This window comes from Phodopus roborovskii, unplaced genomic scaffold (genome assembly GCF_943737965.1).
Source record: "Phodopus roborovskii unplaced genomic scaffold, PHOROB, whole genome shotgun sequence".
NCBI classification, from domain to species: domain Eukaryota; kingdom Metazoa; phylum Chordata; class Mammalia; order Rodentia; family Cricetidae; genus Phodopus; species Phodopus roborovskii.
The window spans coordinates 32,886,329-32,958,417 of record NW_026126433.1 but is presented as its reverse complement, the minus strand read 5'-3'; the positions used below and the strand labels follow the sequence as shown (position 1 = coordinate 32,958,417).

The 72,089-nt window shown below is 40.4% G+C and overlaps 1 protein-coding gene across 1 annotated transcript; it reads right to left on the bottom strand.

The window, feature by feature from the left end:
• Window positions 1-28,567: 28,567 nt before the first annotated feature.
• On the bottom strand, window positions 28,568-47,422 carry Tnfsf4 (TNF superfamily member 4). Its single transcript, XM_051185749.1, is given in 4 exon segments — window positions 28,568-28,605; window positions 28,608-28,958; window positions 31,169-31,211; window positions 47,109-47,422. Coding segments are annotated over 4 exon segments (591 nt in total). The 5' UTR covers window positions 47,268-47,422.
• Between the last annotated feature and the right edge of the window lie 24,667 nt (window positions 47,423-72,089).

Below are 72,089 nucleotides of genomic sequence, written 5' to 3'. Positions count from 1 at the left end.
ATGTGAACTCCAAGAGTGCCTAAAGGAAAGTATTTACCAATTGTAGTACACAAATCTTCCCCATCATCCCTCACTGACTCTGCTCCTCTGGGGAGATTCTGTTACTGGACCTGGGTCAGAGCCTGGACCCTGGCAGACCAATTAGAGAAATAATTGTGAAAACCAGAGAAAGGAGACATATTCAATATTGTCACATTTGCAAGTGGAGTGGATGAAAAGGTTCAGTTTCCACAGGTGTGGCTCATAGTTATGAGGGCACGTGCTGTAGTTCCAAGCCCCTCTCATTTGCTGAGATAAAGAATTGAACCTGGAACAAATGAATAGTGGCAGAAATAAAGACAATTAAGCTAGCATTTCTGAGGGTGGTGATAGACCAGCAAGCTGGGGGGGTATATGGATGCAGAGTCATAACCTATTATTGGTCACCTTCATGGTGTCATCCTGCTCATGAATTTTGAACATTGTGGGCTTTTCCCTGGTGGGGAGAGTCTCTGGTCTTTCTGTGAACTAGCTTCATTCATATACAACCTCAATGCTTCCTCTCCTTACTCTCCTTTCTCCCCAGCCATACAGTGACCCAAGTCTACCTTTGGGGTCTTGACAAGATGTTTAGGTGTAAATAAAAGCAGTCCTGTTCAAGGTTAGAGACAAGCCATGAGTATCCTGTTCCTGTCTCTGCTGGAGGTGGTCTGACAAGTTGTCAAGACTGTGTGAAATCTCTTCCTGGGAGACAAGTTCCTCCTCTGGCTGACACCATACTTCATCCTGTCCCTTCTCCCAGCATAAGATTCCTGGAGAAATTCCCATTCTTTGGGAGCTATTATTTCAACAATCTGATAGCCAGAGGGAAAAAAGCAAGAATGTTTGTTTTTAGAACATTTTCACTCCTGCAGGGATGGTTAAGTTTCTTCTTATGTACATGAGAGTAGGAGTTCATTGAGAAAAAAGAAAGCAGACTTTGGGAAAGAACAACCCAACATATTCAAAAGGCATTCTATGGAAATTTTGATCTGGAGCTTGACTTCCCCAATACTAGCTTGGCCTTGATCCTTGGTATACCTGCATGTAAAGGAATGCCCTAATTTGAGGACTTTAACTATTAACATTCTCTGACACCCAGAGGCCCAGCTGTCTTGTCTGTCAACCCCTTCCTCACTGGCTTCCATTTCATGCTGATATTGGTTCTATTCTCTGCTGCAGTCTGGGGTGCTTCCTGGTTCTGTTTACATATTTTGTACAGACTCATTAACCACTGCCTAGATGTGGTGAGTGCTGAGCCAAGTTCTTGTGAATGAAAACGAAGGAGTCATCATCGCAGAACACACCCCAGTGCATTTTTTTTCCCCAAGTGGCTTCCCAGGTATTGGCCTGTGCTAACAATGAATGGGAAATTTCTCAAGTAGAACTTTCCACACCCCAATACTAAACACCACAAGTTTGCTCAATCTCGAAGCCCAAAAGGGATGATTTGCTGATAATCAATCTGTTCTCACTTGATTCCTGAGATTCTTTCTTGCATTCCAAACATAGTCAGCCTGCACTTGGACCTTAGGGGATAGTTTGCAGAAATGAAACTATGTAACAACCTGAATTTTTTTTCCCCCACCGAATGTTCCAAACAGCGTAAAGTCCAGAAAGTCTAAGGGAATTAGAATTTTGATGAAAGCCTTTTGGCAAAGAAAAGGGCAGGGGAAATCTGACAGCCAACTGAAGCTGAAGTCAGCGCTTACAGGTACAGAGGCACTCCAGTGTCTAAAGGTGACTCTCTGACTCATTATAATCCTAAAAGGCAAGGACACATTCTTGAAGCAATTTAAGATGTGAATGAGACAGACATGGGAAACCACATGAAACAGTGGGTGCCTGGCAAAGCCTGTACTATCCAAGTGACCCAGAAACCCTGCTTGTAAAAAATCACCTCCAAATCCCATGAAATGTAACATAAAAACCCTTATCTTGTACACCTTTAGTCTCTGAGGGCTCTGCTAGTCCAAAAAGGCCTTCTTATTGTTTAGGCATAGGTCTGAGTCCATAGGTAGCCTTCTGAGATTTCCGGCTTCTTATATTGCAACACAGAATTAGACCAGGAGCAAATGAGTAATTGTAGAAGCAGCAGAGACAAGCTATGAAAAAAGTGAACACTCCCAAGCATGGAAACAGGCAGAGACCTAAGAAGTTAGAACTCTAGTGACCTCCAGCCATGAGTGTGGGGTGCCTTTGCGGGTTACATACCACCTGCACTGGTGGGAGATCTTTAGAGCTGTTTTTCATACATGCTTAATTTTGTTACATGAACCTCTGGTAATTGGGAGGTGTAAATGGTAGTCTTTCTGACAACTGACTTCTTTCATGTTATTTACCATGCACGAAAACAGACCACATATATACAACAAAACCCATTTAAAGAGTTTTATTAGTAGAGAGATGGGGTGTGCCCAGGCCTGTCTGGAAGAAATGAGGCAAGAGAGAAAGTGGTTTGGGCATGTCTGCTTTTAAAGGTCACTCAGTGCATGCATATGGGGCTTTAGTAACCACAACACACATACGCATGGATTGCATAGGCATGGGTTATATGGCCACGCTGTGCATGAACATAAAGCCCTGGGATGACTAGCCATTTCTCCTGAATGCTGATGGCGCATGCGAGGCCAACCCCAGAAATGCTAACACCTGGGATGACTCATCATTTTGCCTGAAAGCTTAGGGCCACATGAGCAGCCATGGTACCCGGGAAATGACAACATCATTTGTTAAATCTTTTTGTTTGTTTTGTTATGTGTTTATTTTGTTTACATTATGTGTTAATCTTTTTGTTTGTTTTGTTTCATGTTTGTTTTGTTTTGTTTTATGAGACAGGGTTTCAACAGCCCTGGCTGTTAGACTCTGTAGGCCAGGCTGGCCACGAACTCACAGAAATCCATAAAGGCATGCAACACCATACTTGGCTTCATATGTTAATCTTGATGCCTCTTTCCCAAAGCCCTACTTACTCTACTGACCCAACAGATGTCATTTGGATGTGAAATGACACCCCCTACCCCATAGTCTCAGGTATTACTTCAAAAGAAAAATGAGAAAAACCAAAGCATAAAATATGCTTTAAACTATCAATAAATTTACAAACACAGCTTATCTTATTATTTAGGAAGCTAAAAATACCTTTTTTAAATAAGGATTTATTTATTGATGGATGTCAGTGTTCTGCCTGTATGTGTGCCTACATGCTAGAAGAAGGCACCAGATGTGGTTGCTGGGAATTCAACTCAGGACCTCTAGAAGAGCAGCCAGTGCTTTTACCCACTGAGCCATCTCTCCAGCCCCCAAACACCCTTTTTTGCTTGTTTATTCATTTGAAGAGAGTTCTTAAGTGTTTTTAGCCTTTTAGCAGCTTGTATAAGGGTATAAGGTATAAGGGACCTGTCTTTAAGCTGTTCTTGAGCCCATAGTGACTCAAAAGTTTTAGAGAATAATTTTTGAGTTCTGTTAATCTGGATCAATAGATATTTATCTGTTCTGGTATGTATTAGCAAATACCACACAATGTATATATTTTGACCAAGTTTTATAACTAAGAATTTTTTTTAAGGTATACAATTCTACAGACTGCTGCCATTCCATGTTTTAGTGCTATTAGTGAACATAAATATGTAACAGCTATTGTCTTTGGTCCCTTACATGTGTTTTCATATTTTATTGTAACTCAAACCTAATTGATAGCAACATAAAGAACTTCTTTTACATATCAGAAAACCAAGGCTCCAATTGTACCCATGCCTTCTGTGTTTCACACTGCTTGAAATGTCAATTTCTCTCTATTAACCACCACTTCATTCTGAATTTCTCATTTTTTTTTAAATTGGTCTACATGCATTCTTTATGCTAATACCATAATGTTTTTGCTCCTGTGGCTCCGGAGTATTTTTTGAAATCTGATACTGGGTTATCTGCAGCATTGTTTTGTTCAAAATTAATGTGGCTATTTGGGTACTTCACACTAAATGTGTCATTGAATTGGAGTTGTATGTGTTTTATTTGCTTGCTGGTTATTATACTCATTTATTGTATTTATCTTCATCAAGGGACTCAATCTATAATTTTCTAATTTTTCTTTTTTGATTATGTGGTATCCAGAAAATCCTGGCTTTGGAGAATTAACTTGGAAGGCTTCTTTTCTTTTATATTCAATGGAATTGAACAGTGGTGATGGTTCTTTTTAAAAATCTGCTAAAATTTAGCAATGAGTCCATTAATAATCATCAATAATCTTGGGCTTTTCTAATCTTTTTTATTAACACTTCCACCTCATAATGTACTTTTGTTAGAGGTGTTTACTTTTTAAATACGTTCTGGGTTCTATTCACTTTAGTTTCACTTGTTACTTAAAATATACCAGATTTCCAGTGAACCAAAATGTGTTCTACACAAGAGTGAAGTTCTTCTCTATTAGACTCAGGGAACAGTTCTGTGGAGAATTACCCCTAAGAGGGTTTGAGGTGCCAAGCTTGACACTCAACACTGCTCAGGTAAATAATCCAGAAATACATTAAAAACTATAACTACGGCACCTATTTTTAAAAAGAGGCAATATATGCTAAAAATATTTTTTTAAATAGTACAAGTACACAACAAAGGAAAGGTAAGAAAGATTTATGAAGAAGGCTTTGAAAGTAGTTTTTTAAAGAGAAGAGAATAACAGATGATGCAAAAATATGAGAGAAATTGGAGAGGAAAGAAATCTAATTAAAGAAAGGGATGAAGCAGTTAAGCATATGACAATGGAGAAAAATATAAAATTAGACCAGACAAAGGGAAAGATAACAGAAAAGAACAACGTCTAGTTAGTGTAGAACACCTGATCTAAATTCTGGTCAGGAACTCAGAACTAGAGGTACAATATGCCCGGTCCTGTAATCCTCTGCCCATTTAGGAGGAGAATGGGATGCTGAGGTAGTTGGCTTCACTTTCTCCAGTTTAAGGCAAGTCGTCAAACCAGTTAGGGCTCTAGCAAGCTTCCCTCAAGCTTCTCACTGGGCATGTTGAGAGACTGTTGATCATATCAAGGGTGTGTTCCCTGGGGACTTGAGGGTATCACAAACTCCTGAGACAGCTGGGAGCAGGAGTTTCTGTGTATTTAGAGCCCTGCTGTGTTCACTTTCTTCCAGGACTTCCACTGTGTGCACCCAGCTGTGCCCCTAACACTTGGGCCACAACAGAGACTTTGTCTTTTAGATTGACCCCCTTCTAAGAGTTACTTCAGCATAGGCTGGACATGGTCTCAGCAGATAAGGCTAGACTGAGCACCCAGGGTCCTGGCTAACATGCAAGCCCCAGAAACCAGAGGGTGCTGCCAAGGAGGTGGGCCAGGGCCTCACTCCAAGTATACTTCCCCCTTTAAAATTATAATAGTTTTTAATTGTTGAAATTACAATATAGTTACACCATTCCTTCTCTCTTCCCTTCAATTCCTCCCATGTAATTTTCCTTTGCTCTTTCTCAAATTCATAGTCTCTTTAATCATCCTTAAATTTAAATTTAAATCCATATCCCCGATTGTTTATCCAATACCAAATGGTCTCATTGCCAATCTATGACAGTGATAAGATCAACCTGCACTTGTCACTCCTCTCCCCTAACAGGCTTCCCCCTGCCACTCAAATCTCTTGGAAGACACCCTCAGTGGAAACGATCTGACAGGATGGCTTTTCTCACTCTGAGGTCCACACAGGCTGCCCGCTGGAACACAAAATTGTGGTTTCTGGGTGTCTTCTGGTTCACAGAGAGGTTAGTCCTCAACAAAGGGACCCTTCTCAAGGTAGTCTCTGGTGGTCCTTTGAGCATTTATTGAGCCACGAGATGGATTTTTGCTCTGTGCTATCTTGCTGTGCAAGTCACCTAACTCTCAGACTCAAGCCCCAAGCTTGAAAAGACTGAGGGCAGCTATCCATGGGGAGTGATGGTAGTGATTTTGTCCTCATTTTACCCTTTGCTTGCAATTGCTCTTCCTGTCCCTGCCCCAGTACAGGAGCCAGGATAGAAACTGTGAAGTATTGTGTAGCCCACCCTGTATTTACGGTTCTGACTTTCCAAGCAGTTTTAAGTTTTCCAGACACTTCTTTATTAGCTCCCAGATTTTTCTTGCCCCTCACTTCCTCCCCTCCAGATACAATGTCTTCTTTGCTGCTGTGGCCTCTCTCAGACACTGACACTGTCTTGGTTCCACCTGTCATTGTCACTCCACAACATTTATTACCCTCACTTTTGGCCTCTCTCTTCTGTATCATTTCTGGATCACTGGCTAACAGACATTTGTAATGAGGCCTCTTTCCCTATGAAGGCTAACACAACTTCGGAAGCCCGTGCTTTCTGATTGAGAAAATAATTCTGCCCATTAAGAATTTCTACTGCTTGGTTTTTGTTTTCTCTGAAAAAAAAAAAAAAAAAACTCTTTACAGAAACAAAAGTCTTGTCAGTGTTCACTGGTGTTCACAGTCAAACAACTCACACAGACACAGAAAGCCAACAAAATATGCAAATATTTGATGCCGTGAGACTTCCAGATATCACCTGGGGTGTTTCCTCAAGATAACAAATCACAAAGTAGAGCTGCTGTAGAAGGGAAACTACCTCCTCAACAGGCTGAATTCCTAGCATAGTATCATCTCTCTGTCTCAAATTTTCCCATATTTTCTGATCAATCATACACCCAAGCATTTTCCATGGAATTATTATGGGTTACTTTCCCTTGGTCATGTCATCACACATTCTTTGAAAATCTCTTCTTCCAACACCATTCCAATAGAGTGATCTGTGTCATTATTCCTATTAAGCAAGAAAAAAGCAGCAAGTTGTATCCACTTGAGCATCCCTATTGGCTCGCTCACTTCCTGCATACAGGGTGACTCTATTCATTGTATTTCAAAGCACTTGATTTTATGTTGTTGTTGTTGTTTGGGGTTTTTTGTTTTTGTTTTGTTTGGTTTGGTTTGGTTTGGTTTTGGTTTTGGCAAGACATATACATGCTTGCCCTTTATGTTGACATTTGAGAAAGTCTTGTCTGTCTCCTTATCTCACACATAGGAGAGGTGTTGCCTTCCAAGGGTAAGACTGATTGTATGCCCACTGTAGTTTGTAAGACATAGGAGTTTGAAGTTCAGGGAAAATTTTGATTCAAAATATAGCATAATAAAGCATAGCTGCTCAGGGGGAGGAGCAGGAAAAGTGCTGGTATGTCAAAATCAGCCATTACTGCTTGAGTTTGTCAGGGCAAAGAATAAAGAGGGAAATACTGCTTGGGAAAGATCAGAGTGGAGTCATCTTAAGTAATCATCCTACATAAGTCCATCTAAACAGTTAAATAAATAAATAAATAAAACTTGAAGTGACTGTTGGATTGCCAGGAAAGAACATCAGATTAGAGAAGGACATCCAGCTCATCCAGATTAGAGAAGGACAAGGAGATGAACATCCAAGAGACCAAGGAATCTAGGTTTCTGAAGAACCACAGAGCTCCCTGACTGTTTTTGCTTTAAAATTTTTCAATACTTAAACACATCATACCTGGTTCATTCAGGAAACATTTTCCTATATTTCCATTTTACACTCTCTGTCTATCAAGGTTTGGAAAGAATATGAGAAGTTAGGGAGACAGAGAAGTAGTCAACTTCCCCTTTTCCCAAGAAGGCTTCCAGAAGAAGCAGGCTGATCTAGGCATTGGGGGAGGAGGTGTGTGACACTGCTATGTTTTAAAATCTGTTAGTATGTGTTATCATTACTGATTTGAATGTGTTCATTAACTCAAAAGGGGTAAGTATCCTGCATAACACAGTCTTGAATCCAGGAATGGGAAAGGACTGTCTTTTCTGAATAATAGATGAAGGGATGGGGGGAGACAACAAACGCATGCTTTGTCTTTGGGATGAGTTGTATGTAGTCACGCTATTGTATGACATCATATGACCCTCCTGGTACTTGTGTGGGATGAAGGTGTAAAACCATGACCCGCAAAGGTTATCTACAGCCTGGAGAATATTAGTTAAGCCTCTCAGTTGTCAAAAAAGAGAGCCATTCCTGTGAGTTGAAACAGACAAAGAGTTTTGATCATTTAACTTGAGCTATTTCAGAAGGCCAGAGTTTCCCAAACCTGCTTTTTGAAACTCACACATTACATGATTCCTCTATTGCTCCTTGAGCCAAGCTGCTACCACCACATGCTCTCAAGCTTTCCTCACATAACTCATCTCAAAATGGTATATATGAGTAACTCTGTCTGGTAAACTCTGGGCCATATATCAGCAATTTTTTACCCCTCAGAGGTGCTACTTTAGTCAGCATTCTGTTAATGGAACAAATCTATGATGTCACCAACTATGCAGAGAAAAGTTCATTTTGTTCTCAGTTTAGGAGTCTTTGGTTGGTTGGCCCCATTGCTTATGGACCTGTGGCAACACAGTATGGTGAGAGTCCATAGGAAGTAAAACAACTCCACAGTCATCCATAAAAGAGAGAGGAGGAAGGGGCCTCTTCAAACACACCCCCAGTGACATAAGGTCTCCCACCAGAGTCCACATTTTAAAGGTTCCATCACTTCCCAACAGCACCAAGCTGTGGACTAAACTTTTAACATATAGACATTTGAAGGGCATTACAGATCCAAAATATAGTAGGCAAGAATAGTAATAGAGAGACATCAAGACATCTATTTAAAAATTGTTAGATAGCCTCAATAACAGATGCCCTGACTAAAGGTAGAGAAAAAGTCCAATTCCCACACGATTTCTCTTCCAATTTGTTGCCACAGGATGAAGTGCCTTCTTGCTTTTTGCCCCCTAAACTCTGGTAAGAAAGGGCTAGGTTTAGCAGCTCCTTCACAATAGGAGCTGTGTTCCTGACCACAATACACACATTATAAGCTATGGGGCTTGCCACACGTTTTCACCTTTTTTTATCACTTGGAAGTCCTAAAGGTTAATACTGGCTCACCACATATATGAAATTTTCTCAAAAATTCTGACAACAGCCTCTCCCTTTTCTACCACAGCCACCACTCATGTCTGTGCTGTCTACCAGCCCTATTACTTACCTGCTATTCATTCTCTTTATAAAAAGCAACTTAAATAAAATGAAGAGAAATTCACCCATGAGTATTTCTCATGCTTTCATATGTCTACCTCCTATGTTTAACATCATAATAAATACAATAAATCATCAGGAAAAAAATATCTGTCATTGTCCTCTGTGACTATCACATCATATAGAAGTTATGGACAGTCACTGGATAGAAAATTTCCAAGAGATATTTCAAAGTCATATGATCAAAAGCTTGTCACTTTCTCAGCATGCATCCACCCCTACCTAGTCTTTATGGGAAGCCTAGTCAAAGGCTGTATGAACTCAGTGCTTATACATAATTCCCTCATCTCAGAATCTCAGCCCACTCCAGAATCTATTCCAGAATCATTTCCAGCTGCCAAACCTTTCCACAGCTCTCTGATAACAACTCATAATGCATGAGTAATGGGTCTTCATCATCAGCAAGATGTCCAACTCCTGATGTAGTTCATAGCTCAGTGGCTTTGGGACCTGAATCTTTATAAATTGTCCCTTTCCTCTGAAATCCATTTCTTCTTTCATATGCAGGTTTCTTCTGGCGTGGAATTTTCTATTCATAAACAGTTCTATTTCTTGACTTTGGCACCTCTTTGCCATGGTGTGGATTTCCCATAAGTGTTTGTCCACCTTAAGGTACCTGACTTGGACTTTTCTTCTGGATAACCTCACTTGCCTCACTTGAGCACCCTAACCTTAGCCTTTTGCACCTATACCCACACATGGTACAGTGACACCTTCCTGTTTGGTGCAATACCCTAGTTACCTCAAACACAGACACAAATTCATCACCCTGATGAGGCCTCTAAGGCAATGGTTTTAAACCTGTGGGTTGCAACCTCTTTGGGGGTCAAATAACCCTTTCATGGGGGTTCCCAATACCATTAGGAAACATAGATATTGATATCATGATTCATGACAGTAGCAAAATTACAGTTATAAAGATAATTTCATGGTTGGGGGCCACCACAGCATGAGGAACTATCTTAAAGGATTTCAGTGTCAGGAAGGTTGAGAAGCTCTGCTCTCAGCTCTCCTTAGAACTATTGTCTTGGTGAACTTTAGGTGTAGAGGTTGTGGCAACCTCTGCTTTCACAGTTATTTTCTCATACCTGTGATTAGGTCTTTATTTTTGGTGGACTGGTTACACTAAGGCCTTCCTAGCCTTCCAATAATTCTCAACATTTCACATACACCAGTGTAATGACCATCTTAGTGTTTGCTACAAATCAGTAGTCTCTTGATCTTAAGTTGCTATAACACTTCATAATTTACAAAAGGAAAATACTCTTTGAGAAATCTCATTTAATTCCTGCAGCTCTACCATGGAATTTTACATGTGGGGTTACAACAGCTCAGAGAACTATGCTGACCCGTGCAAAGTCATGGAGCTAAAAATGAAGATGATGCCACTTATACCGGCAAGCCACACAATGCCCATCCTTGCAACACAAAGCCAGCATCTCCTTCTACAGTCCCTCAACCCCTTGAAACAACCACCCCACCTCAGGACGCACATTGTTACTCACGGGCATGCAGGCGTATTGGTTGGACCTCTGACAAAACCCATTTCCATTATTAAGTTCCATTACTTTTTTAATACCTCCGCCTTTATACTTTAGTGACCAACCTTTATATTGTTAATGCCATCACTGTGAATGTCTACTAGGTTAATAAGATTTCTGCCAAAATAAAAGAGAAAGTTTTAATCAGTTAGTGCTGCTTGCCAAGCAATGGAGAGATAGCAACTTAAACCTGTTCTTTCCCAACTCCACCTGCCTCTGTATCTCCTCACCGTCTTCTCTGCTTTCTAAGTTTCCATCAGTGGGTCTAAGATTCATTGCTTATTTCTGATATTTTTCAAAAAGAAAACCATTCTCATCATTCTCATGCCCTTAAGCCTGGGTCTCCTGTCTGTGGTGGCAAGGGGCAAATTTCCCTGCCCCTTGTCACCCCATGGCATATGAGTGATGGGGCGGGGCCAGCTCTCCTGCTCTCACTCCCACGGGCCCCCACTAACAGGGTCAGCTCTAGTGTGCTGCCCAGGCCAAGTGCCACATCTGCTTTCCCATGTGCTGCAGCGGTGGGGGGGGGTGTGGAGTGGGGGGGTGTCAGTCCTCTTGCTCCCATCCCCCTCCCCCCGCCAGCTCACCTGCCCCCACCAGCAGGGTCAGCTCTCTTGTGTTGCCTGGGTGGGGCTGCCAGTGGGAGGAAATGCGAGTTCCCCCACTCTCATGACCTCCGAGTTAGCTCTCCCACCCACCACAAGCAGCAAGGGATAGGAAAGCGGGAGTTCATCTATGCCTCTCCCCCTCCACCATATGGTAGATGAGGGGCATGAGAACAGGAGAGCTGGCCTTGCCCCTCAACAAGTGCAGCAAACCATAGAGCAGGTCCTGCACCTTGACTGAGCGGACCAGTAGAGCTGGCCCTGGTGGTGTGAGTGTGGGTGAGCTGGATACAAGGGTATGAGAGCAGGAGAATTGGCCCCGCCCCTTGTTGTCTCCTGCATTGGCTGAGCTAGCTGGGGCAGAGGTGGAAAGCTCACCAGGGTGGTGGTGATGAGGGAAAGCTCACGGTCTGACCAACCCAGCTACCACCCAGGCCCAAAACCAGGACTACAAAGTAACCCACCCCAACATCCACCTCATCGGTGAAGTGCCAGAGCATGTGAAAGGGCCTGAACTGCAGACCCGAAGCTGCAGGATCTCCACGATACAGGGCAACCATAAGCTATCTAAGCATCCCAGTGAGGACCCAGTATTGACAGTGTTGCAGATTCAGAGGCCTTAAACCAGACCAATGACTCATCAAAATGAACACTTACAAGTAAATGTATGGATTAAAGAGTATACTGTGTGATTCACTGGGTCAGTACAGCTTCCACACCGAGATATTTGATGTTGTTGTTGTTGTTTTGTTGGTTTGGTTTTAGTCTTTTGGTCTTACTTTTACCTTCTGTTTTGTGGGGGAGGTTGCAAGGGCAGAGGGTGGAAGTGAGGGGAGGGGGAGATGAGTGGGATCGGTATGCATAACGTGAAATCCACAAAGAATCAATAAAAAGTTTGTTCATTTTTAAAGGGAAAACCTAGTTTTCAACATACCACTTCAAGGATGTTTACAAAAAGTTTCAAATTTTTTGAGTGGTTCTGACAACTTTTGTTAGAGTTCTTAAAAAAATTTAAGATACACCATGAATTTTAGTTGTATTCCATATTGTTGGGGCATTAACCATCAAGATAAAAAGCATATAACTGTTGGGGAACTTCTTTTCTAAAAGCTCCACAAAAATGATATGTAGATCTCAAAAATATAGCTTTTCTGATCCACAGTTTCAAAATTCCTATGCAGAGGTTCAGAACTCTATCTGAATACCATTTAAAAACAACATTAAGGAAACCTTTTTATTATTTAGTGACAGAATATAAAGTCATAGAAATGAAGAACTAACTTTACATACTCTTAAAAGCTGACAACTTTATTGGTCATCTATGAAGCTGGGCATTTTGTTATGTGGCAAGTCTGGTAAAATTTAATTTTAGAATTAAGCACAATGAACAACTAGGAACAAGTAATAATAATGGGATAATTGTAACATTGTAACAGTGTTCTAGAAAATATAGCATATGGACTCTCTCTCTCTCTCTGCTTTGTTTTTTGAAAGACAGGGAGGGTTTCTCTCTGTAACCCTGGCTGTCCTGGAACTCACTCTGTAGACAAGGCTAACACTCATACTCAGAAATCTGCCTACCTCTGCCTCCAGAATATCCAGCACCCATCTAGCTTGTGATTGTGGACTACGTGATGAGATGAAAGAGAAGTAGCCATCATGGTGTCATGCAGTGCTATAATGTAAAGGTTACTTGAACATAGCCTGCAATACTGCTATAGTTCACCTGACAATCTATACAGCTGCTAAGTGAATAATGGATGAATAGTGTATATGGTGTGACAAGGCATGATTCAACATTATTTCCAAGCAGGTTTCAACATTTCTCAACACAGACCCCACAATAATACAACTTTATGCAAATGGCCATTTCTTTAGAAAAGGTTAAAAGGGGGGCTTGGAAGTGTGAGTAACAACAAGAAAGGGAATAAGAGAATCAAATGTATTTAGAATTGGTCATTAGTGCAGAATCTGGCTGGTAACAAACTCCTCTAACTCATTGCTCAACCTCAAACGGGCAGACTAATGTCTCAGAATTTGATTTAAAGATGGTGTCTTCTCTGAAGAAACAGCCATCTACAAATGGCTTTACCTCTAAGCCACAGGGCATGGATTTTATGGTAAGAAGAGCATGAGGAGGAAAGGTGAAGGGTGCATATCGGCAAAGGTAAATCAAAATAAAAAGTTGCCATCTTCACTGACTTCTATGGAATAGGAGGCCAGATTGCCAATGCTTGCTGCTTGAAGCCATGCTCTGACCTGTTTATACAGTTCAATTAACCCAGTTAGAGAGGACTCATAAAGACAAGTCCACTATTTTCACTTTGACATGGAATTTCTGCCTATTCATTTATTCGTTTTCTAGTCACCACACATGCCCTACTGCTCTATGATGTCAGGATTTACAATAAAAACTAGAGGTAAAACTATAGACACAATATCTAAGACCTAGGGGAAGAACCAGACAGATGATTTAGTAATTGCAATCACTATCAGGCACCTTATGGGTATTATTTAGACGGGATAAAAAAAAAAAAGACAGCCTTCCTAGAATAAGCAAGAAAATTGTAAAGAAAGGTGGACACTTAAAGAGAATAAAATATTTCAGGCAGAATTATCAGAGCAACTAGATTGGGGAACTGGAAGTCATTCATTCTACTTGGGATGTAGGTCTTTACCAGTCGAGGGCAAAAGGTTGGGCAGACATAGAGGGAGATGGGTCTAGAAAGACAGGCAGCAGCTAGACCAGAAATTCACAAATATAAATTAGAGATTATGTGTGGTAATATGTTACTGTGATTTATTAACGATTGCCTGAGCATTCAGAAAACAAAGTCAGCCTCAAGCTATAGAGATCAGGCAGTGGTCATACACACCTTTAATCCCAACAGCCGGAAGCTAGGAGGTGGTGGTACACACCTTTAGTCCTAGGATTCAGGATTAAGAGATAGAACAATCTCTGTGAGTCCAAGGCCATCCATATCTACACAAGATTGATCCAGTTCTAAAGAGAAACAGCTCACACAAAGATGATCTCAGCACTTGGGATCATGTGCCTTTAATGTCTTTAATCCCATCACTAGAGGGGTATAAAAGATAGGAGCAGGGTCTTCAGTAGTCAATATCAGGCATTCATTCTCCAGCCACATTGAGGATAGGAAGACACTAAAGTCTAAGGATTCTTCAACCATGCTAAGGAGAGGCAGCAGTCTGAGGTTTGGTGGAACCAGGATTGCCTTTCAGTCTGAAGCAGAGGGAGAGCTAGTGCCCATCTACTTCGCTTCTCTGATCTTCATCTTGAAACTTGAACCACAATATCTGGGTCATTTATTTTTCATGTTACAATTGTGTAAGATGAGGAGATGGAAATCATCAAAGCAATCATTTAAATGAAATACTGCTCTTCCCCTGAGATAAAGCATTGTCCAAGCTTCCTCCATGATGGACAGCAGCCAGCATTCCCACACATCTTGGCTTGGTTGTGCTGCTGTTATTACTCTGTTTTCTAACTCTTCTAAGATCATTGTGAGGTCTCAAGTTGGCTGTTAACTTTCTCTAGTACTTTGCTAGTCAGTGAGGCAGAGAGAGAGAGAGAAGCAGAATACACTCTTGAAAGTTAGCCCCACTTTGCAGGTCTTAACCTAGGTGCAACACTCTAAATTTTGGCTCCTAGCTCCATGAATTTAAGTTGGCCATATGACCATAATTTCTGCAAGGGACGCCAGGAAATGTACATTCTTATCTATACAAGGTTGCTTTCTATAACAAAATCACACATCTGATCATAAAGAAGGAGAAAAGGATTCCTTTAGAGCAACTGCTAGTCTTTCTCATGCTATACCAGGTTAACACTGTTTGAAGCTCAATGGCCAGTCATTCATGTGCACCAAGGGAAGAAGCTGCAAGCTTGTAATGGATATCACTGTGTTGAGGTACAAGTATTCCTTGCGTACTCTTTAGCTATAGAAGTTTAAAAACATTTTATTATAATTTTATGTGTATGAGTGTTTTGCTTATGTATATGTCTATGTGCCATGTGTGAGCCTGCTGCCCTCAGAGGCCAGAAAATGGCATCAAATTTCCTGGGGGTGGAGTAACACAATTGCAGGCCACCACATGGGTGGGGAATTGAACCCAGGCAGTGCTCTTAACTGCTGACACATCTCTTCAGACCCTAGCTGAAAGTTCCTCCTTCCTTCCCTTACTCCCTCCTTCCTTCCTTCCTTCCTTCCTTCATTTCTTTTATATAAAATGAATATTTAACATTATTTTTATTTTGTGTCTGTTGAGGTGTTCATGTATTTTTTGTCCTCTATGTCGATGTGGTGTGTGTGTACTGAATTATCCTTACATCACTGGGATAAATGTCTCTTGATCTTAACAACTGTCTATTTTAATGTAGTGGTAACTTCTGTTCACTACTTTGTTTGGTGATGATACTTTTTCATGCATTTGTCCAGAATAAGGACCTGTAATTGTCTTTCTTTCTAGTGTCTAGAATGGGATATGCTGACTTTACATATAAATAATTTGGAAGAATTCCTTCTCCATCAACTTTTGAAGAGTTGAGAAGCATCTGGTTTTTTTTTTTTTTTTTTTTTTTTTTTTTTGTAAATGTTCAATATAATTCACTAGTAAAGTTATCTGGTCCCGAATATCTCTCTGATGAAATTCTTTTTATTACTGATTCAGTCCCCTTACTCTTGGTTTGTATATACACACTTTCTATTTCTTCATGATTCAGCCTTGATAAATTAGTTCTTGGGGTTGGAGTATTTGTTACCCAGCTTGTTGTAGGTATAGCTGTTCACGGTAAGTGTTTATCATCTGTTCTAATTCTGAGGTTTTGTTGCTGATCTTGTTTGTCGGATTCTTCATTAGTTTAGCTAAAGGTTTGACAATTTTTTTTCTTAAATCTTTTCAAAAAAAAAAAAAAAACCAACTCAGCTTTATTGAACTTTTTCCTCTGAGATTTCAATATTCTATTCAAGTGATTTTAATTACAACATTTGAAATGGAGGAGCTAATTCCACACAAACATGAAGACTCTATAATGTACCCACTAAACTACTAAAAGAGAAAGTGGAATGGCTGTAGCAGAAGTCAGTTTAGATCCCTAGTGTTGTCATGGTGTGACTGTACTCACCTACCCAGTTCTGAGCCGGAGATCCAGGAAAAATTAAGTCCTGAATGACAGACTCCACCATGCCCACCCTCTCCACCCTAAAAATGGCAGAAAAGGAATAGCTAACTTCACCTGGAAGACTACTCTTGGTGTAAAACAGGTAATTGGTGGGCTAGGACAGGAACAGAGCATGAACACTGTCTTTTAAGAAATCCCTTTTCACTTAGGTATGTGCATATTTCTCAGCAGTTAGTATCAGAACACCAAAGATGCTCAGGAAATCAGTTTCCCTGGTGGACTCAACACAGATTTACAGAGAGCCCACACAGTCCCATCTTCCACTTGAAGCCTGTGTCTCCAGAGAGGTTCCTTCCCAACCCATATCTACAGCTAAAAGGACCTTTTCTGGGATGGGATTTCTTTCTATGGCCTTTCTGGTTTATACTTCCATTATTTCCGTTCTGATCCTTATCATTTCCTTATTCTTCTCTAGTTCTTTGGAGGTCTATTGTTTAATTAAAACCATTCCTTTAAATATAGGCATTTATTACTACAAATTTGCTTCTTATTAATTGAACTGCTTTCGCTACATCCTCAAGATTTTTAAAATCTCCCTTTTGATTTCTTCTTTGACCCATTTGGATTTTCATGAACATAATCTTTAATTTGCATACACTTGTCTGTTTTCTATTTTTCTCCCTGCTAATTCACTTCTAATTTGATGCCATTATGACTAGAATTATGAGTTCTCTGTTTTCTAACTTCTTAAAATTGGGAAAGCCTTGTCTTGTGACCTAATGCTTTGTGGCATGGTGGAGCCAGTCATTCAGGACTTAATTCTTCCTTGGGTTGTGATGCAGTTTTCTCTTCTGCTCTCCTTTCCTTTTATGTTCTCTCCTCTTCTCTTGTGTCGGATCCAGTGTTTCTGTTTTAGTTTTGTGCCTAGATAATCAGTTCATTGCTGACAGGGAGATGCTAAAGTCCTGTACTACTATTGCATTATTGTCTAACTCTCAGTCTAGACACATTAATGTTTGCTTATATTACTTTTATTTATTTTTTTTATTTAATTGTATATAACAAAGTCCAATTAAATGAAAACAAACATTTATACACAATATTTGGGAATTTGGGCGTCGTTCTTTCCAAACTACTTCCTGCTGGTAAGGGGCGCTGTCTTGGGGGATTCGAAGAAGATTCAGATATCCTAGCTGTAGTCTGTAGGGCTGTTTTGTCCAGCTGTTTGGAATGTAGGATCAGCTTGTACTCTGTTTCAGACTGTCTGGCTTGATCAAACCACATTAGTCTGGAAGGAATCCACATCTTTTCATTTTCTGTGGAAACAAAAATAGAAATACTTTTCCCCAGTAACTTGTTCTTCAACTTAAATTTTGGAGTCAAAGCGTTTTTTTTTTTTTTTTTTTAATTTATTATTTTACATGTCGATCCCAGTTCCCTCTCCCTCCCTCCCTCCCCTCCAGCCCTCCCTCCCTCCTTCCCTCCCTTTTGCCCTCTCTACCCTCTCCCATGCACTCTAAACACCCTCCCCTCCCAACCCCCCACCACAATACCATATGTAGGGGAATGCCATCCAGTTGGGGTCATGTAGATCTGACAGGTCCTGTGAAGTAGGGACTAGGGCTTCTCTCCTATCTCTAGAATAAGGCAGTTATCCCTCCATGGGGGATATGTTTGCAAAGTCCTTTTGTGCTCCAGGGATACATCCTGGCTCCACTGTCTGAGGTCTCTTAGACTGCTCAGACCTTCTGGCTGAGACCCATATTCAGGGGGGTCCGAGTCAGTCCCCTGTTGGCTTCCCAGCTATCAGTCTAGTGGCCCTTAGCTCCTTCTTGTTCAGGTAAGCTGTCTCTATGTACTTCTACCGCATGGTCTTGTCCTCTCCATCTGCTTCTGGGTTCTAGTTCGACTCAGTGTTTATGTATGGGTGTTTGCTCCTGTTTTCAACAGGCATTAGTTGAGGACTCCATGGAGAAGTTAGTTGTTGATCTCACTCTCCGGGAAGGGCATTTATGATAGCCTTTCCATGGAAGCTGAGATTGTTAGTTGGGAGCAGTCTTGTAGTTCCCTCGACCTTTCTTTGTGTTCAACTTTATCTTCAAACCAATATTGGCTCCCTCTTTTATGTTCTCTCTCTCTGTCTCTGTCTCTCTCTCTCTCTCTCTCTCTCTCTCTTTCCTATTTTCCATTCCTAACCAGGCTCAATCCTCCTGGTCGCACATGCCTTCCTCTCCTCCCTCTCATTTTCTCCTACTTCTCTCTCCATTAGCTGTCCTCCCCCACTTTACCTGAGGTCTGGGGGACTTGTCCCTTCCCAGTTCTGTGAGGGACTTTATATGAATCTCTTAGAATACAACTTGTATCCTAGTTCCTCTGGTGATGTGAATTATAGGCTGGTGATCATTTGATCTAGTTCTAAAATCCATATATGAGTGAGTACATACTGTGTTCCTCTTTTTGTGACTGGGTTACCTCATTCAGGATGGTTTCTTCAAGTGCCATCCACTTGCTTGCGAATTTCAAGATACCATTATTTTTTTCTGCAGAGTAGTATTCCATTGTGTAGATGTGCCACATCTTCATTAACCATTCTTCAATTGAAGGGCATCTAGGTTGCTTCCAGGTTCTTGCTATTACAAATAGTGCTGCTATGAACATAGTTGAACAGATGTCTTTGTTGCATTGATGTGAATCCTTTGGGTATATGCCTAAGAGGGGGATTGCCGGGTCCTGTGGTAAACTAATTCCCATTTTCCTGAGGAACCGCCATACTGATCTCCAAAGTGGCTGTATGAGTTTGCACTCCCACCAGCAGTGGAGGAGTGTTCCACTTTCTCCACATCCTCTCCAACATAAGTCATCACTGGTGTTTCTAATTTTAGCCATTCTGGCAGGGGTAAGATGGTATCTCAAAGTTGTTTTGATTTGCATTTCCCTGATAGCTAAGGATGTGGAGCATTTTCTTAAGTGTCTTTCAGCCTTTTTGATTTCCTCCATTGAGAATTCTTTCTTCAGTTCTGTACCCCATTTTTTAATAGGGTTATTTGGTGTTTTGTTGACTAGTTTCTTGAGTTCTTCGTATATTTTGGAGATCAGCCCTTTGTCGGACATAGGATTAGTGAAAATCTTTTCCACTTATGTTACTTATTAGATGCTCCTATCTTGAGTATAGCTCTTGTCTCTTTATATGTTAATATCTGAAATATTTAAATCGCAATGGAATTAATTAAATTGGGAATGCTCAGTACCATGATATCATGTAAAAATCACTCACATTCTTTATATAAACTTAAAATACAAAAGTACTAAATATAACTACAACTTCCTTGTATAATGACCTACTTTGGTTTTTTTTTTTCAGTTTTTTACTTGATGTCTACTTTTTCTATTTAATTATATCTACTCCTATCTTTTGGTTAACACTATAAGGTGTGTGTGTGTGTGTGTGTGTGTGTGTGTGTGTGTGTGTGTGTGTCCTTGTGTGTCTTTATGTGTATTGAGACAGGGTCTTACTATATAGCCCTGGATGACCTGGAACTCACTAATCAGAACAGACTGGCCTTGACCACACAGATATCCACCTACCTCTGCCTCCCAAGTGAATCCTGGGATTAAAAATCATGGGCCACAATGCCCAGCATATATTTTACATACATTTATAGTATATGTATGTCCTAAAAGCCAACATCAATCTCTGAGAGATGTTACACAAAGCTTTGTCATGGTGAATTGGTTTGGCATGGTTTATTATCTACTTAGCCTTTCTCTGTTGGTTTGAGAATTGAACCCATACACTTCCTATGTTGTTAATGTCAGTCAAGGACAAACTATTTCCATTTGGTTAACTGCATTCTGGATATAGCAGACCTTTTATTTCTCTTATCTTTCTTTGATGACTTCATTTATGGTGAAGTGATTTCTCTGGTATGCATTTTGATCCCTGACACTTTATTTCCTATGGTTTTAAAATGAGAGGTATGGTATACCTCTTAGAGTTTTTCATTTTATCACTTTTTTAAAAAGATTTTTTTATGTCTTTGTTTTTTTACACTTGATTACAATATGTCTTCTTTAGACTGGAATTAATTGAAGGCCTTTGAGCTTCATGTGTTTGGATCTGACCCTCTGCCACCTTTCTCATCTCTCAGATACTCCAGATCACTGAGAAGGAATAGGTACATCTTAAAAGAAATTAAACAAATATCTGCTTGAATAAGTTAACTTGAAATTTTGGGCTAGTCATCTTTCTGTCATTATAACAAATGGCTGATTCAATTTCATTTAAAAGAAAATGTGCTTTGGTTCACTGTTTCAGAGGTCTTAGCACTTGTTCAGTTGGCTACATTACTTTGGAGCTGGTGGCAAGGCAGTATAGCACAGCAAGAATTCATGATAGCAAAAACACTGCAATTTACAGCAGAAAAGTGAAAAAAAAAATGAGGGCTAAGATCCTGTCATTCCATCTATGTTGGAGACTTTTATGTCACTTTGACACAGGCTAGAGTCACTTGCCAGGAAGGAACCACAATAAAGATGCCTCCATAAGGTCAGACTGCAGATCAGTCTACACGGCATTTTCTTTATTAGTGATTGATGGGGAAGGCCCATCCCATTGTGCATGAGGCCATCCCTGGATTCTATAAGAAAGCAGGCTTAGCAAGTAATAAGGAGCAAGCCAGTAAGTAGCAACCTCAATGGCCTCTGCATCAGCCCCTGCCTCCAGGTCCCTGCCCTATTTGAGCTTCTGTCTTGACTTTCTTAGATGAAAAACAATGATATGGAAGTGTAAACCAAATAAACTCTTTCCTCCTCAACTTGATTTTCTGTCATGGTGTTTATCACAATAATAGAAACCCAATGATACCCTTCAGTTTGACACACCTCATGACTTCAAACTCTCCCATGAGGCCCCATTATCTCCTTAAAGTTCTACCAATAATACCACTGTGGGGAAATCAGCATTTAACTCATGGGTTTTGGGGGAGCCATTTACAACCCACACCTTTAATTTTAAAAAGTTCATATGTGAATTTGTGTTCATTAAAGCCACTTGCATCAACTTTTTGTTCATTTCTTTTCTTTTTTACACCTGCTTTATTCCTTATTTTCCCTCCGTCATAGTCCTTTATCCCTTGTCTCTTGTCCCATGCTCACACAGCCTGCTGAGAAGATAGGATGTTATTGACGTAGTTATGATGTACGTTGTACTTACTCACTCAATTTCTGGCAGGACTCTCCTGAAGAGCATGGCTTATTAAAACTTGGGAGAGGTTCCTGACTTAAGTCTATGGTGACAACAGTCCATTCAGACCATAACTTCTCGTAAAATGTGAATCTAGACACAATTGTCTGCATGTCTAGACTTAGCTTGAAATAGTATTTCTTTTTTCTCCAGGCTCCTGGAGATTTCCTTTCTGTTCCAGAAAAATTCCTGTTGAATGTTACATGAGTTATGTTTTCAATTGATACTAGACTAGTATGGAAGTCTGCCAAGGTAATAGGAAATTCTGCTTTTAGTCTAGTCTGAGAATCACTGGCTTAAGTCTCCTCTCACAAATATCTTCCAGTTGCAAGTTTATGGCTTATGTGCAACTCAGAATGCATGCTACAGCCAGCCTTCTTACACTATCTTACATAAGATACTGTACCCTATGTATAAAGAGACTGTAGCAGGTAATTAATAATGATGTCATTACTCTCCTTGTGGGTAGATAACTGATCTTACAAATATATGCTAAAGAGCTAACCAGCTTTGGAAAATGGCAAAATATGCCCCCCCACACCAGGGAGCTATCCCATGCTACTAGTAAGAACAAAATAATCCCCCAGGCAAGATCTGGGTTTCTACAAGGAAATTTTACTATTTAATGATGAATTATTATTAATGAGAATACTCACCCTCCAGATATTTCATTATTTTGGGAAAGAAGAAATGAAGGCCCTATATAAGAATTTTATTAGTATGTCTTTGTATATTGACCATTCTGGATCAGTATGCAGTATGTCCATTCAATGTGTGGTTTCAAATTTTTATTATAGTTTCTAAAATTTTTCATTTATAATACTGGTTTCAGTCTGAGAAGGTTCATATTCATATATATCAAATCTTCTCTGCTTAGTTTCAGCACTCTCGCTTTTCCTTGAACTCTGGATCCCATGTAGACAAGCCAGAACCCATATTGAACTTCCAACTTTAAAGACACTTCAGACTTGCAGAAGGAATTAGATCCCTTTCCTGGAAAGATGCACACACCTGGACTTGGAAAAGCTAAGAATTTAGATAGGGAAGCTGTGTAAACCGGATGGGTTCAGGTGAGCTAGGTGAGTCCAGATGAGTTAGCTGGGTTCCAATATTGCTTCAACACAGGATGAGTCAGCAGCAACAGGCTTATTTGGCACTGACCTTTACACTGACAGCATGGCTGCCCTTTACTTTATACTTCCAATCTCATGCAGAATTTTTCAGAGTACACTGTGAAGACATGTCTTTGCCAAGGTGCCTCCTGATTGGTTTAATAAAAGAGATGACTGACCAATATCTAGGCAGGAAGAGATTAAGCAGTAGAACCAGGCTAGCAGGAAGCTGGGAAGAAGGGTGGAAACTTTGAGGTTGCCAAACAGATGCAGAGGAAGCAGGAGATGAGCATTCTGCACTGAGAAAAGATATCACCACATGGCAGAAAATAGACCATAGACAAACTATGGATTAGTTTAAGATTTAAAAGCTAGTTAGTAATAAGCCTAAGCTACCAGCTGAGCATTGATAATTAATATTAAGTCTCTATGTGGTTATTTGGGAGTCAGTGGTCACAACAAAAAACTCAGCCTATGGAATTATCCCTATAACTATCAGAAATAATTCTAGGAGTAGTATTTCCATTTTAACTAACTTGTACTAGTACAAAACCACCACATTTCTGCATTTGTAACCTCTGTATCAATACACAGATCTTTAGTTATATTTAACTTTCAAATCACAATAGTAAACTGATGCTTCTACTCAATGATGCAGGAGTCTCCTAAATAATAGATAAGAAACATGAATCTTACCCATCTTCTTTCAAGTTGTATATTTGTGTGCATGGTTTTTATTTGTCACCTCATAATAATATTTCAGTATTCTGAATTTTCAGATTTTTCTTCCTTGGGCAACTCTTTATCTCTATTTCATGTCCACAGCTACCACCATGACTCATCAGTCAAAACTAAAAGACCCCATACCCCATCTCCTAAAGTCTGGGTGGACCATCGGACCAGCTTCTTGAAGTCTTGTAGGAGCTTAAGCATTAGTAAGCTTCCATGTATCTTTGTTCTAGGTTGCCCTTACATTTCATGGCACCCTTCCATGTTTTGCCACCATAGGATAAATGACTGGCTTTAATAACTACCATGTTGGGTTATTAGGAATTTTGTTGAGAAAAATTCCAACTGCATACTTAGTATGTAATGGGAACACCACAGGAATAAAAAATTTCAAAGTGTTTCCTCAAACTGAGTTTTGTTTTGTTTTGCTTTTTGTTTTTTTTTAAAACAGGATATATTGAATTAAGTAATTTGTGTATGGGAGTGTTTTAAATCCCATGGGATTATGTAGCATTCACAAAATCATCTACTGAAAACCACACAGTCTGGTCTGTATTAAACATAAAGTCTGAATTTAATAAGATCTGAATATCTTTTACCAAATAAATATTATAAACTTGGCTGTTATGCCGTTTCTTTTTTCTCATCTAGTAAAAATAGTTCAGTGCTTTTCAATGAACATAAAATAAAATATTCATATAAATTTTAAATCAAAATTAAAAACATAATATGGCAAGAACTTAAATTTTCCCCCAGTTGCAGTAACTTCTCTTTACTGGAAAACTTTCAGCATCACATTATAGGGTATGATCAACTTTTTTGAACTGTAGTAATTTGAATGTAATTGGCCCCCATAATCTCACAGGACATGGAACTATTAGGAGGTGTGGTTTTGTTGGAGTGGGTATGGCTGTCATGAGCTATTGTGGACCACGATAAAAAATATAGCAGATGGCAGTTGGTAATTCAGATGTCAACCTACCAGATAAATAATTCTCTAATAAAAAAAAGAACCCCATTCAGGCAAGGCTTATGGGACCTCAGACTCTGGAAACTGACTGCTTCTGTCTGTAAATTCACAAGTGCAAAGACAGCTATGGTATCTCCCCAATGTTTACACTGTAATGTGTAATTTCATGTGATGCATATATGTAATCTCATGATTATATCTCAATCTTATGGGCTTATATATCTGTGCATGGTTAGGAAAATGACTTCTTAACTGTACAATTTTTTGAAAGTGTGAAGGAGGGGAGATGGTAAGAGTCAGGAATGATTCTGACGCCTTCAGTCAACACCATGGATGGGAAGGATGAACTGTGTAGAAGTGCCCATGTCATCCACAAAGAGATGCTTATGAAGGCCAGAGTTACACTGGTTCAGAACATGCTCTTTGGTGTCAGCAATCTTCGCTCTTGAATTTGTGGGACTTTGGGCAAGTTTACCTGAGGTTCTCAAGTTCTTGTATTTAAAACAGGAATCATAGTAATGCCCACCTGAGTTATTGGGGGGAACAGAAGTAAACACATTTCAGAAGATGACTAATAGAAAGCCTAGAATAAGTTGAGTACTCAATATGTGAGAGTTTGTTTGTTTTTGTTTTACTGATAATGCAAATAATAACAATGTATGTGACTTTAGAATGGAAGGTATCTGGTTTTAAAAAATTACTTTAACTGTTCTTAGTATGTAAGCAGTGGTACTGAGAAGTACACAGAGTAGTCATAGCCATGCAAATGCTTCAAATCTAAGCAGCTAGTGAGTTGGTGTGAGCATCTTTGAACAAAGTGTAGATGGTAGAAGTTGGAGAGATTATTCCCTTGCTGGAGATGATTATTAGCATGCCAGAAATCAAGACAATTCTGTTGTTTTCTTGTTCAAAGCATTGAGAAATTTCTCTGTGTTTAAATATTGGAAACTAAATTCAACCTAACAAAGAAAGATAACCCATACATAGGCCAGATCATGGCTTGTTAAGTTCTTGATGGTGACTTTTGTCACAAAGAGAAAAGGAGGCTGTACAGCCCTACACAATATCGGTGCCAGAGCAGTGGACAGAGAAAAAGTGTAAACATCAAGAAAGGAGGAGGATAGAAAAGCAAGATGAGGAAGGAGATGAAGGAGAGGGAAGAGAAGGGAAGAAGAGGGAAGAGGAGAGAGAGAAGGAAATGGAAGTGGAAATAAAGAGAAAGCAGGGGGAGAGTAAGAAAGGGGAAGAAAGGGGAGGGGAATGGAGGAAGGGAAAATTAGAAGGGAAAAGAGGGAGAGAAGAAAAGAGAAAAGAAGACAAGAGAAGGGGAGTGGAGGGGAGGGGAAGGGAGGCCAAAGAAGCTGATACTAAAGAGCCCTTAGGGTCTAGAGAGTCGTAAATATCATCAAGGTGCCACCAAGACTCCTGTGGCCATACTATGTCACAAAAGCCACCCGTACTCGTAACCTCCTTTTGAGACAGCAAGTAATTACTACCAGGCAGAGGGGGCCTAATTCTCAGATCATCCAGGGTTAGAAATGAGATGAAAAGCCCATGTGAAAGGTCTGTATGTCCTCAAAAGGACTCTACACAGTCAGACCCCTTGAGCTGTGAGCAGAGGCACTGACTTCCAGCTCAGCCATTCCCTGGACAGAGCCAGAGTGGGAGTAAGGAAATTTGTTCCATCCTCCATGTTTATGAGGAATTAGCTAACCAGGATACATTGAAAAGAAACACAAAGAAAAACAACAGACTAACCACTAGTGGATTCTAAGATCTTTTATTCTATCCATGTAAATGGCAAAAGTATTATTTTACATATTGTTAACATTAATACTTATACTCTTTGAGACCCAGGAATGCACTGAATACAAAATTATGGCTTAAAACCAGGAAACCACCTGATAAACTTAAGAACATATTATGATTGACACTCCAAAACTGGCTTAATACATGTGTGTAGTTAAGCCATATCTTAAAATAAAGGGATATTTTTACCTTTATGAAAATACAACAAACAAACAAAAACGGATCTCCCTATATCATCCTGTAAACTGAAAGTTATTAGCTAACAGTGGGTAACTGCTCTGGAAGGAATTACCAAGAAGCCTAAGTGGCGGGGATATGTAGTTTGTAAAGGGCAGACAAAAGAACAAAAAGCAAAACAAAATTTTTTTTTTTAAAAAAAGGAGCTTCCAATAATCAAAAGAGAAAGTTACTCAGCACAGAGACATCTAAAATGTGGTATCTTTGGCTAATGTTATGAACATAATATTCTAAACTGTTAGACATTTCATGTTTTTTTCATGTTATTGGGCAGAAGCAGAATGCAGAAATAGAATATCACTTGTCCATGGTCACTTGCTTAGTGATTGAGTCAAATTTAGATTTCATGACTCCTAAATTTCTCATCCAGTTCTCATCCTGTGAATCTCCTCTTTTATAGAGAACAGGATTAATTATTCCTTTGAAGGAATTAATAAGGGAACTCAGACCCAGACCACATATGGAGGCAAGTATGAGGTTAAGGTTGGCACAGGGCAGCAGTATCCCAAAGTGGCTAACAGAGGCCATCACACACAGAGCACGTCAGATGTGCTCCAGGGGAGTGAGGGTCCAGAGCAGAAACCATGGCAATAGAACAATAGAACAGTGATGCTTAGGCTAGGCCTGTGCATTGCACATCCATAAAAATAAAAAATACAGACTTAAATCACAAATGTAGAAAAACAAAACATGCATTTTCTTAAATATTAACCTGTAGTTATAAACAATTGCTTTTTCAGCTATCACGTATTAGGTAATAACAAGTTTAGGGAACATAATCAATAACCAAAACTGAATACACACACACACACACACACACACACACACACACACACACACACACACACACACAAATCTCCTGAGTCACTAAGACAAAAATCACAGAATATTTCACCCAACGTAATTCATGTAACACATTCAGCCTGTGGACATGAGGTCCACGGTAGGCTTTCCAGTAGTAACCCCTGTGGTTATCTCATTCTCAGATTCTTTTAGGTAGCATAGCAGATTGCAACAGACTGGGAATATAGTTATAAATAGATGCTTAAGAAAAATATGAAATTGTCAGACAAAATAATCCAAATATAACTGAGCTCACTTAGTACCAGGATTAATAGACTTCAAACTTTCTGGAAGTTTAAGAGATAACCATTACAAGGAAACAGAATCATCTAGAAAGATTTTGTGATGCATTATATCTTCTATTGAAAATGACCAGAATATATTGCAATGTAAAAAATTACCGAAAAATATCACATAAAATTTGGAAAGAAAGACATACACACCGTCCTCAGACTGTGGAAATCCTTATCCTGAGATAACCAGTTCACTATTATCGCATATAATAAAAATAACCTTCAGGGGAAACTATCTCTCACATCCTGTATAAGAAACAAAGCTCTATTGGTTTTCTTTACACCACTGATAAGTTTTTTTTTTTTTGAGGGGGAGTGGGGGGTGCCATAGCCCTAGGATAGCTTTTTGAAAGGAGTTTTCTATTATGTGTGTTTGGAGGCCAGGAAAGAAGAGCAACAACAGAAGTAAACCCATAGTGTACTGTGTCACTTAAATGGTGTCTTCAAGTCCTAGTTTCCATAGGGTGATCTTTCTTCTGATCTCCCATGAAATGAGAGAGGGCAATGTAAACATGGATCACTTTAACCTTGGAGAAGGCATTTCTGTTCCTACTGGTTGATGGACACCACCCTTTCCAGATTCATAGCCCCATTCCTTACTTTCTTTGGACAATGCCGAAAGTGTAGAAAATAGTAACCAAGTGCTGTTTTCAGTGACAGAAGTTTATTACAATAATCTTCTGACCAACAGACACAATTTGTCTTGAAGAGACATTTATTTTCTCATTCCCGGAAGGTCTCTTAGCAGACTCAAGGCAATCATGGGATTTGGGAGGTCAATTGGCACGTTTTAAATATCCCTGAGTGAGGAAGTGGGATAGGATCTGCATTTGGTCACATCTCCTAGAGTTGAGCTGGACAGACTCATCTCTCCCAAGAAAGAATCTGTGTCCTGTTCACCCTTGGAGTGGAATTCACAGTGGCACCTGGTTCACAGTGCTATAGATCTTCAGTGGGCACAGAATCTACCAGGAGTTATATTGACAACAATCAATTCCCCATCATTTATCTGAAGGTGTTCACAGGGAGTATCAGGAGCATTTATAGTCAAGTAAATTATATCTTTGAAGGCCAAAGAGGCTACCATAGGGAAATCAACCCTTTGACCATTGTTCAGCATGGGCATAGAGATGGGACTTCTACCCTTCCGGAAATGAAGGTTGATCTTGACCTCCTGGAAAAAGGAGCCCTTCATGTAGATGAGATAAAGCCCATCACAGGTGATGGCGATTGAGTTGTTCTTCACTCTCATGGTTTGATACTCATTTCTGGGTAGGCTGAAGAATAGTCTCCCATTCTCACATCCTAAAAAGAATTGAAAACAATAAACAATATTATGCTTAAGCAAAATATGAGACAAGAATCTTCCAGAAAAACTACTAGAGGAGACTTTGGAAAGAAAGCAAGAGAGCACTGTAGCATACCAATGTGTGGAACCTGCTATACCCTTGGACAGAATGGAGAGGTTACAGCCATTGTCACCTCAGACATGTGGCAGGAAAGACAACTCTATTGTAAACTCTGTTATGCCTTCACATGTAGGTCTTAAGTTTGTATGTTCTTGATTTTCCTTTTCTGAGAGTACACTTGTTATTCACTGTTTTTGTATATAGGTTTTGTATCAAGCCTAAATCTTTTATTTAGACTAAAAGGGGCACTGACCATGTCCATTGGGGGTGGGGACAGGTGCACTTGTGACCTGGGGGAACTAGGTCTGGGGTAGGGACCCCAGAGCACTCTCTTGCTTGCTGGACAGAGACAGAGAGCACCGGGAGGCATCCTTGGAAAGGGAACCTGCTGGCAATCAACTGCCTCTGTTGTAAGTTATTTCTCTCTAAATAAACATCTATTCAGCCTATTTGTTTTTCCCAATCCTTATTATTCCGAGATAGGTCCCTTTACTTTGCAGCCCAGTGGATAGACTACAGCAAAGGTTAGAAGTGGTGGAGCAATAGGGCCTTCATTGCTTTGGTCCTGTCAGCCCTTATTAGCCTGACTCAAGGCAACTACACTTAACCATTTCCTGCACCTTCCCACTGGACCATGAAATACAAATTTCTCTCATGGCCCCCAGGAAGCAGACTCACCAACAGCAAGCAACACTGGTGGTCTTTGCCAGTGGTCAAATAAGCTTAGTGATGCAGCCAAGCACAGAGTGCTATGGGCTCGAAATGGGCTCAGTCCCATGAAGCAGGGAGAAAGAGTCCAGGAACACAGTCATAGTTTTTGCTTCTTCTTTCTACCTCCTATACCTCCTGGAGGATAGCTTGGTAAGAGTCACTGACACAGAGAAAGAAGAGGAGGAAGAAGAAAAAGAGGAAGAGGGGAAAGAGGAATAGGAGGAGGTAAATGAGGGAAAACAGGACAGGCAACAGCTTTGGTAGCTTTGTACTAGGCCTTCCAGAAGCAAGCCCCAAAGCCTAAGTTTCTTGCAGTTCTGCATCAGCCTGAATACCATCTTAATGGGCTGAGCATTATACACCTACTCTGGCCCATGCTCCTTGGTGATAGGAAATAACAGGTCCCCAGTGCTGCCCCATTCAATAATTCTTACTTTACACCAGACCCAGGAGCTAAACTTTGAATAGAAAATAAGAATGATTTATTAAAGCAAAATATACTTCCTGTTCAACTCAGATAACTTAATAAATACTCAAAAACTCAATTAGAAACTTCCGGTGGTTGGCAGTGATCAAGGACCCAAGTGATACTCACTTGATCAAAGTACCAGTTTTTCTTCTTACAGGACCTCCCCCATCTCTCATTCAGGTATTATCATGTTACAGCATATAACTGGCAGGTATCTTACAGCCAAACAGCCTTAGAATCTTTAGGTGAAAACAAAATGAAATCCCTACTCTAAATCATTTCTGGGAGGATTAAGAAAGGCATATTAAGTGTAGATACAGGAACTGCTTTGGTTACTAATCCCTTTTTGTTCCTGAAAAAAAAAATAATACTCAGACCCCAACAATTTGGGGATGTGATACTTGCCTAGGGAAATGACAGAGCCTGTGTTCTGGGAAAATTAAGATACCACAGAAAAGACCCTACTAAAAGCATGGTACAAGGCTTTGCAGATGACTCAGTCAGTAACATGAAGACCTGAGTTAAGTTCCTCTCTCTCTCTCTCTCTCTCTCTCTCTCTCTCTCTCTCTCTCTCTCTCTCTCTCTCTCTGACACAAACACACACACACACACAATAAAGAAAAGAAAAATTCCAGGCATGGTGACACAGTGCCGACTACAATCACAGCTCGGAGGGATCAGAGGCAGGTAGATCCCTGAAGCTTGCTGGCCGGCCTGCTGTTTGGCTGAATCAGTAAGTTCCAGGTTCAGTGACAGAAGTTGTCTCAAAATAGAAGCTGAAGTGCAAACAAGGAAGACAACCAGTGCCAACCTCCACCTCCCCATGCACATCACATACACACGCACATGCACTCATAAACACAGCCATGCATGTGCCACACCAATATACAAAATAACGACATAAAGATGATTTTTGGAATACTTACTGGTAACTTGTGCTTGGAGACTTTGGATTGGAGGATGTTTCACCTAAAAAAGGAGGAAAGGATAGATATTTACAAAAAGAAAAGTGAAATGGATACAGCCGGCCACAGGAAAAACCCTTGACAAAAGACAGCTGCATTTTCTTTGAGAATTTGACCCAGACTTGCTACACAGCCTTGCTTTTCTATTGCTATAACAGCCCTTCTGATAGGGAAAGGTACTTCTGCTCTATCATGAAAGCATCTGAAATCTGCCAATCTCTGTACTAGGTTGATTCACAGGGCCCCAATTCTCCACTTAAATAGTAGCACTCTTTATTAGAAAGTTGCTCAGGGTACAGACTCCCAGAACATATCAGGAGAAAGTTCTGGGAGCTTTTTGTGTGCACTCTCTTCCACGGGAGTAAACATGTCCTGTTTTCAACAGGCTAAACAACCTGCTCTACACAACCCTTCAAAGCACAGTGTTTTTATCTTCAAGCTTCTTCTCTTTACTGTTTTATTTCTTGCTTTTATGTGCTAACTTGACTCATGTTCAATTTTCAAGCTGTTGAAGAGAATAGAAAGATCCAAGGCTTTAGAATAGCTAATTGGCTGGTGGGATGGCTCAGTGGGTAAATGCACTGGTCCCAACATGACAACCTGAGTTTGATCCCCTGAAACTATGTAAAGGAGGAAGGAAAGAACTGATTCTACAAAATTGTCCACACACACACACACACACACACACACACACACACACACACACACAATAACTAACACAAAGAAAGTCAAAATGGAACAAAGTCAAAGATCTATGAAGTGAAAATAACAAGGGCGGAATCATATGTAAAGAATATTCATGTCCTTGAAAAACCAGAAACATTCCTGTACACACTGAGTAAATCACAAAGAATGCACCAATAAGTCAGGTACAAAGGTTGTCTCTGGGAAAAAAATGATTAGAAGCCCGAGATCATAAATAGTAGGGGCCCTTTCTACTACATGGTGTAGTCCCTACTAACAAAGAAAACAGAAAGAAAAAATGCCCACAGCTTCTGCCAAGAACAACAGCCACAAGGTTATTTTTGGCAGAATGTCCTATCAGAGGCATGAGAGAAATTTGTTTTTGTGCCCTGAGCAGTGGAATCCCTACTTCCCACTCTCCTGGCAGACTAATAGCCTCAGTCAAGAGGATTCTACTGGGGACTCCCTCACACAAATGAGGAATCCCCTACTTCTCTTTTAAATGTGATCATGGGCCTCCGTGAGTTAAGATCAATGGGCTACACAGGGAACAGGGAGGGCTTTCCCTGCCAGTCCCTGGGCTAAAGAACAGCAGTGATGCAATGTGGTGAGCATGTGGAGAAAGTGTTGACTCAGATGGGAATGTGAGTCTTGTCTCCCGATCTCTTGTCTGATGCTTCTTTGTGCTTTAAGAAGTGTTCTAGAAGAAGACCTCCAAAAGACCCATTACCCTCACTACCATAATTCCCTAGACAATTAATGTGCTCTGGGGCTAGATGTTACCAGTACCCATTGTCAGAAGTGGTCTATGTAGTGGCATAGGACTTAGCACAACATGCAGCTCCTGAGTTTTGATACCAGACAAGCAAGTAGTAGGTGGTCTTAGATAAAGTATCACAAGCTCCCTAGGCATCAGATTGTCATCCTTAAAAATCACTTCACCACAATGGGCATCCATTTCAGCACCAGCTTTCACATGTATGTGTGTATGTATGTGTATATATATTCTTCCAAACAAAAATAACAATTAAGCAAACAAATAAAATTAGTTCAGTGTGATGACACACAACTTTAATGTGAGCACAGAAGGCAGAGGTAGATGGAGCTTATCCTGGTCTACCAGAACTACATGGTAAGACTGTGTGTCTCAAAATACAAAACCAAAACAAAAGTGGAAACTCCAAGTTAATGAGTTATCTGCAAATGAAAAGAACAGGAAGTTTCCCAGTTCACCAGTTCACAAATTGACTTGAAGCTCTCTGATCTGAAGGCCCTTGTGAGTATATTTCTTCCTTTTTTTTTTTTTTTTTTTTTTTTTTTTTTTGGTGTGGGGGGGATTGAACCCACAGCCCTTCACATTCTAGGAAAGTGTTTCCCCTACCACCGGGCACACTTCTAACCCTTCAAAAAACGTTTTGGTTTGTGACATTATCTTGTCAACTTTGAACTCGCCAGGTGTGTGGTTTAATTATTTTGATTGACTTTGCAAAAGACTCTAAAGGGTTCCTCTGTGTGTGTGTGCATGTGCATGTATGTGGTGTGTAGATTTCTATCGTTTTGTTGCCTTGTTGTTGAAGGGGTAGCAATGACCAAAGGGGCATCTTCTGGGACTGAGATAGTAAGAGGCAGCCAGGAAAGCCACACATGACTTCCTCCACTGGTTTGATCTATTGCAACCCCCAACATCCTGTTCCTTCTCCCAAAGGTCACCTAGAGTGGAAATTTGCATATCCTCAGAAGTCTCTTAGAAACAACAATTTAGTGAATTCAGGTAATTTTATGAAGTAGGAAAAGGTTATTCTTCCTGTTGCCAGAGCCTTCTGCTCTCATTCTGCACACCTGCTCAACTGCCCAGAGACAGTCACCCCTACCCTGCCCAGAAACATTCCCACACTTCTCAGAGAGAGATACTTCTACAATATCCAGAGACACTCCCACACTGCCCAAAGATATCCTACCCTGTTCAGAGATATTCCCACAGTCCCAAAGCCAATGTCACGTTTGGCCTGGCTGCAACCTCATTCTCAAGCTTCACACATACCTTTTTGCATCTTATGATTAAATCAGTCTTTTCTTTAATCACCTTCCCCTTAAATGAAGAACCAGATAGGACAAGACAAAGAGCAGATTGGTTGGCCTCAGATTTGACTCAAACTGTGGCTTTCCCAGCTTCATGAATTTGGAAAAGATATAAACAATTTCTCAGCTTTCAAACAGATGTGTATAAGGTTTCACACTGTAAGTGGAATGCCCCAAGAGCTAACAGTGTAGTTTAAGGAAAATAACATTAACCACTGATTAGTTTGCCTGACACAAATGCTCAGGAATGCCTGCTTATTCTCATCTCTATTTCCAGATTGTCTGCCTATCCAATTCTGCCCATCGGAATCACAACCAAATGAAATCCTTGATGCTTGACAGACGTATCCCCATACCAAAAACTTTAAGACACTTTGTTCATATAAAAACTTAACAAAAGTTGTAGTCATAACCACCAATACTTGGATGCAACCAAAAGTTCTGAAGAAGATAAAACTATGGAGCAGCTACAAAGTGACCATTATTTTCAGGTCTAACAGGAAGTGAGTCATCTGACCATGAAAAGCTGTGGAGAAAACTATGCTTTATAATCTGTGTAAACGAACCGTCAAAGAAGGCTACACTTTGTGTGATTCTAGTTGTAAAACATTTGAAGCAAATCTATGCAGACTAAAAGATCTGGGGATGCATTAGGTCAGGAACTAGGGGGCTATGAAATGCTGAGTAGGGGCAACACGGGAGGTGTTTGGGGATACTGAAGTCATAATGGGGGCGAGGATATATGTCATTATACTTTAGCCAAACTATAGAATATAGAAAGCATATTATCAAAAGTAAACGACAGGAAAGAGAGAGAGACAAAGAGAGAGAACAGAAAAGAGGGAGCCAATATTGGTTTGAAGATAAAATTGAACACAAAGAAAGATCTAGAGAACTACAAGACTGCTGACAACTAACAATCTCAGCTTCCGTGGAAAGGCTATCATAAATGCCCTTCCCGGAGAGTGAGATCAACAACTAACTTCTCCATGGAGCCCTCAACTAATGCCTGTTGGAAACAGGATCAAACACCCATACATAAACACTGAGTCGAACTAGAATCCAGATACAGAGGGAGAGGACAAGACCATGCGGCAGAAACACATACAGACAGCTTACCTGAACAAGGAGGAGCTAAGGGCCACTAGACTGATAGCTGGGAAGCCAGCATGGGACTGACTCAGGCCCCCCTGAATATGGGTCTCAGCCAGAAGGACTGAGCAGTCTAAGGGACCTCAGACAGTGGAACCAGGATGTATCCCTGGAGCACAAAAGGACTTTGCAAACATATCCCCCATGGAGGGATAACTGCCTTAATCTAGAGACAGGAGAGAAGCCCTAGTCCCTACTTCACAGGACCTGTCAGATCTACATGACCCCAACTGGATGGCATTCCCCTACATATGGAATTGGGGTGGGGGATGGGAGGGGAGGGTGGTTACAGTGCATGTGAGAGGGCAGAGAGGGTAAAAGGGAGGGAAGGAGGGAGGGAGGGGTAGAGGGAGGGAGGGAGGGAAGGAGGGAGAGGGAACTGGGATCGACATGTAAAATAAATTAAATTTTAAAAAAAAATGCTTTGACTCCAAAATTTAAGTTGAAGAACAAGTTACTGGGGAAAAGGATTTCTATTTTTGTTTTGAAAAGATGTGGATTCCTTCCAGACTAATGTGGTTTGATCAAGCCAGACAGTCTGAAACAGAGTACAAGGTGATCCTACATTCAAAACAGCTGGACAAAACAGCCTTACAGACTACAGCCAGGATTTCTGAATCTTCTTCAAATCCCCCATGACAGCACCCCTTACCAGCAGGAAGTAGTTTGGAAAGAACAATGCCCAAATTCCCAAATATTGTCTATAAATGTTTGTTTTCATTTAAATAGACTTTGTTATATAAAATAAATTTTAAAAAAAGAAAGAAATCAGTCTGGAAGGCAAGGACTATGTTTATCATAACAATATCCAAAACCAACACAATGTATTTTGTAAATATTTGCTACATATTAAACCATGAGTACATCACAAAAAAAGAAGAAAGAAAAAAGAAAATATGTATTTAGGTCTGCCTTTCTTCTAAATTAACTGAGACTTTGTTTCCATTTTCAGCTCACTATATTTAGATGTTCAGTTCTTTGCATTACTGTTTTTTCATTCCTCACAATTATTGCACTGGTTTGTAATGGCGTTTGGCTTACAATTGTATGTGTACACTCTATTTTCTTATGTACTTACTTCTCTTAAAGTCAATTCAGCATCAGGACTATAGATTATGGCTTTAAATTGTGTACTTACAGAATATCTAGTGAAAAGAATAAATTATAGAGTAAGAAAAAAAAGTAAACCCTATAGTAAAACAAAATCAATCTTGACTGATAATATCTTCAGTGGCTATAAGTTTCATCTCCCCTACTTGGAATGTTTGATGTGACCTTTGAAAATTACTTTTAGCTTGCTGATTTTCAGCTTCTTATTTGTGAAGATGGAATAGAAAAGGTTTATTGTCTCATAAGGCTTGTGTTAAGTTGAATGAGATAATATGTATGAATGAACATCACGACATGAAATAGTTAAGGGGTCAACAAATATCATCTATTGTTCTTTTATACACAGAAAACAAGATCAATGTCATTTTATGGTGTATTCTCTATAATATTGTTTGATATATCAGAAAAATAAAGAATAAAATAAAACTACAACAGTCCTTGACTCAAGCTCACTGATGTTCAACTTATTCATAAAGCCCCAACTAAAAAGGTCTGGATTGCCAATCATGGTGGCACGTGCCTTTAATATCAGCAGAGAGTCAGGAGCAGGTGGATCTCTGTGAGTTCAAGGTCATTCTGGTCTATATGGCAAGTTCCAGGCAAGTTAAGGCTACATAGTGAAACTCTGTCTCAAAGAAAGAAAAAAAAATCTGGGTGAAGCCAGGGGTATACATTCCTACAAGAATCCAAGGTTCACAGTTTGAAATCACTAAATTGTCAACTTCTGAAGGCCAAAATCCAGAGAGGAGATTTTTCAATAAGACCTGTGGGGGAAAAAAACTTGTACTCAGAAAATGCTTGCTGTTCCCAGAGAGCTATTCAATAGCCGAAGAATGATATGATTATCATATTACTTGATAGTTTGACTAAAAACAACAGCAGGTTATTAAGTATTGCTCAACATAATGATGCCAGGTTATATCAATTTTGAAAAAAGCACAATTTTGTTTTTCTATATCCATGAATAGAATTCTATTCTATAGATATGTTATTTTGTCTTTAACCACTCATCTGTTATTATGTTAAATGAAATAAGCCAGATCCAAAGAGACAAATACAAATACTGAAAGTTTTCTCATGTAACATGGGATCTACTTCTATGTGTAGCTCAAAAAAAAAAAAAAAAAAAAAAAAAAAAAAAAAAAAAAGATCAGGTGGTGGAAGCGCATGCCTTTAATCACAGCACCTGGAGGCAAAGGCAGGTGGATCTCGGGATCTCGGTGAGTTCGAGGCCAGCCTGGTCTATAAGGTGAGTTCTAGGATAACGAGGACTACACAGTAAAAGAGAGAGAGGGAGAGAAAGAGAGATAGATAGGGGGGCGAGCTTGAGAGGAGAAGGAGAGTATAAAAGAGGTATATATGACATGAGAACAGAAGTTGGGACCATTTGAGAATAGGAAAAGGACCAGCAAGGGGCAGGGGAAGCAAGTGATGGTGAAGTCAGTGAGTGAGGCAAATAAGAACAAAGTGTAATGATATAAATATATAAAAATGCTTTAGTGAAACACTTTGCTTTGTATGTTAACTAAAGCAATTTGGTTTAAAGTGAAAATACTTTTTAAAACTAAAAATAAGTATTACTATATGGCAGCCATTATACTCAAATTTGTAAACATGAAGGTAGAGCATATATGCTCCTTGGTTTGGGCAAATTTATATGCCATTCATAAAAGTAGTCTTTCTCCATGAAAATATCAACAAGCAATGTATTTCATGGAGTTCCAGAAAATGCGACTGAAATTACCTCCTGGTTTACTATCATGAGGATCTAGGTTAGAGAGAATGAAGACTCAGATAATCAAAAGACATTCTACTATGAGCAGAAGGAGTCCCTACAGATGAGGCCATTCTGTGTGTAGTTAAGAAAAGGGGAAACAAAGAGTTAAGAACTTCTGATAGTGCCATGCACTGAGATAATCGTGTTAAAATCCATCACCTTTTTCTTCCTACTTAAACTACCCCATGACACATAACAATTACCTGTAGTTAGAAACAGGAAAGTGAGAATCAATGCTGTTTAGAGCTTGTTAAGGAGTGAGTAAAATGTAAGAAGTTCAGAGTTACAGTAGTCCCTCTTCTCTTTACTCCAGGATTCCTTAAAAATGAGCAATTAATTAAAAATAAAAAAGCATTTATCGGGAGTACAAGACGGATTTGAAACTTTTATAACCATTATTAAATGAGATTGAAAAATTTGATTTGAGGGATAGCTGCCAAAATACTCAGATTTTAAAATACCAAGAAATTCTCAAAAAAGTAACTCCTTAGATAGATACCCCTGTAGGTCCTCAATGTAGATCCCATCAACAGCAGCAGCATGTGGACTCTGACTGGGTGCACCTGTCTGAGAAGGCCATAACAAGCCCATAGACAAGCACAAAGTAGGTAAATGGAGAAGCTGGAAATAGAACATTTTCGACATGCTCAATAACATAGATGAGAGAATCCAGTGTATGGTCCTTCTCCAGCTGCTCATACCATGTCCCCAGGAAGATGATAATGTTTTAAGACATCATCTTTGGAGAGTGTGCTTCTGATTCTGACTCAATGGGATGTGACATAATGCTGTTGACCTTATACTCATCTGGCATTTGTCTGGAAGAGGGGTAACTGTGCCAGGAGCAAATGTTACTCATCAAATATGAAACCAGGAAGTAAGTTCTGCAGTCATATATGGAGATTGCTGTTCCTCGCTCAATATCGGGGCACAATGTGAAGATCTCAAGGGGGCACATGAATGAGCTGTGAGTCACTTGAGACTGGGAAATCTGAGACGGTTTCCTTAATGTACCGTGCCATCTCCACTCTGATAGAGATGCTCTTCCCATCTTGAATTTCCACCATCGGAGGAGAACTAAGAGGTCATGAGAGCACAACCTAGAAAGTTTTTAAGCTGTGTCTCAAAACATAAAAGTGGGATTTCTCACACTTCCACACTACAGTGGACCAGGAGGGTAGAACTCCCTGCTTGAGGATTTACTGTGTACTTCACAGAAGTAGCCTGTTGCAAAGAGTGGGCTCCGCTTCTGATCAAAACAATTCAGAACCTCGTATGGAAAGGATTGGGAATAGGAACAGGCAAAATCTTTCCCAAGAAATCTTTAATATTCATAAAAATTTATCCCTAAAGGTACATTCTCTTAGAGACAAAGGTGGTGGCTTTGTAAACCTTGCTTTGAAAAGTTTATAGGACTTTCTGTGAACATTAATTCTCTCCTCCACCCAAAACTTCTTCACATTCACCCTAAACACCTCTGCCTGTGCCTTTTGCATGCAACCAACCTCTCCTTAACTCAGTTCTGCCTTCTTCCCCACTACACAGCCTGCTGATAACATAGCCACCTCCTCTTTTACCATTCCCACTCTTGTCCAGTGACTTAGTGCTGGCTGTATGTGGCTCCCTAGAGGAACTCCTACTTCCTGTCCCAGAGAATATGGACTGTGCTTTCATTGTCTCTGGTTCCTAACAGTAATCTCAGATATTCAACCAAACAACAAAACAGACAGAAGTATCCATGGAGCCTGAACACTAAAATACATGAAGAAATGTGTAACTTGGCTAACATACTAGTTCTTTGTATTGGCAAAGGGAAGGAATTCTGGTACCAGAATTTCCCACCCCAAATTAACAGGGGGATTCCTCACATAATACCGACAGAGGGATCTACCAAAACATTTTTCTCTTCCTCCCCTCAGTGAATATCCACTAAAATACTCTTATACTAGTTTAGTATCTAAGCAACTGGAAGAATATGTTTACAATTCACCCAATGTATCAGCACACTTTCATCCAGGTTTTAAACATAATGGCGTTCAGTAATTCATTTGCTGACCTTAGATATCACTTCATCTTTCAGACCAGGCTGGACCTAGGCCAGCAACTGTGTGGTTGCATAAAAGGTGATGTAACACTGTATATTGCCCATGATTGTTGAAATTGTCCTGGACATCTTTTAGTATAAGGAAAGCAGCAGAGGTCCTACTACCATTGGTGTCTTCTACTGGGAGTCATTCACCCATTTCTAATCTCACATACTATATAAGAAGGCAGCCTAGTAAAGTGAACCGGGCATTGGACAAGCAGTAGGGATTTCCTGGTTTCTGTACTGAGTCTAGAATAAGTCCTTTCTCTTTCTGCCCTTTTAATATCTTCAGCTCTTTGTCCAGCCTCAATCAAACTGACTGCGCTATAGTGCCTAATGACAACTCCATTGCAAAAATTCATCAAATCATGTCACAGAATTCCAAAGAGTAATCTCCAAACATTAATTTTAGAAAATGAATAAGTGGTTACAGTGGGTTGAACAGCGTGCCCTTCAAATGCATGTCTACCTAAAACTCAGTATGTGTCCTTATTTGGAAACAGATATAAGCAGAAGTTGGTGTGAAACCAAAGAACCTGAAGGAGTTTTGGCAACCACCCAAAGCCAGAGAGAAGCAAGGAAGGATTCCTGCCTAGAGCCTTCAGTGAGACCATGACTTTTCCAGCATCTCCAACCTTCAGGACTATGAGAATCAATTCCTGTGGTTTAAAGCCACCCAGTTTCTGATACCTAGCCACAGATACCCCCAGAAAAACCACTGAACAGTTGAATGTGTATTTGCAGGTAGTGTAGAACTCAGACAACAAATCATCACATTAATTACTTGAATTGGTGTCTTATAGACAATAAATACATGTTCTATAATTTATTTTATAATACAGCAAGGCCTTATTTTCCTCCCTTGCTAACTATGTTGATGTTTTTTATTATTTATAATATTAACTATCACTATTAAAACCTGACTACTACAAACAAACAAAAAATTAAAAATGTTATCAAAGACAAATAAATTTGTGCAAGTTAACCCATGTATGGGGCATTTCAGAGTGGAAGATCTCCAAAAAAGAAGTCAGTCACCCAGGTCATTTCAGTGTTTCCAAAATTGTGAGCCAGACTACGCATTTCTTGTAGATAAAATTTTCTGCCTTTCAACATCCAAGTCTCTGGAGATTTGGAAAATGTGAATGACAGTCAATAAAAACTGAGCTAGCATGTCCATGTACTGTAATCCTGTAATTTTAGATTTTTTTAAAATAACTTATTTATTTATATCTATGCCCCTGCCTGGGTTTTTGTGCACCACATGTGTGCATGTGCTCACAGAGGCCAGACAAAGGTGTCAGATCCCCTGAAACTGGAGTCACAAGTGGCTATGAGCCACTTGATATGTGCTGGGAATGAAAGCAAGTCCTCAGGATAGCAATAAGCACAATTATCCACTAAGCCATCTCCGAAATCCTGAATTCTAGATTCTTTTGAACTACATTTAACCAGACCCTGAACCTATTAACACTTCACAGCTTCATAAATTCTCCCTTCTGTCTGCTTTTATTACAGCCATAAACAGCTCTTAATTAGAAAGCTATGTTTAAAAAAAAAAAAAGGAGAAGAAGAAGAAAAAGAAAGAAAACAGAACTCTTTCCAAGGTGGATTACTTTAATTCCCAAATTTACAATACAGAAATCAAGCTTATGGATTAATCTTAATATGGTATGCTTACTGAGTTATGAGGTGTAGTTGAATGTCTCCATTTATACACACACCCACTACAAAGTAAACGATTATGTAGCAATGTGCTTATGTAAATATGTCCGTGAATAGAAATAATAATCTTGGCATTTATGAAGCTCAGTACTCAAATGGGTGAGCCTTCAAGCCAAGTTACAATTTCAAAAGTATTAAACTCAGATGCAGGGAACTGACTCAGGATCAAGAAGCTAAAAGCCTGGAACGAGCCAGACTTCTGGTTCCTGGTTCACTGCGTACCCTGTTACACTGCAACACCTCTCCCCAAAGTCTAAGAGGATCTTCTGTGTTTCTGCACAAGGTAGTATTTTGGCTCCTGCATTTGAAAGGTATCAAAACTAGCAGAGCACAAGATGTTAGAGAGTCCATTTTCAAACTATTCTGTAAATTTTACCAATGACTATGGAGATAGAAGCGTGTCCTATCATAGCTCAGGGTTTGTTGTCATCATTTTCTTTTCATGTCTTAAATCATAATAACACTGCCATGGCTCCTCTGACTCACACAAAACCCCCGAAATGAGAAGAAAGTAGCATGTCCTTTGAGAGGGTAGAACACAGAGTAAGTGTTACCAAATGGAGAAGAATAAGCAAGGCAGGATCTCTAGCCCCTTGGTAAGGCTGGGTCTGCTCAATGCTGATAGCTGTGGGCAATGGGCAACAAAGTGAGGTCGGTGTGTGTTTGTGTCAATATGTGTATTTGTGTGTCTCATTGTTTAGCATAATTCCCATTCACACCTTTCTATCCTATTTGAAAGACTTGGGTCTTTAATGAGCACCTGAATCCCTCATTTAGAAAATACCATCACTATATGAGCAAGGATAATATTGTTCAATAGTGTTCCTCTGTGGCTATGTTAACAAGCATTTGATTCCTGAGAAGATGGTTTTGTCTTAAATGAATTTGGTTAAAAAGGAGGGCAGGCTGCCTTTAAGACATATGGGTATGGTTAGTTTTACTGTGGTGCCCTCTAGTGCCAGGTGAGATTAAGTTAATTTCTGTATTGCCCATCTTGAGAGCCCATGCAAGAAGGAAAATGTGGAGAATCAACAGGTTCACAACTGCCCTAGTTGGCATAAATTAGAACAAATCAAGTTTCCCAAAATGATTTACAAGCTCCTTTGCCACCCAGGCCTGCCTAGATCTTCAGCTTCCTCTCCTACCTCCATTCTCTATGAACACTCAATGTCAGCCATGTTGAATGACTTGTTATTGTGCCCACCCTCCCCCATCTCTCCTGTCTGTGTAGGAAATTCCAGTCTTCCCTCTAACATCAATTGAATTTTGTTATCTCTTCCCTCGGTTCTCCTGACTTCCCCCACACATACCCAGACATCCACTCCTCTTCCTGTTGTTCCTTGAGCAAGTCTTCTCATGTCTGTCACCTTTTTGCCTCACTTTAAATCTTAACCATTAATTCAAAGATTATTAAGACAAAACAAGTAGCAATTTATTATTATTATAAAGCTTCAAACAGTACCCTATACAAAAAATATTACTCAGAAGGAATGTAAGGATGTTTTAACTGATAAAAAGAATTCTAGTACAGGAGTCAAAACTATCTAGTTAACTAAGTATACAGGTGAAAATGAGCAATTTACCTGCCTTCTTTGGATTTTTTTTTTTATAAAAGACTGTGGCTAATACCTACTCAAAATCCCAGGATCTTTGGGCCATTTCATTAATACCCACCATCAGAGCCTCAAAATTCTTTATGATGAATTAATTTAATACCACAGCTGTTATTTTCCTTGATTCTCAAGGAGTTGCTCAGAAAAAGCAACTTCTACTTGCATTTGAAGTTATTTTATACATATGGTTGAATAATTTCTAAGAAGAAGATACACGTAGACATTTAAATTAAGCTAATTCTAGACAAAGAATTAAGGCAAATTCCTCTTTCCAGTATTTAACAATACAAAAATAAATTGCTGAGGTTAAGATATGAAACATCACCAAGAAACTGAGTTCTAATTCTGGTTCTCCTCGGCACAAACCACTTCTGCTTTTCCCAGCACAAACAAGCAACAAGAAGGTGGGATTTGCTAAGGAAAAAGTCCTTGACTCTAAAAAAAAAGGTCATGATAAAGGTGACACAGAACTTGGGAGACTTCAACAGCCCAGAACACACAAATATAATTCACAAAAGCTTCTCCCAGGCTAGGGAGATAGCTCAGAATTTGCTAAAGTATTTGCTTAGGAAATAAGACAACCCAAATTCAATCCCCAGAACTGACATAAAAAATGCCAAACATAATAGTGTGTGCTTGCAATCTCGTGACGTGAAGGTAGAAACAGGGGGATCTCTGGATTCCACTCACCACACAGCCTAGCCTAATTGATTCACTCCAGACCAATGAGAGATGTTGTTAAAGAGTGTGGGAGGCATTTCCGAGTATGACATTTGAGTTCATCCTGTGGCCTCCACACACAATTGCCCATACACACACAGCCATGTACACAAGAGCATGCCCCCACACATAAACCTATGCATATGCAAACATATGTATACACACCCACAAACACCACATTAAAATAATAAAAATAAAAGGCTTCTCACCTACTAGCCCAGCTCTTTTTCTACCATTGCTTCCTAGCTACAGTTTCCAGGTAAGACTTTAAATGGCACCCCAGGGTAATTCCCAGTGTGCAGAGTCAGCAACCATAGCACTCGGCTTTATAATTCAAGTCACTGATATTCCAGTGTCTTCATGTCTTTCCTCATTCTAAATGAGGTATTTTATGAACTCAGAATGGCTTGTTTAAATAACTATAGAGAGCATAGATTAAGTATAGAAAGTATATGCAAGAAAATAGGATTTCTTCCAGGCTAGTCTTAAAGGCCAGGAATGCTGACCATTTAGGCACAAAAGTCTGCTGACACATCTTTTCTGTTTCTGAAGCCCTCAGGCCAGTTCTTTGAGATGACATATTCTTTAGCTACTGAGCTGAAAGGACCTCAGTGTCCATCTCATATGACCATCTCCTGTTACCAACGAGAAAACCAAGACCCAAAGGAGAAAGTGAACTGTATATGAGTGACAGCTGCCTTTTGTTTTTGTTTTGTTTTGCTGGGGGGGGTTGCATTCTAAAGATAAAAACTGCTTCCATATATGTGAATGAAATTTAACCCAGCAGTTATTATTACTAAATAAACTTCAAAGGAAAATTGACTGCCAGATAGACTCTAGAGGCTGTAACTTCAGAGTCTTGAAGGTAGGAAATTAGGGCTAAGGAAGTAAAGCTAAGAAGGGAAGAGGAGGGGGGGAAAACAGGATTTTTAATTTTTCAAAATACCATGCTCCCACAATAGAAAACCTGTTTTCCTGGCCATAGAATAAGCCTTGCAGTTCAGTTTCCCCTGACACATCACTAAAAGGTATGTCCCCTGGGAGAGGTTTAATTGCATCAGCCCCCACCATCTGGTCCACCCAACCACCACACCAAACATTAATGTTTTAAAGGGTCACAAATCCCTTTGTCAAAGATATTATCTTCCCTCTTCTCATCTCTATCAGTATGATTTGACCAAGATCCAGGGAAAACACATTCCACCTATCTCTGCTCTCCTCCCGTTGATAAGTGAGGTTAAACAGAATGATCCATAGCATTGCACAGGCTCTAGAACAGTGCAAAAATTCTAGATAGCTAAGCCTCCAGAAGGTCTCTATCAAGAGAAATCAGGCTGCTAATTTCATGGGTAAATAGCTTCAATGTCTGGTATACCTCTCCTACTTTTTACTCCATTCCCCTCCTAGACCGAAGCTCACCTCAAGGACCTGGACGTGTGGCTTTGGCTTGATTCCCCCACCTCTGCCACAGAGTTGCTGAGTGACTTGAAGACAGGACCTTGTTTTTATCGTGCCCTGCCTGAGACTGTCCACAGAGGCCCCAGACACCAGCATTTTACACCTGTTCTTCACTTTTTGCTCCCTCCTGCCCTTGCCCGCTGCCCTTGTGTGCCAGGTTACCCTTGACTGGGGCCTTGCATCCTGTCTTCATCATCCCACAGAGTAAGGAAACACACCACCCTGAGGTTTGAAAACGCTCAACACTCCCTGACCTATTCAATGCCATCAGCCAGTCTATTTTTGGTGACTCTGTTTACTTTCTTCTCAGAAGAGCCTAATTCCGGTCTACATCTCAGGCATCCTACCACAGACACAGTACCCTACCGTGGCATCTTCTCCCTAAGTTCTGCCTTGTCATCTGGAGCCCTGAACAGAGTCGTATGTGGAGTGGGGATCAAGAGGACCAGAATGACGGTGTTCTAATTGGCCAAGGGGGCTTGAGCACCGCATTAGCTACATTTCTGGAGTTTGTAGACACAAGTGACAAGCACCCTGCATGGTCCAGCAGTCATGAATACACACACTCCCACCAGCTTCTATATACCAAAAACCCCACTTCCTGTAAACAGAGACAAGCCCAGGCATTTGCCTGGACTGTTAATCCTATCCTGGTTTACTTTGAGGTAGCTGTCTCTCTCTCTGACAGGCCCATTAAAAATAAGTTCCATTTTGTCTGTCATTCACTAGGGAAAGACTTCCTGACATAAAGCAACCATGGAGGAAATGAAAATTATCAGGCCATACCCAACAAGGGATTCGAGGAGACTACACAGAGTAACCTTCTAGAATAAAGAACTTAAAAAAAAAAAAAACTAGGGTTTTAAAGTGGTTGTAAAAAAAATAACTATGAAATAAATTGCTGCAAATGTGTGAGCTTGCTCACCAATAAATGTGCACACGCATATTGCAGCCCTTCAGATACATGGCCAGTGATGGGAAAAGGGCTTAATATTGTCTCCTTCAGAATTACAAAACAAAACAAAAAACAGATCTCTTGAGTATCTGCAGGTACATACGATAGGATCTGTTACTTCTCTCTCTCTCTCTCTCTCTCTCTCTCTCTCTCTCAACATGGATTTCTTGATTAGATATTTGCTACCAGAATGGATAGATACATCAGTGACCCAAAGCTTCGGGGTGACAGCTCATCATTACACACATTGGGGTTTTTGTATTAGAAAGAAAAAGACAAAAAAAACAAAAACAAAAAAAAAAAACAAAAAACAAAAAAAAAACCCTGGGAGCAGAGCCTCTCTGTCCTAAAGCGTGCCCTATCAATGCTACTGTTGAAATAGGAAGGAAAGGGGCACCGAAGGATATCTAGGTATCTGACCACACGTTGTGTTACCATCACCTAGTGGTGGTGGCAGGGCCCTCAACAGTTTTAGCATTCAGTCATTTCCAGATGACTGCAGCTGTTGTAACTGTCATTCAGCAAGAGCTGGCACATCTTACCGGAGAAGGATGGAGGTGCAAGCAGATGTAGACCAGGCACAGGAGCAGCCCCATGCCCTGAATCCCGGAGACCACCATCGATAGCTTCTTCCACTTGAACCTTGGCCTTGATCCATTTTCCAGACTCTCCTCCAGGGGTTGAACCCCTTCTCCTTCCATCTTCACAGTCTGCGTGCAGAGAAGATGCAGCTATGGCAAAGGGGAACCTGAGGAAGGCTGATCCTCACCACAAAGAAGACAAGGGCAAAGCCAAGCCTGTGGGTCAGAAGATAGACAAAGGTTCCAGAACCTGAGACAACAGGCAATTGAAGGAGTGGGGCAGACTCTCTCAGTTTTAACTCTGCAGATTTTGCAGGCGGGGGAACTTCTATGTGACTAATCTGAATTTCCCCTTTACTTTCTTTCTTTTTTTTTTTTTTTTCCCTCTGGGCTAACAGGGAGTTGTTTTTGTGGCATTCCAGTTATGAATTGAGTGACTTCGAAATGACGGTCACAAACATGTGCTGTTAAGTTTTTTTATTGCACTCGTAACGATAGATAAAGATCATCTTTTTTTCCCTTTTCTTTTTTCTTTCTTTCTTTCTTTCTTTTTTTTTTAAGCACCCTGCTTATCAATCCCTTAAGATGTCTTAAACCACAGAAGAGATTTGAGGAAAATGCTGCCCTGACAGCCTTCTCTATTATGCAATTAATCTCCAGGCCCACTTTACAGATTCAGAAATAAAATGCTTGCAGCTTGTTCTTGAGATGCAAAGGAACACTGAACAGTGGAATCTGCAGATAGGTATAAAGGTGAGGTCTTATTGTTACATAACACATTGCATTAAACCAAATAAATTAGTATATATTGAGCAACTGCTATGTGTCAAATGCTGTGTTAAATGACCTTGCAACCATCACATGTATTCATTTCAGCAAAACTCAGTAAACACATAATTGATTTTCTTAACATCAGAAAAGAAGCATAAAGAAGAAATTCCTGTCCCCTCACCCCATTGCTCCATTTTATATTCCCCCACACACATAATTTCTGCATGAGTAATTCAAGTAACCTTTGAGCGTTCTTTGAAGTGTTGGCTGGACTCAGAGCCTGCTGAGTAAAAATATCTTCCCAGGGCTGGAGAAATGAGCTAGTGATTAAGATCACTGGCTACTCTTCCTGAGGACTGGGGTTCAACTCCTTACTCTAACATGGTGGCTAACAAGCCAGCTGCAATTCTACTTCTAAAGGATCTAATGCCCTTTTCTGACCTTTGTGGGCACCAGCCATGCAAGTGGTGCACATACATGCAGGCAGAATATCCATATATTTAAAAACTCAAAAACAAAAACCTATACAAATACATTCTTCCAATGGACATTGATTACCCTTTCTCAGTGGCGTGCACAATGAAATTAAATGTGAAATAATAATGTCAGCTCCAAAATCACAAACTGTTTATTGAGTATGCGATATGAAGTCAATAAGATAGCATAGAGATGCTCAACATAATTCTCTCTCTCTTTTATGAGAACATATGTCTCATGGTTTCTCATGGAGCTTTCAACAGATATTTAAAGAAGAAAGTAAGAGAAAAATATTCTGAATGCTAGAAATATAAAAAAGTACATTATACTTCAAATTTTTCACAATTAAAAAAATGTCATGGATATGAGGTATGGTCAAGAGAAAAACAAGTTGCAGGAAATGGAAAGTACTTTGCCACAATATTCAACAACTTAAGTAAGTCGATGCCTCCATTATAGTAACAAGATTTTGCATTTGAATTACATACTAGGAGCTAAGGCATGCATTAGGGTTGTAAGGCCAGAAGTGGGACTCAGGTTCTGCATAAGCTACTCTGCCTCAAAGATTACCTCAATGAAATGTGAGCAAGGCATAGAGTGTGAAGACAAAAGATTTAACTCCTGCCTTACATAATACACAATAGCTATAACCAGTAACATTTTACTCATCTGTTTTCAAAAAATGACTGAAAGAGATGATAGGGGAAAAAGCCCTAAACTCTAATAGAAACTAGAAACAAGCTGTAGAAAATGCATCATGTTAAAAATCACGAGAAATAGTCTGGTTAGGTGTGGGGGGGATGTGCATGTGAGAGGCATGTGTATGTGTGTAGAGGCATGTGCTTGTGTGTGGAGGTATATGCATGTGTGTGGAGGCATGTGCATGTGTGGGGGACAAGTGCACTGCATGTGCGAGTAGTAAACATGTGGGGAGGTACATGCATGTGTGTGTATATATAGTGGCTGGAGGTCAATGGACATTAGGTATCTTCTTCAGTTGCTCTCCAACTTAGTTTTTGAGGAAAGGTCTCTGACTAAGCCAGGAGCTTGCATTTTGACTAGACTGGCAAAAATTCAAGGGGCCTCCTGTTTCAGCTTCCCTAGCTCTGGGGCTCTAAGCATGCTCCACTGCAGCCAGCTTTGATATGGATGCTGGGGATGAAATTCAGAACCCCAGGTTTGCACGGCAAGTACATTACTGACCAAACCATTCCCCCCAAGTCTTGGGAATATTTTAAATGACTGCCAAAGGGGCAAAAAATAAATAACAAACATCTGCAAACACAGACCTGTGCAGCATGCATGTACCTTCCCTTACTATTAGCATCATGCCCCTCGGAAGAAAAATTAATAATTACTTTGTTCTTATCTGCAGTGGGAACTGTAGAGCTGTTAGGTATCTTGGTCCCTGAGACTGCACAGTCATGCTGTGAGTCTCCCTATGTCTTCCTCCTGCTATGCTTTGCCTCCTGTGGTCTCAACTGAAGTTCGAGTGGTATCTTGCACTTGTTTCTTCTTCTCTTGGCTTCTTCACAGCCCTTGTGGAAGGAAGAACACACAAAATTGCGCTTAGAAAACAAGCTGGTCATTCCTTTGATAGACTATGTGAGTGTCTCAAAGCTATCAGTGGGCTGCTCTAGCATCTAAACACCACTGATTAAAAAGCACTGTCAATTACATCATCGGTGGCATTTTACTCCTAGGCAGATGGGTGGGGATATCCATCTTGAAAATGCTTTTTAATAAAACATGTCGAACTGTTTGTAAAGAATTACTAACTCTGTGAGCAGTGTGTTTTAAGACTCCTTGCACAAATAAATGTACCTGCCAGAATAAACTAGCTTTGGTAAAATCAACCAAAGTGATTACTTCTCACAGGCATTAACCTTCTATAGGAAGAACCAAAGCTATAGAGAAGTATGGAAAATAAAAATACTTCAAAAGCTGACAGAACATCTCATGTTCAGAAAGTAGCAAAACTTTTGGGGGCTTTTTTTTGGTTTGGGGATTTTGTTGTTGTTTTGGGGTTTTTGGTATTTGGGGCTTTTTTGTTTGTTTGTTTGTCCATTTGAAATATCTATGTATGTCATCATTTTCCATTCAGTAAGCCCAGGCCAGGTGCCTTACTCCTGGTGCTGGGGAAAACACATGACTAAAACACATCTTCATGAACAATCACAGATAGGAAGGTGGGATGGCCATAGCCTGGAAGATGCTGGCACTGAGGTGTTAACAAAAGGAGGAAGGATGCAGAGGGAGCGGGGCCATTCTACACTGAAATTTAAAAGGCAGTAGCTTTCATGAGATGAGTTGGGTAAATCTTAGAGGAACCAGACATCGGGTCTTCTAAGGAAGTAGGATCAGACAATGGGACAGAAGCAGCCAGTACACTCTGGGTAAAGCTTGCTTGTGCCTTGTACATTCATGAAACCGCAGCTGGAGTGGTAGATGGCGGGCGAGTGCCTGGGAAATTTTCCTGAAATGAATTTTGTTACAAGTCAAGGACTTTCAAATGTTCCTTGAAGGAGCTAAGGAAACCCTTGCAGGCTTAAGTAAAAGATGATGTGAATTATATTTTAGACTATTTTTTTATGAGGACTCTGGATAAGTCCAAAACAAATGGCAGGTAGGTGTGTTCTGTGCCAACCAAAAATGTAAGCATGCTTTATATTATCACCTCTGTTTCAACTCTCCAAGTCCTTTGTCTTTATCTTCCTACAATGGTATATCCTACTTCCCAAATACTGAAGGGCTGCACCCACCCAGATTGATGCTCTAATTTATGAACTCAGAGAGGGTGCTTTGTTATAATTCACACAATTCTTTAAGTGAGAAATAGTATGGTTATAAACCAAAGTAAAGAGACTAGTTAATGCAAAGATAATTACAGTGGCTCTTCGTGTACAAAATATGTGGCACAAGTAGTTATAATGAAGTATCTTGGGTAATTAAGATCATGGGAAGTGATGGAATTAAGTGCATTTTCAAATACTAGTTTTGTCCTTGGTATTTTCAACCTGCTGTGGATGCCCTAGTTTGGCCACCCAGGAAGCTCTGAGTCTTAGAATTATTATTGGCTGAGGCTTGACGATGGTGGCACATACCTTTAGTCCCAGCACTCAGGAGGCAGAGGCAGGCCAATCTCTGTGAGTTCGAGGCCAGCCTGGTCTACAGAGTGAGTGCCAGGACAGCCTCCAAAGCAATACAGAAAAACCTTGTCTCAAAAAATAAAAAAAAAAAATAATATTTATTTACCCTTTATCAGTCAAACTTGGCAAAGCTCTCTGTTCCCAAAATGTGGCTGCTAGACTCATATTGTCTTACTCTTTCCATCCCTACTGCTTTTCACACAAATCTGTATTCCCTGCCAGTTGGATTCCTAAATTAAAGTTTCAATCCCTCTCTCTACTTCCATCCTCATTGACTCCCAAACCATTTGTTTCTTATGTTCAGTGAGATCATAATCATATGAAGAGTTGCAATTCTCTGGGTTTGGAGATGACTCAACAGAGAAAGGGGCTTGTTGCCAAGCCTGATGACCCGAGTCCAAATACATGTGAACACACACACACACACACACACACACACACACACACACACACACTTAAAAACAAAAGAGCTGAAATTCTCTGCTCCTACTTCGTGTGTTTCCTCTCCAAACTTACCTCCCTCTTTTTCTGCCTCAGATACATTTGTGTGTCAACTCTCACCACCAAAACCCTACACACTTCTCCAAGAAGAATGCTTTGTGAGGTAGGGGCTTTCAAAAATGAGCTAAACAAAAACCTTAGAAGATGAGGCTGGAGAGATATCTCAGCAGTTAAGAGTGCTTCCTCTACTTCAAGAGTTCTCAAGCTCACTAGTGACTCACAATGCTTGTAACTCCAGCTCCAGGAAATCCAACACTTCCAGTCTCTAAGATCGCATTGTGCACGTGCATACACACACACACACACACACACACACACACACAAATGCACATGTACACACAAAGCTAAAAATATAATAAATCTTGCAAACAAAAACTTTGGAAGAACACTGTGGATGAAACTTGAGGTTTGAGTAGAGGGTTGCTAGCATTCATGTTTCCCAAAACCTAACTGATCATCAGAGTTATTAGAAGAGCTTGAGAAAGATTCAGATCCCCCATTTCTTCCTAAAACTTCGGACCCGGCACACATGGAGTAGGGTGTGAAAACTATATTTCTAGAAGATCCCATCAGATCCAAATCAGTGAGTATCCCCAGAAGCAAATGGAGATCCGTTCCAGCTATACGTCTCTGTGGTAAGAATTCTTCCCAGGGTCTGAGAGAAAATGCAAGTGTTTTCATCCTGTGTAGGGAGCTTTGATTACACTTGTTGTTTCTCTTAAAGCTTCCTAAAATTATTTCCATCTTCCCCATGATGTTGTACATTACTGTACTCAGGGATGTTGCACTGAATTCCCACAAGGCCAAAATGAGCCTACTATAACGATTTGCCAAATTAATTTGAATTTCTTCTTGTAGATCTGCAGTGCAGCCCTTACAGGAGCAGAAGAGAGCAGTATTGAAATGGCACTGTTAACTACAGAAGGCTCCTGGTTGTGAGACTGTGATCTTAGATTTGAGGTTAATGCATCTGCAATGGATGCTGCTCACTGAAACCAGTCATACAGCATCAGTTCAAATGCAAATGTGAACTCAGATCGAAGTTTCACTTGGGTTTCAGAACCACTAGTCTCTTTTCTTCAGGCTAATTTTCCATTTTATTCTTCACATTAGTTGATGCTTCTTTTTACAGCTTGAATTGACCACTGGCAGCAATTTTAGGACATGATGGTACACTATAAAATTCAGTGGTATAAAACAGTCCTAGTAAATTTTCCCTGTGTATGGGACTAAGCTGATTGTGTAACCTACTCTCGTGGAAAACAACTATATAAAATGGCTAGTGCTCATAAAATTGTGTTTTAAACTGTATATCCAAAATATCTATGCAATACCAAGATAATAAGAAAAATATATTTTAGCCAATAATTCATAGTTTTATTTTTAAAGAATTGTATCATTCTGAAATATAATTATGTACAATAAATTCATCTATTTAATGCATACAATAAACAAGTTTTGGCAATCCTATACAGTCACAATGTCACCAAAATAAGATTTCAAAATATAACCCTCTTTCAGATTTTGTTGATCCCTCCTGGAAGGCTTCACCCTCCCTGTGGAGAGGGTGGGGGGATGAGGGGAAGGGAGGGAGGGAGGAAGGAAGAGGGGACTGGGATTGATATGTAAAATAAGGAAAAAAAAGAAACAAAATATAGCTGTCTTTAAATCTAACATTGCAAAAAAGCAAGCCTATGCCGAATTTGTAAGAAAGCTGATAGACCTAGAAGACAGATATGTCCCCAAGAGATAATTTGACACTATTTAAGACATTTTTTGGTCATTGATACTGAGCATAAAACATTACTGGTATAGAAGCTAAGGATGCTGCTAAACATACCACAAGATACACACACACACACACACACACACACACACACACACACAGGGAGAGAGAGAGAGAGAGAGAGAGAGAGAGAGAGAGAGAGAGAGAGAGAGAAACTGTCAGCATAAAATGTGACTAATGCGAAGGATGAGAAACCATGGTGTAAATGTGCTCTTGTCCATAACTGACCAGGAATCAGGCATCACAGCATTCACTCTGAGCCTTTGTGTGGTTACTGCTCTGTCTCTGTGATCACTGTGACCATGATCACAGTGAGCAGGCTGCCACCGTCACGGTGACAACTTTGCACACATTCTCTGCTATCCTTACAGTGCCACAAACAGACTGACATCTGGACATTATAAGAATTGTATAGTAGTTATCCCCTAGTGCATGAACTGGCTTTTTTGGAGCCCGTTCCCTATGGAGGAATATTCTCTCCGCCTAGATTCAGGGCCTTGGTCCTGCCCCAAATGATGTGACAGACTTTGAACGATTCGCCATGGGAGGCTTCTCTGAGGGATGGATGGAAGGGTGCTGTTGGAGGATGGTGGGAGGAGTGGGGGGATGTGAGGGAGAGGGAACTGGGATTGGTACGTAAAAGGAGATTGTTTCAAAATAAAAAAATAAGAAAGTGGGAAACAAAGAATTGTGCCAAAATAACATGATTTCTCAACGACACCTTCTGATATGTCCACTCTGTGATAGGAAAGGTTTTATGCTGTCAGCCTCATATTTTTATTTTTGTCAAAAACTTTGTTCTTAATTGTTTTTCTTATTTTGAGGATAGAATGAAATCACTGATGTAACATCAATCATAGTTATACATAGTAACACTGCAGCAGTATTACTTGGATTTGAGTTTTTTGGTTTTTTGTTTGTTTTTGTTTTTTTAATCTCGAAGACCCTTTCAATGTTATCTCCCTGACTGACTATTGTAAGGAGTTTTCTTTGCTATCCCTATGCATATCATTGATTCAGACAATGAACCTTGATCACTTTTAGTACCCTCACTTTCAAAATGGAGAGTAGGATTTTCTTCCGAGATGCTGCAGGACTAATATGACCCAGTGTCTGTGCCTTGCATGTAGGAGTGTGTAACAAGTACAATGAGTATGGTCCATCCACCCTCAGTGTGTGCTCACCCAGGACTTGTTGGAAAAATGCACAATCTCGGGGTCTGTGCTTCAAAGCAAGTCTATGTGTAAGACTTTTGAAAAGCACTAACATAAAGCAGAGAGAGAGAGAGAGAGAGAGAGAGAGAGAGATGGGGGAGACAGAGAAATTAGTGAAGGCTCAGGCAAATCCCTAACAGGTTGCTAGAAACTCCCAGAACAAAATCGTACATCTTACAACACACTTAAGGTTTGGCAAAACCCCACCTCCACGCCTGTCGTCAGAGACAGGGTTCCGCACTTCCTCAGGAATCTACCTTTATCTAGACATCTCAACTCCCCCAAGGCTGAGCCTACAGCAGAGGGAAGGGAATGCTGTGGGAAACAAGGTGGAACACAGGCAAAGGGATGCGGGGGAGGGTGGGGGGAACCCAGAACATGGATAACTGTTTAGCAGGGTATTCCTCAGGAGTTCCGGGTCCGTGAAGCCCCCATCCATCTCCATACTTTCTATGTACCCCGAGTACCAATCCACGGCCAAACACAAAGTCTGAACACAATTAGATTATATCGCAGGCTATATTTTCATTCTTATCTACTCAGAGCTGCTGTGTTCTGTTCTCTGCACTGTCATCACCATGGCTACCAGCCCTTTATCCCACCTTACTATCTTGCTGGCAAAAGTTGGAAAATCTGTGCGCAAATCTGCTTCACTGCTTCTCACTGGACAAATTAGTTGGCCTCTTAGCTTTCATTATGCACTATTTTTAAAAAAGGAAGGAAGAAGCCTGTTCCGAGCTCAGGCGGCGAGGGAGGCATCCGCCCACTTGGGGCCTCTCCTGCCCAGTCTACCCACTCGTGGAGCCCTCCTCTTTGGGAACTCACCTCCCCACTCCAGGAGAGCCCAGTTAGGACCACGGAAGGCCCCAGTCTCAGACCTTTCCTGGGGCTGGGGGTGACAAGCACCAAAGGGCCCCAAAGAGGTCAAGACCATGCTGGGGAAACCCACAGAAACAGCTGAACAAGTGGGACCCCAGCCTGACAGCTGGGGGGACCAGAATAACACCGAACCAGGCCACCAAAATGTGGGTGTCAGTGTGAGGGGCTTGGGCAGTTTATGAGGCCTCTGGCAATGGAACAAGAGTTTATTCCTAGTGCAGGAATGGACCTAGGGAGCCCATTTCCTAAGGAGGAATACTCACTCAGCCTAGATACATGGGGGAGGACCTAGACCCTGCCCCAAATGATGTGACAGACTTTGATGATCCCCCATGGAAGGCCTCATGGGAGGGTGGGATGAGGGATGGCGGGGGGGGGGGGGAGGATGGGAGGATGGGAGAGAGAGGGAACTGAGATTGATGTGTAAAATAAGATTGTTTTTAATTGAAATAAAAGTAAATTTAAAAAAAGAATGGAGAAAGGGAGGGAGGGATGAAAGGGAAGAGACATAAATACAAATATGAGTCTGCCACTTATTAGAGTTCAATAATTGTTATTTATCATCATATATGTCATTGTCTTAGCTTGAAGGTAACTGTGGTATGTTTATAACATAGAAATCAGAAGAAACAAATGGGAGTTGATCTTTTCCAGAGAACTGTGCCATTAGCACATGACCAGGGGCCACATATCACAATGTCAAGATTTGGGGGCTAGTAAGGTAAAGGTAACATTATTGAACTAATTTCACTTTCTTCCTTTTATTATTTTATGTGACTGCTAAAAATCTTAAATCACACTGTGATATTTGTATTGGATATCTCTGGTTAACCCATGCAGTCGGGTGATTCCAACATACCTAGGGTAGCATGGTCCTCGGGTATTTCTGGGAGTTATGGAAAGGGATTGAGGGCCCCTACAAATTAGTCTGGGGTAATGCTGGTCACCTACATCACAAGTTCTCTCTGGACCATTGCTCTTCGTGGGTCCTCAAGCACTTGCATGGTCTAATTGCCTGGATATTTCATACTGATCTATTTCTGTTTCTATTTGTTGTGAATTAGGTCCCTTCCATGACTACTGGAAATGATTACTCAATAAGGACAAACTTTTGGGTTCGGATTTTACAAAGTTAGCACATAAAATATTATTTCTTGTCATTTTTCAATAATATTTTAGCCCTTTACTTATTGCTGAGAAAAAGAAAAGGGGATGGAAGCCAATTGATAAGTTTTAGTACACATGAAGGAAAATGATCCAGGCTACATAAGCAGTAAGAAGCACTGACCAGGCCAAGCAAACCACTAAGAGAGTGCCCAAAATTATTAACTAGACAATTTCTAACCTCAAATCACCTCCTACAAAAAGAAAATAATTTGAGCTACAGCCTCTCTGCTGGGAGGAAGAACTAGGCAGAGGATGGTGGTGACCTGTACATATCCTTTATTACTGCAGAAAAGAACTTGTTCCAGGGACATAAGTAAAATCCAGAGCCAGGCAAGAAATATTTGATTTTTTTGTTATTTAAATTTCTGTGTATGGTTGTTTTACCTGCATGTATGTTTGTGCACCATGTGTGTATGTGTGTGGTGCTCAGAGGTCAGAAAATAGTATCAGATGCACTAAAACTGGAGTTCCCAATGGCTACCATGTGGCTACTAAAAGAAACATGAACACTAACTCAGCCACGAAACCTTCGATCTACAATATGTCCTGCCCATTGCTAGGGCAATGGTGGCACAAAGCTTGTGGGAATAACCAAGCAATGTCTGATTTGACTTAAGGTCCACTCTATGTGAGGGAACCCATACCTAACATTTTGGGGGTTATTTGGAATCAGAGACTAGGTGGCCCAGAGACCAAATACTACTGGGGGGAGAAAAGGGAACAATACAATGACTCCTGATAATAGTCTGCTATATTCATAGATCAGTGCCATACTCAACTATCATCAGAGAAGCTTCTTCTTTTAGCAGATGGAAACAAAGACAGAAACACACAACCAGATGTTAAGCAGAGAAAGAGACTGAGGAACACACAGTTCTAATGAGATATCTCCATCAAATCCCACTCCTCAGAGCCCAGAAAACTATAAGGAAGAGAAGTGTAAAGAATTTAAGATCCAGAAGGGATGGAAGGTACCAGGAGAACAAAGACCTCTAAATAAACTGAGCAAAGCTCATATGAACTCACAGAGAATGATGCAGCAAGAACAGGGCCTATATTACATAGGTCTGTACCAGGTCCTCCGCGTATACATTATAGCTTTTACTTTGATGTTTTTATGGGACTCCTGAGTATGTGAAGGAGTGGGTCTCTGATTCTTGTTTTTCCCTTAGGGCTCTTTTCCTTCTGTGAATTTGTCTTGTCCAACTTTAGTAGGATGGTTTAATTTTACCTTATTATATTTTAGTCTGTTGTGTTTGGTTGTTATCTCTTAGATCCTGCTATTTTCTAATAAGAGAAATGGAGTGGATTCAGAGGGGAGGTGGGGAGGGACTGAGAGTAGAGGGAGGGGAAACCATAATCAGTGTATGAGAAAAGTCAATTCTCGCCAATTCTCAGTAAAAGGGGGGGAGGCTTAAAGAAAATAAAATGACCACACATGGTAAAGGTAGCATGACATGAGGAGGTGAAGTCAGCACTTAGGATGAGGAAAGTCTATTTTTCACATAGTTAATGGAAAGTGCTGGAAACTTTCAAAGCAGAATTGGCATCAGGTTTGAGCTTTGCAAAGTACTGTCTGGCTTGTGTGTAGCAGGTCATCACAGTGAGGCAGATGTTAAAACAGGAAGATGAGTAGAGTCTGTTATTTATTGTTCAGGCAAGATATGAAATGCCTTGACTTTTGGGGTGTGGCAATAGAGGACACAAATGATCAGATTCAATAGACCATCGAGCTTAAACAATGAGATCAACTGGATTAGACATGAAAAACAAAGAAATAAAGGTCATTTCTAATTTTCTGGGGCTTCCTGATTGTGAGTTGGTATCACAGGCCAGGATTAGACTGCAGAGAGGCAGTCTAATGTACTGTGCAAACCGAGAGCTCAGGTCTGTGCATCTCCCCATTCACGTACACCAAGCTTTCCAAGAACTATTCTCTTTTTCTCATTTCATAGGTGAGGAAACAAAAGCAAAGTGTTTATGCAACTTGGCTGGAGTTACTGACACACTCAGCCCACATGACATTTCCCTTTGGGCAGTATCCCAAGGTTAGTATCCTTGAATTGTAATCCCAGGTACTGTTTACTGTCTCTATGACTTTTTCCCCCTAATTTCTCTAGGCCCTAATTTCTCTCCTTTTGAAAATGAACTTTTTTTTTTTTTGTTATTCTGGGTTTGCATGAAAGTTAAGTGGAACAACAAGGCAGTATGCAAAACAACATATATAATAAATGTTCAAGAGAAGTTCATGAATATTCATCAGTGGTAATTCCCTGCATAAGAACTGCACAAGATGGGGCTTGTGAACATTCCCTCATGGATAGGGGAGGGGCCCCTGAGCCATCCCTCACTCCCTGAGGTGCTGCTGGTGTTTATGATGCTGAGAAAGTGCAGACATTTGCTTCCATTGTGGAGTAACTGTTAAGGGGTCCACACTGTTTTTTTTTTGTTGTTGTTGTTGTTTTGTTTTTGTTTTGTTTTGTTTTTTTGTCAATTTTTTTTGTTTTTGGTTTTTGGTTTTCTGTATGTTTGTTTGTTTGTTTGTTTGTTTGTTTGTTTTGAGACAGGGTTTTTCTGTATTCCTGGATGCCCTGGAACTCCCTCTGTAGTCCAGGATGGTCTTGAACTCACAGAGATCTGCCTGCCTCTGCTTCCTGAGTGCTGATTAAAGGTGCATGCCACCACAGCCTAGCACCCACATTCTTCTAAGTAACCCCCAACCATGCTCATGAAAGCAATTCTAATTCAATGCAATAGTCAAAAGAAAAATAAATCAAAAGGCATGAAAACAAGAGACGTTTCAGGGAAGGGGCTTGGCAGGAATAGAAAGGCAATGAGAGAGGAGAACAGAGGGAGGGTGAAAATGCACGCACACACATACATGTATATGAAACTGACAAAATGTTTAAAGGCATTAGCATTATAGCAGTTCCTCTCCAAAGTTAAGACTGTAGCACTATTACCATCCTGGAATCAGTCTTATCAAATAAAGGAAGAAAGAAAGAGAAAAAAAGGAAGGAAGGGAGGGAGGGAGGAAAGAAGGAAGGAAGGAAACAAACCTAGTTAGTTGTCGGCCTTAGCCTATGATCCTTGTCATAGTTCTCATTGTTATGACTGAAGATCAATATGAGAATCGGATAGCCTGTGGTGAGTGGTCCCTCAGAGGTGGGGAACGTACTGACTGAAACATGGAATAAAGTCTGACTAAGTAGAGGAAACATTAAAAAGCAAAAGACAAGATAGGAAAACTCCACCACACGGGTCTGAGATGAACAGAGGGGAAAAGTCCCAACCATAACCAGGGAAAGTTAGTTGCATCAGAAAAAAAAAAAAAAAAAAAAAAAAAGCCACAGGCACTACAATCACCACTCATGCCATGTCATAAGAATCTTGAAACTGGAAATCCAGAAGGAAAAAGGAATTTTTTTCCATGAGTTCACACAGGTACAGCAACCTCCTCCGTCCTACCATGGTGCACCCTAACATGTAATTTCTCCTTCCCTGTCCTAGTACTTCTTTTGGTAAGAGCCGTAAGGAGGATGAACCCTCCAGTCTTCAAAGTGACGTCTTTCCAATGGCTTTTAAAGGTCAAATAAGAAAGTAATGATTAAAATGGGCACAGAAAGCAAAAGCCGAGTGCAGTGGTATGCACCTATAATCCCAGCACTTTGGAAGCAAGACTGAAGCCAGAGTTCAAGGCTAGCCTTAGCTACACGGTGAGTTCAGAGCCAGCGTGTGCTGCATGAGATCCTGCTGTCAAAATGAAAGAATGAACAACTGGCATAGGAAAGTGTCAGAAGCAGGGTAAAGGCAAAACTATGTAGACACACAGAAATGAGGAGTTGCCATGCTGCATTTAGGAAGCCTAAGACCTATTCTACCCATGTTGTGCCCTTTCCACAGATCCTGTGTCAATTCCAGCCAGCTTTCTCCTAGTTGCATCCAGACTATGTCTCTGGTTGGAGTCTCTGTTTTCTTCACTCCGGGAAGGACATTAACACAACAGGGCTACCTTTGGATTCTGTCTTGCTATAGTTTTTCAGCCATAATAAAAGAATCATTGGAAGGATTGAGTAAAATAATAAACTTTTTTTAAATTTAGAAACAATCATTTTACATATCAATCCCCCCCAGTTCCCTCTCCCTCCCATATTCCCATGCCCCCTACCAACCCTCCCAACACACCCTCCAGCCACTCCCCAAGGATAGTGAGGCTTTCCATGGGGGATCATCAAAGTCTGCCACATCATTTGGTGGAGGCCTAGGCCCTCCCCCATGTTTCTGGGCTGAAATAAGTATTTAACTTTTTAAAACCTTGGTTTTCTCATCAGTGAATGTGGAAAACAGGGTGATGATTCCCCCACCCTGGCCTCTGTGTGTGTGTGTGTGTGTGTGTGTGTGTGTGTACAAAGGAAAAGCTTTGTGAAGGTGCTATGCATAAACACCTGCAAACCAAAAAAGCGCCTCCCGGGAGCAAACTGTCAGCACGTGGCTTTGCAGTTCTTTCCTCCAGAGCCAGGAGAGAGAGAAGGGTGGGAAACAATGATTTCACTTTCTGCCTAACCTAACAGAGTTGCTGCTAGTGACAGTACAACGATGCCTGTGAGTGCCTGACACGTGGCTTTCAATAAACACCTACACTTGTTTATAATCTGGAGTTTCTGTCTCACTGGAAGGGGTGTTTTGTTTGTTTGTTTTTTAAGTTGGAATGAACCTTTACAAAGAAAAAAATACAAGGTTGGAAAGGTGGCTCAGCATTTAAGAACACTGGCTGCTGCTCCAGAGCACCTGTGTTCAAGTCCCAGCACCCACAGGGCAGCTCACAACTATCCATAACTATAGCTGATACCCTCTTCTGACCTCCTCAGGCATTGCATCCAAGTGATACATACATGTGCTGGCAAGTTTTATGTCAACTTGACACACACTAGAATTACTGGAGAAGAGGGAATCTCAATTGAAAAGATGCTTCCACAACATTTTCTTAATTAGTGATTGGTGTGGGAGGATCCAGTACATTGTGGGTGGTGGCCCTCCCAGTCTGGTAATCCTGAGTTCTATAGCAAAGCAGAATAAACAAGCCAGGAAAAGCAAGTCAGTAAGCAGCACTCCTCCATGGCCTCTGCATCAGCTCCTGCCTTCTGCCTGAGTTCCTGCCTTGGCTTCCCTCAGTGTACTGTGATTTAGGATATGTAAGTCAAATAAACCCTTTCTTCCCCAAGTTGGTCATGGTGTTTTATCACAGCCCTAGAAACACTTATGCATTCAAAACATCCATACACATAAAATAACAAAATAATTTTAAAATATATTTTTAAAACCCAGTGAGAACTTTGTTATAATTCATCCAATTTCTGTTGCTTATTATCAGTCTAGAAAAATATATTGAACATTCATGTAAAAAAAATCTAAAGAAAAAGAAAGTTGTTTTATGGGAGGAGGGAGGGAGGGAGAGAGAGAGAGAGAGAGAGAGAGAGAGAGAGAGAGAGAGAATGTAAAAGTAGATTCAGAAATTCATTGGGAAAGACAAATAATGAGGAGGGCTGGCCAAGAGAAACCAACCCTAACTTAATGCAAGTGTGAGGGTCAGGATCCCATCAAATTGGTCAAGTTGTGGTTTCCTCTTGTGTAAACCCTTTTTTCTTTCTGCAGACATCTAAAAACAGACCTCCAATAAAAGGCATATATTGATAGGAAGCAGGAAGGGATGGAAGAACTCTATTGTATATATATCTTGTCTCCGCTTGGGGGGGGGGGTCCCAGGGTGAGAAAATGTGGTAGCCAACAGTAGCAGAGGACCAGTTCATCCCATAACACCTCAGCAGAGGAAGAGGACTTGAAAGAGGGGCTTGCCTGAGGGGGATGCCCATCAACTTAGCAGAGACTGCAAGGATATGACCCAGCCCAAACCCCAGGGTGATTTCCTCTAAACTAAGAAACAGAGAACATATGAACTCAGAAGCCTCTAAAGCTAAAACACATCATCATTTTTTAAGGATTTTATTCAACTTTTACTTTGCCGTGGGTGGGTGGGTGTGGGGGGCAGGTATGTGTAAGCACCAGTGAAAGGTTATGTGTCTGTGAGAGTCGGGGTCCATGAAAGCAGAGATGTCTGGTCCCCTGGAGCTGGAGTTGCAAGCAGGTGTGAGCCAACTGATGTGGGTACTGGGAATCCAACTCAGTTCCTCTGGGAGAGCAATAGGAGTCCTTAGCTACTGAACTATTTCCCCAACCCCGCATTTCATCTACTTAAATACATATTGCCACCCTGGTCCCAACACTCATGGGTAGCTCTTAGTGATGAGAGCTATTCTTATTGAGTTCTTTGAAAATCCCACTTGATACTTTGCATATAGTAGCTTGTTGAGTCATCAAAAACATCAAAACAATGAGGAAACGGGGGTTCACGAAAGCTAGACGACATCTTCGAGTCACACGCTAAGTAGTGGGGCCAAAACTCAAACTCTGCTTCTCCCTGGCTACCGTGCTGCTGCTGTGCCACACAGGTTGTACTGGAGAGTTATGAGACTAAGTATGTACAAGTGTGTTTACTGAACGGTTCAGGAGAAGGCAAAGATAGAACCTCACCAGAAGACAGCTTTCCCACCTGAACCTCAGCTCTAGCCAGGCCTGTCCCCACTGTCACCTGAAGCTTTCTGTCCACCAGGCTCTTTAGCACCCTCTGCAATGAAATGAACCATCCTCCCAACCGCTCTGGTTCGCCCTTCCCACCTGTATGTTAGCCCTCATGTCAATTACTGGGCTTTAATAGCACCATTCTGTTTTCTATCTGTTCTCACTGTAGCATTTCTTAGCACAGAAATGCCAAGCAGCTTTCTTAACAGTGTTTTTTCCTGTCCTTGTCATCTGTGACAACTGGGAAGTGGAGGTCCTACAGTGAAAGGTTGGCTAAATGCCACTGGTTAGGTTGTGACAGAGGTCTCCCCACTCCCCCACAGTGAAACAGGAATTCGCAATGAGAAACAGAAGTTGCCGTTTCAGGTGCATACACATCTCCTTTTCTTACTTTTTCTGGCACCCAGATACCACCAACACTCAATTTTCATACATTAATAGTGGAACAAAATCGTCTCTGAAAATAGAAAAATCATAAATTACCCGCCAAATCTCCATAGACAGCCTCTACATAGCAAGACAGCAATCAGCAGTGGTGATCAGTTGTGGTGGTCAGGCTGTTCACTGCCCTAAGTTAGTCTATGTTGTGTGAAACTGGCCTTTAGACTGTGCCTTGCCCTGGGTGACTTCATTTTGCAAACCAGAATCTGACATCATTCAGTGCACATCACCACCAGCACCTGCCTAGCACCAAAACCAAGAGGCACTTAAAAGAAGTTGCCACCTATAAACTTAATCAAAGTAGAAAATCATGGACACATGGGAATATTAAAACTATACCAGAAAAATCAGGCTCAGGAACTTGCTGGACATACCAATGATGAGCCCTCCCCAAAATTCATGTGTTGAACAGTTGGTCCCCAACTGTTGGTGGTATTCAGGGGTGATTGGGTCTTAGGGCGCTACCTTCATTAGTGGGTTAACTCACTGAAGAAGTCATACTGATTGGCTGGAAGAAACATCACCAAGGATGTGTCTATGGGGTTATATTATGCCCCTGGGCCCCTTTATTTCTGGTTCCTTGGTGACGAGAGGGGACTAGATCTTCTCTGTTACATGTTCTGCCATGATGTTTCTGCTTTGCCACAGGCTTAAATGCATCTGGATCAGATGACTGCAGAAAGACTTCAGAAACTATGAGTCAAAATAAGTGGTCCTCTTAAATAGTATCACTCAAATATTCTATCACAGTGATTCATACCCTCTCAGAAAAGCATCTACAGATGTGGCTATTTCAAGCTCTGAATCTTGCTTCTGGGCTTAACATAAATCAACTTGCATCCTTAGACTTTTCCTAGCATCCTTAGATTTTTCCTAGCCCCAGTCCCCACATGTTCTGCATGGAAGACATTAGGTTGGACAGCACGTCAAGGTCCTATTGCTACAATAATAGGTGGCTAACACCTCCAAATCTCAGTCATACAGTAGAAATAGCAGTTGACATTTGTATGTCAGCTGAGGACCAGCTGGCTGAGGCTTGACATGGCTACATGATTCTGCCCAGTGTGTCTCCTATTCTCTTACATAGAATAGAGGGAGATTCTGGGCACTCTGTTGTCATGACAATGACAGTGCAAAGTAGAACAGTTTCGTGCCTACCAAGGTTCCATGATAAGCTGCTGCCACCAAATACCTTTGACAACTGAGTTATGTGTAAACACTGGATTTGTTTCCTACTGCTCTGGAGAATGGGCAGTCCAAAACCAAAGCAGTGACAGATTCAACATTTGACAAAGACCCAGCCACTGTATGCAATATGTTACCTTGAACATCACAGCCGCATGGCAAAAAAAAAAAAAAAAAAAAAAAAAAAAAAAGTGGCTAAAGGAAAGAATTAGAACCTTTGAAGTAATATACAAACATACCTCAACTGAGAATGCTTCAAAAGTTTTCAGCTTTATGATGGCATGGAAGCCATGAACATTTGATAGGATCAAAACTCTCTGTAAAGTACATGAGACACCTTCCATAAAGTTAGGTTCTACCTTTGTAGCTAGAACTGGGGGAAAAAGTGTAGAAGGGTCTTGGGGAGAGTCTGGTATGATCTCTGGCCACACAGATTGCATAAAGATCACCAGACCTTCTGGGTGGAAAATGGGTTTGCATTCTTTCCCTTGAAGGAACAACCCTGTGTGTTTAACATTCCAGGTACTCCTAGTATTTCTGTAAGCACAAAGACCTTTGTGCCCCTACAGAGTAGGTCCTTAAAAGATATGTATTATGATTTAATCTCAAATGCTCTAGAGTGTAATATATACCCCATTTTAAACTTTCTATAAAATTGATATATAAAATATACCCAATTATTTTAAATATTATAAAAATTTTATTATATTACAAATCAAATTTTAGTATATTGATCTCTAAAATTAAAAGTGAGGCTCTAAATCACACTTTTTAAACACTACTGAGATTACTTTCTTCTGTAGTTTCCAGTCACAATTTTTTGCCACATCTTTCCACATTTACTGCATTTTCTGTGGGTGTTGGCACTTTCACACTCAGTCACTCATCTGACAAGGATTCAAAAGTGTTTCCAGCATTGTGATGGGTTGTTTTCATGTGTCCCTTAGTTTATGTACCTTATTTTTAATTACCTTCTACAACATAATTTTATGTTTAGAAGCAAAGAAAAATTTTTAAAAACCATCAATTTAATAAGAAAGAAATCTCTATTGTAGTTTGTTTAATTACCCATCTACTTATTAAATATCTTAGTAAAAGTGCTATTGTGACAAAAGTTAAGAGATAGACATAGGTGAAGAATTAGAAAGGTACTTAATCTTCAGAAAATAGCCAAGAATCCAAATGCCATATTCTGTAGGTCTTTGAAGTGTTTCAAGACCATCTGTCTAAATATATCTGTTTATGACCTTGAAAACACACCCAACATGACTATATATGTTTGACTATTATAGGTGACTATTAATCTATATTTCTTAAATATACATAACATTTTTAAATGAGATGCATAAATATAATACCCCAAACAAGAGTAGAGACAAACATATAGAAGAGCAAATTTAACTTTAAATGTGTATCAATAAAGGAAAATTCATACCAATGTGAAATATTTGAGACTAATAGGGTTTTGTCTTTGTTTTTGTTTTTTGTTTTTAGTTTAAAAGTAAATTCAGTGATCTACCTTTTTATCCTATCATTTTTATATCTGGCTTTTTTTTTTTAGAAAGATATCTTTGAATTTAACACTTGTTTTAGCTTTTTCTTTTTCTTTTTCTTTTTTTTTTTACTATGACCAATAACAACTTGTAACCACCCCCCTAAACAATGACAAACATACAAAATCTATTAAATAACTAAAATTCACTCCTACCCCATTTCTTGGGAATCTGGGCATCATTTTTTATACTACTTCCTGTTGTTTGTGGGCACTGGTATCTTTGGAGAATCTTGAGAAAATCAGGGTAATTGTTAGGCCTTGGCTTGAGTAGTTTGTGAGGTTGAGCCATCTCAGCCAGTAGCCTTGAAGCTGCTCTGGATGCAGAACTCCAAGGAAACTGCAAGAGAGACATTTTGAGATGCTGGGTTACCTGAGCCATTTGATTTCGTTGGTGTCTGATCCCCTTACTCTGAAAATACATAAATTTTTAAAGGTAGCATACATATCTATATTAGTACAAGTATAGACTGTGTGTTGTACACAAGCTAGCCAAAGATGATTTTTTTTATGTTTGAGCAGTAAAATAAAGGTTATATGTTTTGTAGTTTTTTTAAGGTTTATTCCTTTATGTCTGTAGCCAGGGTTTTCAGGAGGTCTTCCTCAATCAAACCTGATCATCTTTAAGCTGGAATGAATCCACAGTCTCTCATCTCCCATAGAAACAAAAGCATAACCTCTCTCCCAAAGCAATACATCTTTTGACTTCCATTTTGAAGTCAAGATATTTTTAAAATATATAGGTTGGTTATATACAACAGTTTCTATAATCCAATGTGTCTTAGCAGCTGCTGTTCCTTCATTAGCAATCAGAAAATCTAAAGGCAACACAATAACTTACAGGATCCAGAGTTAGTGTGTATTTCCCATCTTTATGAGGCTTTTCTCTTTTATATTACTTTACTCCCTTTGTAAGGATTTTATTATTTTAAAACTATATATATACATATATATATATATATATATAAAATTTTAAAACTATATATACATACATGTGTATATATACACACATATATGTACTATATATAATCATATACATATATATTACTACTTTCTATATTCTTTGTACCTCTTTAAACACATCACAACCAATTCAGAAATTTTTTCCATCTGGATCTGTCTTTATTGCACATCTGTAACCTTCTCTGTCTGCATGAGCAAAACCCCAAACCTGCCATGAAGCACACTGGTAGAGCTCACACTGGCAGCTCAAGCCCACAGGCACTGGTTGAGAGATACATCTCTGTACTGCAACCAACATGAAAGACACGAAACTAGGAAACCACATTTGGCTCCATTTTTATGTGTTTAGAACCTTTCTTAAGCTTTCTCAGGTCTTATGTGGATGTAGGTGCCAGACTTTTGGGTACCACATATAGGTAGACTTTTCTATCCCATTCAGCCTGCTCCCCGATAACCACAAGAGACTTATTATTAATTATAGCTATAGCTTAGGCATATTACTAACTAGCTCATACAACTTAAATTAGCCCCCATGTGCTGCCCCCATGACTTGTTTAACTCATCTATGAACTTTTCATGTTTCTTTTTCTACATCTGGCTCATGACTCCTCTGACTCCATCCTTCTTCTTCCTAGTGCCCTTAGTCTGGTTCTCCCACCTAACCATATCCTGCCCAGCTATTGGCAAGTCAGCTTCTTTACTGAACCAATCACAGTGATATATATTCACACAGTGTAAAGGAATATTTCACAAGGCTGTGGGGGGTGTGTGTGTAAACATCAGAGGACATAGGAGTCGGCTCTCTCTTTCCAGCTTGTATATTCCAGGAGTTGTCAGATTTGATGGCAAGTTCCTTTACCCACTTGATGGGAGGTGTTATTCTGTAAATATGTTTCTCTTATTGGTTAATGTATAAAGCATTGTTGGCCAATAAGAAAGTAAGATAGGTGAGACTAGGAGACAAGGAGGATTCTGGGAGAGTCAAGAGGAGAATCAAGATGTAGGGACTTGAGAGGAAGAGGTCCAGACCCTGTCTCTGGTAAGATAAGCCCATGTGGAAACACTTATATTGATAGAACTGGGTTAATATTTAAGAAAAAGCTAGCCAATAAGAAATGCTAGTAATAGACCAACAGCTTTATATATAATACAGTGTCTCTTTGTGGCTGATGCAGCTTGCGACCAGGCTGGCAGGAAAACTGCTCTTAACACCCACTAAGCCATTTCATTGGCCCCATAGCAGACATCATTTTAATACAGTAACAGACAGTAAAAGCCTACTCAAAATCCAATAAAACAAACAACGTAACAGGTAAGAGCTATGAGGAGATCCAAATACAATAGGAAGCTAGGGGATGAGGGATCGCTGGGTAATATGAAGAGAAAGAGCATCGAGCATTATATTTCTGAGGCAGAAGCAGCTGCTAGTAAGCAGCAGACCTAGAATGGATATTCAGGTCTGTAGTGTGCAAGCTTGTATCTTTCTGGCATGCCTCTAAAACTTCTATAACATTCAATACATTTCTATATGATAGAGTGTAAAGATCTTTTAAAAACTCAAAATATCTTTAGCACAACCGCATTTGTGTTCATCACTGAAGACATCTAGAAAACAAATCTTCAAAGGCTTCTGGTTTGAAGAGGAGGAAACTTTCACAGAGTAGAATATGGAAACTGCTTGTAGAAGTGTCTCAGTGTGGGAGGAAAGGAAAACCTGTGTGACCAGGAAGATTGAGCCTGGTTAGGAAAAGAAGATAGGAAAGAGAAAGAGAGAGAGACAGAGACAGAGAGAGAGAGAACATAAAAGAGGGAGCCCATATTGGTTTGAAGATAAAATTGAACACAAAGAAAACTACAAGACTGCTCCCAACTAACAATCTCAGCTTCCGTGGAAAGGCTATCATAAATGCCCTTCCCGGAGAGTGAGATCAACAACTAACTTCTCCATGGAGCCCTCAACTAATGCCTGATGAAAATAGGAGCAAACACCCATACATAAACACTGAGTCAAACTAAAACCCAGAAGCAGATGGAGAGGACAAGGCCACGGGGCAGAAGCACATAGAGACAGCTTACCTGAACAAGGAGGAGCCAACAGCCACTAGACTGATAGCTGGGAAGCCAGCATGGGACTGACTCAGGCCCCCCTGAATATGGGTCTCAGCCAGAAGGACTGAGCAGTCTAAGAGACCTCAGACAGTGGAGCCAGGATGTATCCCTGGTGCACAAAAGGACTTTGTGAACATATCCCCCATGGAGGGATAACTGCCTTAATCTAGAGACAGGAGAGAAGCCCCAGTCCCTACTTCACAGGACCTGTCAGATCTACATGACCCAAACTGGATGGCATTCCCCTACATATGGAATTGGGGTGGGGGGATGGGAGGGGAGGGTGTTCAGAGTGCATGTGAGAGGGCAGAGAGGGTAAAAGGGAGGGAAGGAGGGAGGGAGGGAGGGAAGGAAGAAAGGAGGGAGGGAGAGAGAGGGAACTGGGATCCACATGTAAAATAATAAATTAAATTAAAAAATGCTTTGACTCCAAAATTTAAGTTGAAGGACAAGTTACTGGGGAAAAGGATTTCTAGTTTTGTTTCCACAGAAAATGAAAAGATGTGGATTCCTTCCAGACTAATGTGGTTTGATCACGCCAGACCGCCTGAAACAGAGTACAAGCCAATCCTACATTCAAAACAGCTGGACAAAACAGCCCTACAGACTACAGCCAGGATTTCTGAATCTTCTTCGAATCCCCCCCAAGACAACACCCCTTACCAGCAGGAAGTAGTTTGGAAAGAACGACGCCCAAATTCCAAAATATTGTGTATAAATGTTTGTTTTCATTTAATTGGACTTTGTTATATAAAATTAAATAAAATAAAAAAAAGAAGTGCCTCAGTGAAAGGAATTTCAAAACTTAGATTTTATATGTGTTTAAAAAAAAAAAAGAATGTGTTCCATGGAGGCTGGAAAGATGGCTCAGTGGTTAGCAGGGCTTGCTGCTCCTCCGGGACCTAATTTTGAATCCCAGCACCAGTGCTGGACAGCTTATAGCACGAGTTGACATCCTTAAGCCTCATAGGACCCCAAATGCCTGGCTGTGCGTCTCCATGTCTTTCTCATTTATGCCTTCTATGAAGGCAAACGGTTTTTCAGAACCATTCAGCTACTTTGAGACTCCCCTCTTTAGACAAGGAAGAAGAGATGTAGATAATAGCAGAGTGTTGCTTGACAACTAATTCCTTCACAAGGAAACAGGGAACAGAATTATTTTAGTGAAAGTAATTATGTGAGTCTTCAGAGGTAAAGAATCATTCCATGTGGTACTGTAACTACAGAAGGAAAGAAGAAAGGTGACATTGTTGCTGGGTTTGAAGATGGAAGAAGGGGCAGAAACCAGTGGACATGAGCAGCCTCAGGCAGTTAAAATGCAAAATTCTGACTCAAGGCTCCAGAAGGAAAGGTGCCCTGCACATACCTTGATTTAGCCTGGGTAGACTAGAGGCAAAGTTTCTACTCAGTGTTCTTTTCAGATACTGGATTTTATAGTAAACTGTTGAAGCAACCATATAAAACTAAGGCACAATCCTCATTTCTGGCAGTTTTAGCTAAATAAACATCTATCTACCCACCACATCAGACCATGGAAAGTAAATCACAACTTCCTCCTGACAAAAGTTCCCAAGTCCCTAGGATTTCCCCCTCTCCTACCGTTGCCCTCTCCTACCACTTTCTCACACCTCCCCCACCAGTTTATACTGGTGGCTTCCATCTCCTTTGACTCCATGTTCCAGGACACATCCAGACCTGCCCACTCTTCCTCTGTCCCAGTTTTCACCTTCCTCCAGTGATGCTCCCTCATTTATGTCTCTTCTGATTTTGTCCTTTTCTACTTCTACTCACAACCATTTTAATTATGTCACTGAGAGTAATCTCAGCAAAGTGAGTCTAGATAAATACTGAGAAATACGTTCTAGAAGTGGATGTAGTCACTTGCAACTTCCAAGTTACATCAGTAAACTAACGTAAGTTTGGGAGCAGATGGTCTAGATAACATATTTTGTTTCTACCAAGTCCTGCAAAAGTCATTTCTTCCTCTTAACTTATAAATGTTTACATAGTATTGAATTAAGAGGAAACATTTGAATCAGTCCAAGTATGAAAACAATGCCTTTGCAGAAGAAAATCATCTGTTCCTTCAGAAGCTGTGATACAAGACTCAGA